This window comes from Akebia trifoliata, chromosome 15 (assembly GCF_017979445.1).
Source record: "Akebia trifoliata isolate Shusen 1 chromosome 15, ASM1797944v1, whole genome shotgun sequence".
NCBI classification, from domain to species: domain Eukaryota; kingdom Viridiplantae; phylum Streptophyta; class Magnoliopsida; order Ranunculales; family Lardizabalaceae; genus Akebia; species Akebia trifoliata.
The window spans coordinates 1,027,885-1,097,719 of NC_141389.1; the positions used below are offsets into that span (position 1 = coordinate 1,027,885).

The 69,835-nt window shown below is 34.6% G+C and overlaps 7 protein-coding genes, 2 long non-coding RNA genes and 1 pseudogene across 22 annotated transcripts in view; 4 read left to right on the forward strand and 6 right to left on the reverse strand.

Moving 5' to 3' along the window:
• The first annotated feature begins 3,477 nt into the window (after positions 1-3,477).
• LOC147383781 (putative E3 ubiquitin-protein ligase RHC1A pseudogene) lies at positions 3,478-6,031 on the forward strand (annotated as a pseudogene). Of its 2 annotated transcripts, XR_015172444.1 has the most exons (3): positions 3,478-3,613; positions 4,480-5,595; positions 5,717-6,031. The product of XR_015172444.1 is annotated as a putative E3 ubiquitin-protein ligase RHC1A pseudogene, transcript variant X2 (transcript). The 2 variants fall into 2 exon arrangements; XR_015172443.1 differs by having other exon boundaries at positions 4,480-6,031.
• Positions 6,032-9,890: 3,859 nt separating this feature from the next.
• LOC147383782 (nascent polypeptide-associated complex subunit alpha-like protein 1) lies at positions 9,891-14,007 on the reverse strand. The gene is made up of 4 exons (XM_086424845.1): positions 13,851-14,007; positions 11,368-11,452; positions 11,011-11,138; positions 9,891-10,448 (listed from the first exon to the last, which is right to left on the reverse strand). The coding sequence occupies exons 1-4, from the start codon at positions 13,908-13,910 to the stop codon at positions 10,113-10,115; spliced, it is 609 nt and encodes a 202-aa protein (XP_086280971.1). The 5' UTR covers positions 13,911-14,007; the 3' UTR covers positions 9,891-10,112.
• Positions 14,008-15,511: 1,504 nt separating this feature from the next.
• On the reverse strand, positions 15,512-19,722 carry LOC147383783 (bifunctional pinoresinol-lariciresinol reductase-like). Its single transcript, XM_086424844.1, has 4 exons — positions 19,360-19,722; positions 17,883-18,123; positions 17,175-17,378; positions 15,512-15,895 (listed from the first exon to the last, which is right to left on the reverse strand). The coding sequence occupies exons 1-4, from the start codon at positions 19,687-19,689 to the stop codon at positions 15,732-15,734; spliced, it is 939 nt and encodes a 312-aa protein (XP_086280970.1). The 5' UTR covers positions 19,690-19,722; the 3' UTR covers positions 15,512-15,731.
• Positions 19,723-22,779: 3,057 nt separating this feature from the next.
• LOC147383784 (bifunctional pinoresinol-lariciresinol reductase-like) lies at positions 22,780-26,063 on the reverse strand. The gene is made up of 4 exons (XM_086424730.1): positions 25,688-26,063; positions 24,836-25,076; positions 24,319-24,522; positions 22,780-23,172 (listed from the first exon to the last, which is right to left on the reverse strand). The coding sequence occupies exons 1-4, from the start codon at positions 26,015-26,017 to the stop codon at positions 23,009-23,011; spliced, it is 939 nt and encodes a 312-aa protein (XP_086280856.1). The 5' UTR covers positions 26,018-26,063; the 3' UTR covers positions 22,780-23,008.
• Positions 26,064-29,289: 3,226 nt separating this feature from the next.
• On the reverse strand, positions 29,290-32,583 carry LOC147383785 (bifunctional pinoresinol-lariciresinol reductase-like). Its single transcript, XM_086426346.1, has 4 exons — positions 32,231-32,583; positions 30,995-31,235; positions 30,694-30,897; positions 29,290-29,558 (listed from the first exon to the last, which is right to left on the reverse strand). Exons 1-4 carry the CDS (start codon positions 32,561-32,563, stop codon positions 29,395-29,397), a joined length of 942 nt encoding a protein of 313 aa, XP_086282472.1. The 5' UTR covers positions 32,564-32,583; the 3' UTR covers positions 29,290-29,394.
• Positions 32,584-33,022: 439 nt separating this feature from the next.
• On the forward strand, positions 33,023-35,954 carry LOC147383786 (uncharacterized). Its single transcript, XR_015172979.1, has 3 exons — positions 33,023-33,458; positions 34,766-34,837; positions 34,928-35,954. It is a non-coding gene; the product is annotated as an uncharacterized LOC147383786 (long non-coding RNA).
• Positions 35,955-38,935: 2,981 nt separating this feature from the next.
• Positions 38,936-45,816, forward strand: LOC147383787 (uncharacterized). 11 transcript variants are annotated; one of them, XR_015172944.1, is made up of 12 exons: positions 38,967-39,607; positions 39,690-39,813; positions 41,297-41,546; positions 42,001-42,121; positions 42,222-42,247; positions 42,400-42,509; positions 42,721-42,794; positions 43,218-43,438; positions 43,537-43,614; positions 43,839-43,933; positions 44,022-44,111; positions 44,675-45,816. It is a non-coding gene; the product is annotated as an uncharacterized LOC147383787 (long non-coding RNA). The 11 variants fall into 11 exon arrangements; XR_015172949.1 differs by having other exon boundaries at positions 39,111-39,607; positions 42,222-42,281; positions 44,675-45,811; XR_015172946.1 differs by having other exon boundaries at positions 39,115-39,607; positions 41,303-41,546; positions 44,675-45,810.
• Positions 45,817-47,273: 1,457 nt separating this feature from the next.
• On the reverse strand, positions 47,274-50,399 carry LOC147383788 (bifunctional pinoresinol-lariciresinol reductase-like). The gene is made up of 4 exons (XM_086425821.1): positions 50,028-50,399; positions 49,174-49,414; positions 48,678-48,881; positions 47,274-47,541 (listed from the first exon to the last, which is right to left on the reverse strand). The coding sequence occupies exons 1-4, from the start codon at positions 50,355-50,357 to the stop codon at positions 47,378-47,380; spliced, it is 939 nt and encodes a 312-aa protein (XP_086281947.1). The 5' UTR covers positions 50,358-50,399; the 3' UTR covers positions 47,274-47,377.
• Positions 50,400-52,899: 2,500 nt separating this feature from the next.
• On the reverse strand, positions 52,900-58,701 carry LOC147383789 (bifunctional pinoresinol-lariciresinol reductase-like). Its single transcript, XM_086426902.1, has 4 exons — positions 58,331-58,701; positions 55,963-56,203; positions 54,227-54,430; positions 52,900-53,195 (listed from the first exon to the last, which is right to left on the reverse strand). The coding sequence occupies exons 1-4, from the start codon at positions 58,658-58,660 to the stop codon at positions 53,032-53,034; spliced, it is 939 nt and encodes a 312-aa protein (XP_086283028.1). The 5' UTR covers positions 58,661-58,701; the 3' UTR covers positions 52,900-53,031.
• Positions 58,702-64,601: 5,900 nt separating this feature from the next.
• Positions 64,602-69,835, forward strand: part of LOC147383790 (cysteine proteinase inhibitor A-like) — a 5,683-nt gene continuing 449 nt past the window's right edge. The window contains exons 1-3 of one of the 2 annotated variants that reach the window (XM_086426134.1): positions 64,602-64,761; positions 64,842-65,013; positions 68,430-69,025. In XM_086426134.1, the coding sequence (XP_086282260.1) occupies positions 64,657-64,761; positions 64,842-65,013; positions 68,430-68,461 (309 nt within the window). In that variant the 5' untranslated portion in view covers positions 64,602-64,656 and the 3' untranslated portion in view covers positions 68,462-69,025. Of the gene's footprint in view, positions 64,762-64,841; positions 65,014-68,429; positions 69,026-69,835 lie in introns of those variants that run through there. The other variant, XM_086426135.1, reaches the window with a different exon arrangement.

A 69,835-nucleotide genomic window follows, 5' to 3' on the forward strand; every position in this document is an offset into this window, starting at 1 on the left:
TTTTGGCCGAAGATTTGTTCCTACAAAGTCCATGTTTAAGTAACAAAATAACTGTATTAATGAAGTTTCCTCTTGATCATGGTTTAAAATATCAAAATATATCGATCAATACATATCAGTATTTGTCAAAACCGATACGGACCATTGACTCCAAAACATTAAATATTTTGGGAATGTATCGGGATGTGTTGATTTGTGTCGAATGGTTGATACTGTATCAATTTTTTCATTAATTAAAACATTCAATTGACATAATATTTTAAACCATACTCTAGGGTATGAGTAGGAATTAAGATTCTTTTTCCCAAAACATGGGAATGGGCTGGGCGGGGGGGGGGGGGGGGGTGGATTTGCTCCTGGTAAAAGAATTATCAAGTCAATTGGAATCTGACCCACAAAAGAATGACTCAAGGAAAGTTAAGGGACATGATAATCTGCCATCATTAATGACCGGAATCTGACCCACATAATACAAATGTGTAATCTGACCCACACAAATGAATGTTAAAAAAAAAAAGGAGGCGGCGTGGACCAAAAAGAAAGCATGGGTTTGTTAAAATTATATATTTTATTGTTATAAAAGGCCAAGCAAAAGCAAAGAGAGCGATTCCCATCTATATTTCCACACCAATTATTGCTGTCCTTCTGTCTAATTCACTTGAACGATGGAATGACTTGGATTTCTACACTTATTACCTTTTGTTTTTTTTTGGGTGTTGCTATTGTGCGCACTAAGTTCACTCCAACATGTAATCAATTTATTGAGAGCTGCTATTACCACACCAATTTTTGCTAATGCCATACCACTGTTGTACAATTCCTTAATGATTTACATTGGAATTGGTGTGGCATTAGCAAAAGTTTGGGTGGCAATAGTAACTCTCTTATACTGAACTGCCAAGTGAAATAGTTTATGCTATAATTTGTTTTGGATTGATAAAAGAGTTGTGATGATTGCACGCGGTTTTGGTATGCGACTGACATGGCAAGAGCACTCGAGATACACAGAAAAAAGATGTGCGGTTCTGCACTCTTGTCACATCAGCCACATACCAAATTCGCTTGTTTTCATCATGACTCTTAGTAAAATATAACAAATTACATCCTAACACATTTGCAAATCTAATTATAATTGATTTAGCAAATCTATTAAGTGGATTCCACAAATTTATTGTAACATTATGAAGAATCAAATCTGTTTGAGAGATTCTATTGTCTTGTTTTTAGGGTGTATGGTGTATCTTAGGGATATGTTCATTATCCCAATTATTGGATTTCATATTTTAATTGTCGAGGTTTCATGTTTCTTTATGTCTTTATTTTTTTGGGTAACGTAAGAAATATCCTCATGTTAGGTGAGACTAATTTACCTAGGGCCGCGTGCACCGTCTCATCCTATTATGTGTTACGACAAGTAAGTAACCGCTTTATGTAAAGGGGCATACAAAGATTTGAAATCACAACCTGGGAAGCAAACCCAATCGTTACTTACTATCTCAACTAACCCTTGGTGGGTGTTTTTGTCTTTTTTTTCTTTCTACGAGTCTCAGCATGCTAACTTCATATATAGCCATGTTGGATCATCATCAAATGACACCTTACCCATGTTGGGTGTATAGTTTCGATCAACGTTTAAAATTAAAAAAGAAAATTCTTATCAAAGGATGACCGAACTTCCAAATTTAGAATGTATTGATCACATTAAAAAAATATTTCATAATTTTATGATTTTTTTTTTTTTGAAAAATTACTTAAAGGACCTTGGCGGAGGGATTTTCTTCTAATTTTAATCCTTGAGTTTTGGTGATTTCTTTATAGTCCATTTAGTAAACGTTTTATCTCTTAACGGTCCCTCAAGTCTCAACCTCTGGTTATAAAGTTCTTAAAATACCTGAACTACTCATTTTTTTCATCTTCTTCACATACTTAGAGTTTCCAACTACGATTCTAATCATTTCCAACGATTTTTTTATATTATGAATGACGAATGAAATGAGATATTTCTAATTATGAACATTTAGATATATTTTTTGATTTATTTCGACGATTTATAACAAAAAATGAAGATCAAAGTTGAGATTCAAAAAAATTTATAAAGTGTCAAGCTCACCATTTTTTATTTATTGTCAAGTTCAACATTTTTATTGTCGAGCTCACCAATTTTCATTTATCGTCAAATTCACGAGTTTTATTTATTGTTGAGCTCACCAATTTTTTATTTTTGTTGAACTTGGCAATAAAAATGTTCAACCTGAAAATAAAAAATGGTGAGCTTGACTTTAGTAAAATCGATTTGTTTTCATTTTTCGAGTTTTTTCGACTAAAATACATGAAAGATCAACTAAAAACTTGACATAACAACTTGTGTAGATGATTTCAAACCAAAAGAATCATCCTCAATCGATTTTCATCCAAAAATGAAGTAAAAAAATTGAAAAAAAATCATACCTTTCTACATAAATATTTCAAATGCTTAAAAAACCCTTGAAATTGGCTTCTTCTTCCTTCACAAATCTTTTCCATTGTAATGGAGTCTCCGAAACTCGACTAGGATGTTGGAAATCTAATTTTTTTAGAAGAAAGTGGTGAGTTCGAATGATTAGAGCACTTTTGATATTTTATTTAGGGGTGCAACTTGGTCCGATTCAAACCGAGAACCGAATCAAATCAATAACTTTGGTGTGGTTTGGTTTAAAACAAGTTGCGGTTCAGTTCAGGGTTATGAAAATGGAGAATCGATCAATTTGGTTTGGCTCTCGTATCAAGCTTGTCTAGAACTAAATCAAACCGAGAACCGAACCATTATGCAATAAATATACATGTGTATAATAATTATTATGAATTATTTTAGGGGTCAGGACATAGATTAATGGTCTTTTATGGATAAACTAATGGTCTTTTTATAGATAGATTAGTAATTTATTGTATGAAAATTTATGTTTATCATATGTTTATTTTTTTCTTAAAAAATATTATAATTTATAGAGTATTGGCAACCCATTGAATTGAACCGACCCAAATCGACTTTAGTTTGGTTTGGGTCCACTAGAATTTGGTTCGATTTTGGGAGGGGTTTGGGTTCACCTTCAGGCCATCGGTCTAGGTTGAACTTGGAATTAGCCAGTTCGATCTAGGTTTCGATTTACCCCAACTAGACCAAAACTCAATAAAAACGGGTTTGGTCCGGTCCAGTTTACTCGATTGAACACCCCTTGTACAATCTAATATTTAACGGATAGGTCATAGATCAAACTTGATCCAACCTCAACCGATCCATTGACATCCCTAGTGTCGAGATTTGGATCCTGGCATTGAGAGTCAATGAGAAACCGAATTAGACAAGGATCCAATCCGATTAATTATTGGATTGGATCCTTGTCTGACTAATCCTAATCGGATTGGTTCTAGATTAGATCCGAATCTGTCCTAGATCGATCTCGATCCATTGACATCCTTGGTGTGCGGGATAAAGCGTAGTACGCACTCGGCGCATTCTAGAAATCCGTAATATATCTTTAACTCTCCAATTTCCACCCTAAATGGCTAAACTCTCTCTCTCTCTCGCCATGGGAGCGACTCGCCTTCAGATCTCTAGTTCTTCTCATTTCTCAAGGTAGATTCCCATTCTATTGGATCGATTAGGGTTTTCGTTTGTCTTACATTTCAATCCCTAAAATTTCTAGGGGTTTTGTTTTAGATTCTATTATTTATTATTTCCTTTAATTTTACATTTTCAATTCAAGTTCATACTTTTAGGGTTTCATTTCATTTATTAAATATCTGTTTAATGAGTTTCGGATTCTGCTCAGATTTTATTTTAGGGTTCTATTAAAATTGATATTGTTCGTAGCGAAATTTATGTCGGATTTGAAATTTAATGAACATTTAAGTTTTTTCCCTTAAGGATTGATGCCATATCTCATTTACAGGGGAAAAAAAATTTGTTCAGATTTGCTTATTTTCATTTTTCAAGAAAAAAAAATCACTCCTTTTGGGAAAATGTAGGTTCCATGGAGTGATCTATATCTGTTTAATCTCCAAAAATTCAAACACCAAATAAAATCTAAGTGGATTTAGTCTATCCAGGACAGTGTTAACCCTGCATCCAAAACCCCCTATCCATCCTTCCCTACCCCTGAAAACTTCCCCCATAAACCCAATGAAAAGGGGATTTTCTTGTCCCCCCATTCCTTTTTTATGAGATTTTAGTATCTAATATGGGATTTGATAGGTTCTCAATTTAGTCTATCCAGGACAGTGCTGACCCTCCATCCAAACACCCCCTATTCATCCTTCCCTGCCTCTGAAAACTTCCTCCCTGAACCCAATGTAAAGTGGTTTTCTTGTATTTCGTTTTTATGAGATTCTAGTATCAAATGTGGGATTTGATTTCAATAAATTTTTGGTTATAAAAAATAAATAAATATAGGATTTGAAAGATTATCATTTTTATTTTTTAAATTGTTTTGTGTATTATAGTTGTTGAGCTGAGTTCAAGACTAGAAAAGGAGTTGTGGGAGACACAAGAGAGGAGAAAGGATGTCGAGCAGTGGAAACACACATTGGTGCTACAGATGCTCACGTCCCGTTCGACTCCGAGGGCGAGACACGGTTTGCGCATCTTGTAACGGAGGTTTTATACAAGAACTCAGCGAGGGTGATGGTGTTGGGCCACCACTAGATTTCATGGGTTTCGATTCTGATGATGATCGTGACCAGAGGTTTGGAGGAGTTATGGAAGCCTTCTCAGCTTTGATGAGGCAGCGATATGGTGGGAGAAATCGTGATCTTGATATCAGAGGGAGATCGGGTGTGGTTCCTGAACATGGCGGTTTGGGATTCAATTCGGGTCCTTGGTTGATCTTCAGTGGCCAAATCCCTGTCCAAATGTCGGAACATGGTGGGATTGAATTTCTTCTCAATGGCGGTCCAACCGTTGGATTGAGGCGAGCTAATGTTAGTGATTACTTCGTTGGCCCAGGACTAGATGATCTTATCGAACAGCTAACTAGGAATGATCGACGTGGGCCACCCCCAGCATCGCAGTCCTTGATCAATGCAATGCCCACGGTGAAGATCTCGCATAGGCATCTCCGTACAGATTCACACTGCCCCGTTTGTAAAGAAAGGTTCGAGATGGGTTCTGAAGCACGAGAGATGCCATGCAACCATATATATCATTCCGATTGTATAGTACCATGGTTGGTTCAGCACAACTCTTGCCCCGTATGCCGACATGAACTCTCAACACAAGGATCTAGTAGTACCCGTTCGAATCAGAATTCAAGCGGGGGCAGCAGAAGTGGTCGTTTTAGTAGGAGCGTAAGTGTGAGGGATAACAATAACAACAGTCCACAGACTCGGGTTAGGCGTAACCCATTCTCGTTCTTGTGGCCTTTTCGCTCCTCGAACTCAAATTCTCACCGTAGTGAATCATCGGGCGGAAGTGGTTCTGCTCCGGTGCACGGAGATAATGACGAGAGGAATTATCCGGGTTGGACTTTTGATTATTAAGGTCATTGTACCAACGCTTGGTTACTTTGTTTTTGTCTTGCTGCCGTAACTCACTTGGCATCTCCAACAGCTTGTCAAAAGGTAATAAGTCATCGTTGCTACTCTTTTCGCTTTTTATGTAAATTGTTGCGTATTGATTTTCATCCTTTTGTGAGAATTTGTATTGTTTTTATTTCAATGATGTTGGTGATCATGTTGTTAGTTTTGTTGATACTCGGTGCTTTCATATGAAATGCAATGCAATAATGCGAAGCATGTGGAATCATTGAGGAGCTCTTATGGTCATTGAAGAAGAGGAGTTTGTTTATATAGGGTGTGGAAGTTCGGCAGGTATTTACAAAGTCTCTAAGCAAGGTTTCTTATTTATCATTTGGATTTGGTCTTAAATGTTTTGCCGACCATGTATTTGCCATAAGAAGATGATTTAGTTAATAGTTTATGTAGACTGTTGTTCTTATGTTTATTATTATTATACTTTGGATTCTTAGTAGGAGATTAGTATTGATGATTGTTGAAATGTGTGACTATGAAAGTTTTGAGTTCTGTTAAACAAGTCATATATTTTGTGTAGTTCATATTTCATCACCAATATAGGGCTGCGACTCGGGCAGGTTGGTCGGGTTGACTCATTCCTCACTAATACTAGATAATTTAGTAATGATAATGACTTATATAAAGGTAAGTGGTATTTGCGATTTGCCGGAGGATTTGGACGGAGCGGAGTAGTTGGTGTTTTGAGGGAAGGGTGGGATGCTTCAACTGTGTCTTTCTCGGCTCTTTCTTGTATCTTTTTCTGGTTCAAGGTGTTCCTTGAGTTTAGAGGAGTATCGTTTGGCAATTTTGTTTGCTAGATGAGATGGGTCTGTACTATTTCGTTTCCTTGGTACTGCCTTTGTATTCTTTAATAAATTTTTGTTGCTGATCAAAAAAATAAATAAATATATATAAACTTTATAATTATATTTCTTAAAAATATATTTCAAAGTTCACATACACGAAATTATAAGCAAATGTAAAGAAAAAGATGATGATGATTAACTAAAGTTTGAAATGTAAATAGTGAATAAGAAAGAAACAAAGATATTTAAAAATATTTGAAATTATAACCATATTTTAAGTTTGGGTTCGGGCAACCAGATGTCTATGCTTGAACCCAACATGATTTGATTCAGTCATTTTTTTTCTCGTCCAAACCTGACTCAACGTCTGGTTGAACCCATCAGATTCAGGTTTGGCCTGCACAAGTTGCAGCCCATATAACAATGTAAAACTGTGGCTGGTCAACCTTGTATGTAATTCTTCTAATCACCAGATACCAAATTCTCTGTCTTATTGAAAAAGTCGTGGTTAAATCATGACTTCTACCTTCATTGATTTAATCATGTCTTTTTCAATAAGACAAGTTTCGCAAGTTTCACGATTAGATCATGATCTTTGCGATTAAATCGGGAAAAACGAAAAATTGACTTTGATGCACTACTAAGAGAGCATTGATTTTGATGATTTTGACTGCTATAATATAAACCTTGAATATGTTGTAGACCTATGATTATTTGTTATGGATGATATCAATATATTTTCGGTGAGTTATTATTATAATTTAATATGGATTCGATGATATAATATGAGATTTGACGATATAATGTTATAACACCACCTGTTTGTAATAATTACACAGCCTAACCCTAGCTTGATTTTTTCCCGATTTTACCGAAAGTTTGGAATTTTTTTCCATTGTCAAACTTTTACTTCCATGTTAAAACCATTTTTGATGTTATTGCTGAAGATCACATGAAAGCACCACACAAGATGGCCCTATGAAGTGGTGAGAATGGCTGGAATAATAGATTGTAAGGCACATATTGCAGGTATGGACAACCTGTCCATGTTGGGTGCCATATATTATCTAGACAACTCAAATGGGGTCTTTGTACAAGTGAAGAGCTCATGTCATGTATGTACCATTAAGTTTGTTATATAGCACTGGTGCACATGTGCCCATTGAGATTAGTGCCAGAATCTTCCTGATGTGTTGGTCCTACAAACCTCTCTGGTGGTTTGTGTAAATGAAAATAGATGTGACATTAATCATTTGAGTCGTGCTGGAGTGACGTCAAAGAATGGACCTCGTATTACACATCTTGACGTGGAAGTTGATATGAATCATAGATGCTTTGTTCACTCGTATCTCGATGAAATCATTTATGGTTCCCATACACTTTCACGTGAGGGTATGCGATGTGAGATCCAATCTTGAGGTCACTTCAGCATTATTTTCTAATCATTTATGCTTTTATTTAACAAATGCATTATAAAGTCACTATTTAGGGTAGTTGGTTATACAAAGAGTGTTTTCGTAATCATCTTTTAAATTGTTTATGTTTATAATTTTGTCAAGTTACTTAATTGTTATCAATCATATCTATCTAATTTTTGTTCGACATACAAAGATGATCTAATAGTGCATAAAGAACAATTGATTTTGTAATTATATCTCAAAAAAATAAAGCTATGATTATATGTGCACTGTCAGGTCAGTTCAGTGTTGAACACAGTGTCAACGCAAGCAATATTGCACGACTCTTCTTCATTTTCTAATTTTTGTCAAACTTGCTTGTTGCTTGGATTGGATTTAATTTTATGTTAGGTTGAATAATTTTTATGCTTTTTTTTTTTTCTTCGAGTTTTTCTTTCAGTAGGTCTCCCACAAACCACTTCTTGAGGTATCTTTGTCTAGGTTTTTCAAAATGCCATAATTTTGGATTGAAAATTTGGTTGGGTTGTGATAGACAGTTTTTTATGAAAAATCTTGTCAAAGATAAAAGATATTCATAGTAAATATTTTCTAAAAGAGACCTACAAGTGACAACTATTTTTACATATTTCAAATGCCATCCATTTTACAAGATCCAAACAACTGGTGGTGTTGTAGAAAACATTGAAAAAAGGGATATTTTCATTGATTCTTCTATCAGCTCTAAGTGAATTATTGGGATTAAATTAAATATTATACTTTCTGTTTTCTTATTGAATCAATTTTCACAAGTCAAGTGATTCTATCAATCGCATTTTTGCAACAATGAACATGTTGAAAGTGACGGCCTGGCTATTAGCCTAGGGTGTGATTTTATAGCAAAAGCACTTATGGAGGGGCTTATTCATTTTTTCAGGGTGCATTGATACCATGAAATACTCCATAAAGTGGAATGGATTCTTTGAAGAAGTGAAAACTACTCTCGAAATGTGATTATATGTAAAATTAAAATAGGAGATTAGATGGAAGGAGCTATTGGAACTGCCACCTTTTCTGTGGTATTTAAGAAAAAAACCATTTAGAGAAAACGGGGCTTTTATACTAATTTTTTTTTTCTTCGATTGGTTGTTGAACTGTATGATTGACTTGGTTGGTTTAAAGTGATTCATCCGATGGATCAATCTGATCGAATCCAAAAATGAAATATTAAGTATTTTTTGTTTCTTCTCAAAATATGATTCCATGCCTCGGGATGCAAATTCTGATTTTAAGAATTTAAAAAATAATAAATCACCTTTGGAATCTAGTGGTCGCCAATTTTCAAAGCATGGATCAAGAAAAAAAATATATTTATTTATTTTAAATCTGGTCTAGGCATGAATTTTAGAGGGTTTTAGTGTAATTTTTTTCGGATGTGGCAATCTATTTTGACACTTATTTTCCATTAGTTTATAAGAGAAGACCGCAGGTCAAGGGAGCATAGCATCAATTTCAAAACATAAAGGGGGCATCTCAAGTGTTCACCATCCACAATAGACTAACTAATCAAATGACCACAATGCCCCTTCCTTGAATATCTCATCTCTGTTTAAATTCAGGTTTCATGGCTAGCAGTCATGCTGGGGTGACACAGTATTTACTGTGATTCTCACAATTCTGATGTGGACATGCATACATAACCATAGATGGTTTTTACTCATATCACGAGGAAACACATCTATGGTTATGTGCACATCCCACGTCAGATTTGTGAGAATCGCAGTAAATTCTTTTTGACATTTCAGCATTTTCCCAAAAAAAAAAAAACTATAGATTTCCACATAGGAAGACAACAAAGACATTCGGGTCATTCTGTTAGTCTCTCATAAAAGACCAAAATCATTACATAGTTCATTGTCTAACTTTGGAAAACCCAAGCCCATTCAAAATTTTGGAGGAACCCCCCTCGTTACAAGAAGCGTTGCTGTTTGTATCTATTTCACACCCCTACATTTTCGTCAATATTTGTAATACCTCCTTGAAAATGCCACGTGTAATTCAAATAAGAGGGTTCTACCAAAGTTTCGAAGTGGGATGGTCGCTTCAAAGTTTTTTTTTTTTTTTCTGAAAAACCCAATCGAGCTACAACCTCAAATATCACCCTTTAGATTTTGATGAGATTACAAGACGATTTCTGAGTCACATATCATATGCTAGGTTTAAATAAAAAACCAAGAAAAAGAGAGATACCAAAAAATTCCATCCAAACGTTCTCCGAAAATCATAATAAATACTTCTATATAGAAAAGCAGAAAACAAATAAAAAGAAAATGAGCAAGGTCTGTCAAAGAAAATTTTGTCTTACCTAGTTTGTTAGCTCCATTATGGCAGAAACAATATCCCCATCAGCAGTTTTAAGTGCTCTCACAGCCTTAGATCTCGAGACACCGGCCTGTGTCATCACAAGCTCTATGTCCTTGGGTTCGACCCCCGTCTCATCAACATCTTCATCATCATCAACCATGGCTGATGTCGTCTCAGGTTTGGACACCACATGACTCATATCAGGAGCCTTAAACTGCTCCGCGGCCTGAGTCTGAAGTTGTGAGCTCAAGTCCTCGATCTTTGCCTCCCCAAACACAATGTATGTGTCTGATGTAGGGCACTTGAAAACATCCGGTTTGGAGATGACAAACAAAATCTGTAAAAATAAAAATAAAATCAAAGATTACTAGGATTGCAACTTGGTCTGGGGTTTGGGGTCAAATTGGAACCGAACTGACAGAGGTCAGTTCCACTAAATAAGAACTAGAACCAAGCCGAAATGTCAGTAGAACTGAACTAACCACCCAAACCGAACTAACGCCAGTCTGGTTAGGTTCTATGGGTTGCCAATGTTTTATAAACCTGCTTGGAAGTAACACATTTTTTAATTGAAAAAAGAAACATATATATAATAAACATAAAATTTCATATAATAAATCATTAACCAGTCGATAAAAGAAGCCATTAATTTATTCATAAATCTATGTCCTAACTTCTAAAATAATTCATAATAAATTAATCTATAATTTATTTATTACATGAGGGTTTGGTTCTATAGAAGCCATGAACTGAGAACCGAACCAAACCAGCCCAAAGCTATTGGTTTGGTTTGGTTCGATTCTTGGTTTGAACCAGACCAAGTTGTAAGCCTAGTCCAAACATTCATAAATCGTAGGATGGGAAAATTAATTCATGAAGGTTGACGGAAATGATCTTACGTTCTTGCTCTTTTTAATGGTGACACGACTCACACCAGGGATAGGTTTCATCCCAAGCTTCAACATTGCTTTGCGACTCTTCTTCTCGCTTCTGCTTTGCTTTGACCTACTATTTGCATCTCCTTGTCCTGCAGATAAAGTGGAAACTCAAAACAAGCAAGCCAAAGGTTCACAGAACTAAATAAATAAATTTACAGATTCTTATATTTTAAAACTAACTCTGTTGTACCAAATCCATAAAAAACCGAGATATAATCATAGAGATGCACAAGTACGAAAAAACTATCGTTCTCAAATCATATATAGACATATAATTTGAAGATCAATGTCTGGCATCCGAGGGCAGAGGTTAATTACCTTCAGCCTCGTCATCATCCCTGTCATCGTCATCGTTGTCCTCATCTTCTTCATCATCTTCATCTTCAACAACAGGTTCATCAAGCTGCAACAAGAGTCGTTCAAGATCTTACACATGGGAGAAACAACAAAAGCAACAAAACTGGATAATTTGACCTCCGACATCCATGTTATAGAGAGGAAAATAAGATCAGGATTCTAGTATCTAACATCATCAACTAGACCAACATGATACAACACACGAGATTCAAAATTGTGTAAATAGCATTATTTTTTAGACAACCTGATTTCATTAAATGAAAGAAGGAAATACCAAAAAAATATGCTGAAATGGGGGTTGAGAGAAGACTTACTGAAGAGTAGACCATAAAAAACTATAAAGCAACTACTGACCCCCTAAAGGCATGGCCGCACCAATAAGACAAACCCACAACATAAAATCACCAAACTAATGATTTCTAATTAAAAATAGATTATTCAAAGAAGACACCCCCTTGAACTACTCTACTAGTGCAACTCGATCTAATAAAACAAGAAAGCACTTATTTCTATGATTATAATTGCCACTTAAGATTCTTTACTCTCGAAGGTTCTAGAATTGCTCTCCTTCCAAGTACACCAACAAATAGCAAATGATAAAGAGGCTCCATAGAATCCTACCACTAGCATTGAACACGTAACATGAGTAATTAGTGGCAAGAGAAGAGACAAAGGAAGGAAGAGTTCAATACATCGAATCAAAAAAAAAAAAAAAAAAAAAAAAAGGCTAAACCGGACTAGCTCTAAGCAATAAAGGTGGTGAACATTTTCTCCATTCTCTTTACACATGGGCTATAATATATGCAATGGGTCAATATTTTAACAAGAGCAACATACTAACACAAAAGCAACTTTAGAAAGAGTTTTAGCTCCCCAAATGATAGCACCCAAAAAAGACTGAAGAAAAATGGGAAAGGGCAAAGCAGAAATTTTGATAAAATTTACCATCGTGGGTCATGAACCATTTTCTCATATTGTCCATCAACGAGGAAATTGGAAAGAACAAAACACATTCAATTAGCTTATCCACTAAATCTACTTCCCAATCATTCAATTCTTTGTAAGACCAATCCCAAGTTATCATACCCCTTGGACTCCCAGCCATGTTTTGAGTGGATTGATTCTTCTTGCTAGATTACGAGAATAAAATAGAACATTGAAACTAAATCATAGATCCTCAATGCCATCTATTGTCCCAATGATTTTCCACTAAAGACTTAACATCTAGTAACAAAATTGGAGAAACAATCACCACCATACAACTTGAAGATAAGTATGGTAACATGATCGTCAGAGCCAAGGTTTCTTAAAAGGAAGGCTCCAACAAGTTGCTAATCCAAGCAACTTAAACTGGAAGAAGGTACTAATTTACTCAAGAAAAAAATTGTAGAATATTTTGTTCTCGCTGCAACCTTTTATGACTTTTTCACCCTTTAAAAAGATCTCTTAACAAAGACTATTAAGGATCTAAAAAATCCATTCTAGTCAATCTAGAGGACCTCTATACAACTAATTCACGTCATTAACTACAATCAACATAAAAAAACTGAAACAATTTGTTTCCTATATATAACTAACTTAATTTTCCTGTACAAGAACTTAGTACACGTTGAAATCACTCCCTAAGAACTATAGCAAATTCTCTAAAAATATCTAATCAAAGCACAAAAACAAAGTGGTTCAACCCAAAACCATAAAACTTCTTGATGATAGTGTTTAGTGCTCATCTGATTAAATTGAAATTTCAAACACTATTAGAAGATTATCCAAACTTACTCGTGGACAAAAATCATCCCAACCTATCACTTAGATATTAGTCCCAAAACAGAAACGACTAACATACACCATTCAAACATTACAAAGGTTTGACTTAAATTATTATCTCAACATTATAACACTTGTTCAAACACTTTCAGTAGTTGTTTACAATTATGATTAGGCTCATATAAAATCTTAAACCCCAAAAAATAGAAATCTACTCAAAAAAATAAAATAAAATAAAATAAAAAATTCTACAACAACAACGAGAGAGAGCTTCCATTGGGGTGCCAATAGCAACTCTCTAAATTTATTAGTTTTTTTTTCCAATGAGTTTGCATCACCAACACAAATCTCCCCAACCATTTACACAATAATGCTTCATTCTCAATTCGCTCTCTCTTTTAATTTAAAAAAAAAAAAAAAACATTGGCACCCATTTCAAACAACATTGGTTCTTCTAATAAAAATGTAAAAAAAAGATTTCCTTGTATATTTCACTATAAGACAACTAAAGGGATCATCCAAGAACGGGGCCCACATAGGATTTTTCAGCCAATCAAGACCGTTAATCACATCAGAGTGAATGAAACATGATGCTTAAACCCTAGAAATGACTACTACCATCAAAGAAAAAACTAATACATCTCTGTAGAACAAAATACAGAGATGTCGAGAACACTTACATCGATCTTTTGCTGTTCGAGATGAGCAGCGAGTAGCTCTTGTTCCGTCTGACCCGTCATGGTAGAGAGAGAGAGAGAGAGAGAGAGAGAGAGAGAGAGAGAGTTAAAACCCTAAAAAAAAAACCTCAAATGGTACTACAGTTTACGGTAATGGCGTGAAGAAATGCTTTTATAGGCGGGAGCTTATTAAGTGAAATTACCAAACTAGACTAGTCTTTTGATATAATTACCTAACATGTCCCTTAATGGTAGGGCTTCAACCTGGGCGGGTTGGAGGGTAAACCCAACCCGATCATCGGGCCTAAGCTTACTAACCCAAGTTCAACCCGAACTTGATTTTCTGAATCGAGTTGAGTTTGAGTTAGCCCGAGTTTGATAAGTTTGGACGATTTGGTCAAGCTGAATCCTAATTTCATTTTAATTTGCAAATAAATTATATATATATATATATATATATATATATATAATATAAAAAAATAATAATATTACTTGTAAATAAAATTGCATACAACCTTCAGATCCATCATTGAGAGAATATTTAAACAAATCATATTAAATCAAAGTTTACATTAATATTAACTAATTATCCACAAGTCATAATAAGATGGAATAAATAACTAAATATATTTTTAATAATTAATATAAAAATATTTATGTATTAGTATATAGTATCGGGTTCGGGTTGAGTCAAGTTGCTTGTCCCCTCAACCTGAGTTCAACCCAAATTGAAATCGAATTGAGATATTTTAACTTGGCTGAACTCACATTCTAGATAACTCAACCCTGGCCCTCCGATTAATCAGATTGAGTTCGAGTTGAGTTCGGGCCAGTCCTCCCAGGTTGCAACCTTACTTAATGGTATAGTTAGGTATGAAATGGATCGGAATCATGTGATCCGTAGCCGGTTCCTGCTTGTTGGATGTGAATTAAGGGTTCCAATGGGTACCCAATTATCTGAAACTGGTTAGTTGATTTTGGGTCTATCATAATGGAGTCGATCATTTTTGGGTCCGATTCTAGATAGTTATTTTGAAAAAAATTAATTATTTTTTATATAAAATATGTTTTAACAAAAAATATTTAAATTGATTTAATAAAATGACTCAACTAGTCCAGTCGATATCTCAATAGGTGCCTCGATAAGGGTTGGATTGATAGATTTTCATTCATAAATCATAAATATTAAAATTCATCCATTTTATTTGAGAAAAAAAATAATCAAAACCATTTAATGACAATCTGACTAGAAAATATTCATTCGGTCTGTACTCGGTCAACGTGGCAAGTGCACAAAATCGTAGATCTTTTACCTTGTGTATCCTGATGAATAAGATCTATGGTTCTATGCACTTTCCACATTAACCAAGTACATATTGAGTAAAAAAATTCGAGTCAGAATATCACGACTCCTTAAAAATCCAGGCATGTCATCTTGGCTCTCAAATGAGTCAATGTGATGGGTGATTCACATTGACTCTCCCGCTCAATTACCTCCTCGATTGAGATGACTCGCTTGAGTCAACATAGTCCTTTCTCCCTATTTGAAGAGTCTTGTGTTTGATCACCCACACTCATGATTGGGGATAGGGCTGTCCATGGATCAAGTTCGGATCGGTTTTGGGATTGATTTGGGACCAATCCAATAAAGTATCAAACCAAACTTCTTTTGGATCATGTTTTTATTATATATCAAAGTGAGAATACAAACCCGATCAAATGGATCGGATCCAGATCAGACCCAACCCAATAATTGATATTGTCTTGATCCTTCCAACATAAAATTAAAAAGAAGCAAATAATTAAAATCAACCTTATTACAAATCTTGAAATTATTTTTCTTGAAGTCCTTAATTATGCCAATAAAATATGGTAATAAGTTTGCTATAAATAGCGTTTCAAATATTCGGTGACTGTAGTGTACTTAACGTCGGGATAAAGCTTCGAAGCTTCTTCTCCTTCTTCGCCTATTTCGAAATTTGTAAGGCAACCCTCATAGCAAACATGATAGTAATGTGTCAATCCAACTTGTTCTGCATAATCTTCACCTGTTAAAGAAAGAAAAATAAAAAAAGAAAATTAAAGAACATTGTTAGGTACTTGGTATCAATGTTTGAAAAGTAATCTCTTTTTTTTTTTTTTTTCAATTGGTAAGATAAGTTTTCATGACAAGGTTTATGATCTTGTCTCAAGGTAATGTCTCGTTACGAGAAAAATCTAGATTATCTCAACCGAGACATTTCAATAACATTAATCTAAAATAGTTTCAAAATATTTGATACTATAAATGGACTTAAAGTTACATTCTAATTTCGATAGATATCAGAAGGTCTCGACTTAAACATTTTGAAATGGTACAAAACTATAATCAAAGAGTACATCACACCACCAGGGACTACGAGCTGGTAAGGGCGACTGGGTGTGCTCCCTAGTTTACACCTTCACATCTCTATATGTCCTTCCACATAAAAGTGGTTATATCTAATTGTTGTCACGTGAATGTGTGACCCGCCAAAGCAAAAAAAATAAAATTTAAGAGTATAGCACTCGTATTTGATTCGTGAGATGTTGAAACTTTGGAAGAAGGCCAAAAGATTTCAATGTAGTATTTTCAAGTCTAATGAAATTTGTTTAGTATATATTTTCCTCCATTCTCAGGTGAGTCATACCCCTGTTAAGTCCCGTGACCCTCTTATATTCATAGTTATTCCGTTCTCCAACATATCATTCTTTTAGATTAAATAGTTGTTAAAATGGTATCAAAACGCTAGTTCTTATAGGTTAGGAGTTCGAATCTTTGCACCCATATAAATGAGGGGGAGTGTTGAGTATATATATTTTTCCATTCTCGGATGAGTCATACCCTAATTAAGTCCCGTGACTCTCTTATATTCATAGTTCTTCCCTTCTCCAATAGATCGTTTTTTTGGGATAAATAATTGTTAATATGGTATCAGAGTGCTGGCTCTTATAGGTCATGAGTTCGAATCTTTGCACTGGGTGGGAGAGTGTTGAGTATATATTTTCCTCCACTCTCGTGTGAGTCATACCCCAGTTAACCTCCGTGACCCTCTTTTAATTATTCAGAGTTTCCCCCTTCTCCCTCTTATATTAATAGTTGTCCCCTTCTCCAATAGATGGGTATTTTGGGGTAAATGATTGTTAACAAATTTAAAGGGTATTCATAATTAAAACTTAATTTAAGGTCCTTGTTTTTTCATATGTGGCAAACATGTAGGGAACATGGTCCACTATTCAGTCGAACCCATTCCCCATATCGATCCAATCGTATGGTAGTGGTGTGATTGACTAGGGGAAGAATAATACCTTTTATGATAGCTAAGAAATCTTCCTTGGACAGAATAGTCTTGTTCAATACTTTCCCAATAAGTTTTTCCCATTTTTCCACAAGTTCTCTTTGAGATAAGATGTTTTCCGGTGGCCTGAGATACAACGTTTTGTTAAGTGTACGAGGGTCATCTATGGTTTTGATGGTGTAAGTTCCGATATCCTCCTCGTCCAAGTAAATAGCTGCCAAGAAAAAACATTAATTGTGAAACATACGACCATGACCTTTATAATTCGTAATTTCTTATGGGATCTCGTGCATTAGTTCAATTTCAGAAAGATAAACATTTGAAAATCGTATTTTTGCAAGAAAATCATTTTCTCACTGTGAAAATATACAATATAATCAAGAAAATCATTTTCTCAAGTGTAACTCATTGCATGAATGGTAAAGACATTAGATCTTGAGTGATCCTACCATGACTACGTTAGAAAGATTTTAAATCTTACCAAGGGTCTTTGGGCTCACATGGATTATCATGTTACAAAAATAATACCTCAGCACTCTACATTTCAGGGCATACATCATATTAAAAAGAAATAAAGGAATTTTTTTTTTTTGACTTGATCCAATGTTTTGAAAAGGAACCTCCACCAAACTCCCAAATTTAAAATTCAATTCCAACGATGAAAATTAACATTTTTTAAACCTAGTTTGAATCTAATGTTTTCATGTACAATATTTACCTTTTTGGTTGCCATTTCCAAGCAAGACTACACTCTCCCTTGAAGGAGTGATCTTACCCGGTTGACATAGGCCACCGACAAAGTATCCGGCAAAGCAATTTGCAGAGACATAAGTGAAAGGAATCCTTGCATCTTCGATCGCCTTCCTCACCACCATCTTGTCATCAAAAGTAACCCTTCCGGGTTCCATGGCATCAGCCATCCGTGCTGGGTCCGTGCCAAACTCCGATGGCAAGAAACGCTACAAATTTGTTCATATATCTTATGTTTAAAAAATAAAATGCTAATGTGCATTAATCTCAATGATCTCTACAAGGAAATACAAACAAGGACTAAGAATAAGGATTAAGTATAGATTAACTCTTTACACTTTTGTACACGAGGCGAGGCGAGGCTCATATAAATATTGAGATCATCCTTAAAAAAAAGAAGAAGATCAATTTGGTCTGAACTCTCGAAAAATTGACTTAAAATAACAAAATCTGAATTATTAAGTTTAATTGTTAATTTATATTAAATGAACTACAAACTGCCATGCGTTCACTAGAAATTAAGTAAAACTCCTCAACAAAATAAAGATTTCCTTTATGAGTGGTGCTTCAGTAACACTAAAATGACATCAATTCTCACATTGCTCATGTGGAGGTGTACACATAGCCAAAGCACTTTTCACTCGTATCTCGATGAAAAACATCTATGGTTCCGTACATAAATCCACATCAACAATGTGAGAATCGAAGTCAATTTTAATGTTACTTTAGCATTTTCCCTTCCTATGTATTAACCGAGTCGAGATCCCATACGGTGCCAAAGATCAGCCTTTTACCCCTAAAGTAACTTTTATCCGTTGAGCGATGGCTCTTCCACTTGGCATTGTCGGATCACTAAGGCCGACTTTCGCCCTTACTCGACGGGTGGGTCTTGCAGTCAAGCTCCCTTCAGCCTTTGCACTCGAGGGCGAATCTCCGTCCGGCCTGAGAAAATCTATAAGAACATCTATATATTTTTCCTTGTTTTTATTCAAATTTTTTTAGTTAATTATTTATATTCAAGAAAAAAAAAAAAGAATTATATTATTAAATATTAGTTTCTATAGAATGGAACGATGTCTATGTGACACAGTTTGATTAGAAAATAAATACATTGGGCTGCGTGAACAGCTTGATTACGAGCTTGAGGTATTTTAAACGCCAACTAAAACTTGCAAAACTTGCAACATAGACACCTATCCTATAGAAGAGTAATGATTAAACGTGGACACCACGCTTAACAGCTTCACCCACCTAACAAACCACCTAATGACACGTGGTAACTTGTCATTGATTAAAAATAATCTTGACACGTGGCAACTTGCTATTTGTCTGTTTTTGGAGGTCACAGATCACTTATACATTTATTTAACAGCTTAACAGCCTCATTCATTAACAGTAAATCCAGCCTCTTTGCCACCTGAACCTAAAATATTAGTTTAGTTTACCTTGACATTGCCAGCTTCTTTAATAGCCTCAACAAGCTTGAGCTGAAGAAGGATATGGTGACTCCTGACATGAACACCAGAAATGGCACATATCACGACATCGACTAATTTAACAGCATCGACGAGGCTTTGATGATTATTAAACGAACCCTCAATGAGTTGGGCCCCTTGATCTTTGAACGACAAGAGCATCTGAAGCTTATCGATGTCGGCACCAATCTCGGGTCGATGGAGGATGTAAGTAATGTGACCATTGGCCAAGCTAGCCTTCACAAGCCTCCTACCTATGTAACCTGTGCCTCCTACTATAAGAACTTTACTATTAGCCATCTTAATTAATTTGCTTTTCTTTTGTTCTTGGTTGCCAATGAAAACCAAGCCCATGTATATATATGAGTGTGGATCTCAAGTCTAAATAATTAGTTGGGTTGTTGTTGATTGACCATCAATGCAAGTAACCTATGTTGGGGTTACTTGCTTTGAAAAATTATTTAATTAGAGATGGTTAGGTGGGTTGGGACAATCACTACGTCATATTGCGTTTTCGGCGATGTCACAATTGTGCTAAAAACGACTGTTAAAGGCTGTTGCTAATTGCGATAATTCTTAACTATCGTTTAATCGTCGTTTCAACAAACTCACTGACGATAATAAGTGACAGTTGGGGTGCCAATAGCCACTCTAAAAAAAATTCCTTTCAGAATGTTTACAGTAACTCGACTGCTCTCGATTCTCTCTCTGTCTCTACTCGTTTCTATCTCTCCTCACACTCACACTCTCACTCTCACTCTCATTCGACTCTGTCTGTCTTCTTGCACTCTCTCAAATCGATCTCTCTCTCTCGATTTCAAGAAGAAGATCAACTCTTTAAGTTTCGATCTAGTGTATCTCTCTCTCACTTAACTCTCTCTCTCATAATCGATCAGAGTCTTTTTCATTTTGGAAAGTAAATCGATTGGAATTTTTTTTTGAAAAGAAATCGACCGGAGTTTGATTGAAAGATCTTTGCTCGATCTCTTACTCACAGAATCAGTGATTTTGAAGATGCAATCAAATTTCAATTTGCAAGTTTTATGACAGAATCGATTGGCATTTGATTAAAAGCTTTAGGGCTTTGTTCGATCTTCCTTCCTTTGTTTGGTTTGTGTTCGAATCTTCAAGTATGTTAAAGTTTTTTATTGAATCTTAGATTTTTTTTAATTAATTTAGGGTTTCAAATGTTTTCTTCATTGTTAAAGCAAGTTTTAGGGTTTCGTTTGATCCCTTGTTCCCTAATCATTTTAAATTACCTTCTTTCGCAGGGAAAATCCATATAAGATCGCATTTCAACAATTAAGTTTCGACCTCTCTTGGATTTGACACGAGTTTTTGCTAGAATTTTTATCTAATCTTAATGTATGTTAAGGTTTCATCAAAACTCAGATTATCCTCAATTATTATAGGATTTCAGATTCTAATTTTAATGTTATTTGTCAAAATGCTATATATTCTTGGATGTTAGTTGTTTAATCGATATAATTATAAAATCTTTATCTAATTTAAATTCAACTGAAGTTCTTCATCAATTTGTTTAAAATATCTTGTATACAATTGAAATTCTTCATTAATTTGGTCTATATTTTGGAATATTTTTATTTTTGTGCTAGTAAAAATTCAACTGGGTATGTTTTGTTTACTGTGTTTTATGATCCTATGAAGAGAGGTATTACTTATTTAGTTTTATTATGATGATTATACTAGCGTGCACAGCCCCCAATCCCGTGCACACACATTCATGAGCATTACACAAACGCTCATCTGTATTGAGTTAGATTTCTCATCCTTCTTTTGTAGAGATAATATTGGAAAAAATGGAAGCTAAGTGGGAGAGAAGTTAAGAAAAAATGGAAGCTAGATTTCGCATCTTAGTCCTGTTGTTCCTTTTGGAGTGAACTCTTTACGGATTTTAAATGTGTCTATTTTGAAGACTATGTCTAGGTGGGAATTGTAATGCAATGATAGTCGATAACCTCCTTTATTATCTAATAAAATCTTTTTATCTATATTTATGTTTAGTCTGTTACTGAACACGTGTATCGTTAGCCTGTTTGGGAAACATAAGTATGCTACTCTCATCAGATAGATTTCAATAATTTAGTTTATAGTTTCAGGTCTAATGGCTATCAATAGAATGATAAGTGAATTCTTTTAAATAAATTGACTTAAGGATTGGAATTTGGATTTGTGTGCTATGCATAATCCACAATTACCCAAATCTTTGGTATAAGGCTTTGTTGTTATATAACCAGATATATATCTGTGAAAATTGAGTTAGTTATATAACCAAATATCTAAACAAAAGTTTACATTAATATTAACTAATTATCCACAAATCATAATAAGAGGAAATAAAAAACTAAATATATTTTTAATAATTAATATAAAAATATTTATATATTAGTATATAGTATCGGGTTCTGGTTAAGTTAAGTTGCTCGTACCCTCAATCTGAGCACGACCCAAATTGAAATCGGGTTGAGATATTTTAACCTGGCTCAACTCATATTATAGGTAACTTGACCCAAGCTCGCCCATTAATGGGATTGAGCCAGAGTTGAGTTTGGGCCAGCCCTCCCAGGTTGCAACCCTACTTAATGGTATAGTTAGGTATGAAATGGATTAGAATCATGTGATCCGTAGATAGTTCTTGCTTCTCAGATGCGAATTAAGGGTGCTAATGGGTACCCAATTATTTGAAACCGATTAGTTGATTTTGGGTCTATCATAATGGAGCCGATCATATTTGGGTCCGATTCTAGATAGTTATTTTGAAAAAAATTTAATTATTTTTTATATAAAATATGTTTTAACAAAAAATATTTAAATTGATTTAATAAAATGACTCAAACAGTCCAGTTGATATCTCAATAGATGCCTCAATAAGGGTCGGATTTATAGATTTTTATTCATAAAATTCATCCATTTTATTTGGGAAGAAAAAAAAATCAAAACCATTCAATGACAATCTGGCTAGAAAATATTCACTCGGTCTGTATTCGGTCGACGTGGCAAGTGCACAAAACCATAGATCTTTTTCCTTGTGTATCCCAAAGAATAAGATCTATGGTTCTATGGGCTTTCCACTTCGACCAAGTACAGATTGAGTAAAAAAATTCGCGTCAGAATATCACGACTCCTTAAAAAACCAGGCATGTCACCTTGGCTCTCAAATGAGTCAATGTGATGGGTGATTCACATTGACTCTCCCGCTCAATTACCTCCTTGATTGAGATGACTCGCTTGAGTCAACATAGTCCTTTCTCCCTACTTGAAGAGTCTTGTGTTTGATCACCCACACTCATGATTGGGGGGATAGGGCTGTCCATGGATCAAGTTCGGATCGGTTTTGGGATTGATTTGGGACCAATCCAATAAAGTATCGAACCAAACTTCTTTTGGATCATGTTTTTATTATATATCAAAGTGAGAATACAAACCCGATCAAATGGATCGGATCCAGATCAGACCAAACCCAATAATTGATATTGTCTTGATCCTTCCAACATAAAATTTAAAAGAAGCAAATAATTAAAATCAACCTTATTACAAATCTTGAAATTATTTTTCTTGAAGTCCTTAATTATGCCAATAAAATATGGTAATAAGTTTGCTATAAATAGCGTTTCAAATATTCGACGACTGTAGTGTACTTAACATCGGGATAAAGCTTCGAAGCTTCTTCTCCTTCTTCGCCTATTACGAAATTTGTAAGGCAACCCTCATAGCAAACATGATAGTAATGTGTCAATCCAACTTGTTCTGCATAATCTTTACCTGTTAAAGAAAGAAAAATAAAAAAGAAAATTAAAGAACACTGTTGGGTACTTGGTGTCAATGTTTGAAAAGTAGTTTTTTTATTGTTAGTAAGATAAGTTTTCATGGAGAGGTTTATGATCTTGTCTCAAGGTAATGTCTTGTTACGAGAAAAAACTAGATTATCTCGACTGAGACATTTCAATAACATCAATCTAAAATAGTCTCAAAATATTCAATACTATAAATGGACTTAAAGTTACGTTCGAATTTCGATAGATATTAGAATGTCTTGACTGAAACATTTTGAAATGGTACAAAACTTTAATCGAAGAGTACATCACACCACCAGGCGCTAGTTGAGCTAGTAAGGTTGACTGGGTGTACTCCCCGAGTCAAACCTTCGAATCTCTATATGTCCTTCCACATAAAAGTGGTTATATTTAACTGTTGTCACGTGAATGTGTGACCTGCCAAAGCAAAAAATAAATAAAAATAAAAATAAAAATAAAAATAAAACCTAAGAGTACATCAGCATTACAATAGCTCATCATGGTCGCGATTTATCATATTGCACTCGTATTTGATATGTGAGATGTTGAAACTTTGGAAGAAGGCCAAAAGATTTCAATGTAGTATTTTCAAGTCTAATGAAATTTGTTTAGTATATAGTTTCCTCCATTCACGGGTGAGACATACCCCAGTTAAGCACCGTGACCCTCTTATATTCATAGTTCTTTTCTTCTCCAACAGATTGTTTTTTTGGGGTAAATGATTGTTAACATGGTACCAGAGTGCTGGCTCTTATAGGTCATGAGTTCGAATCTTTGCACCTTCATGGGTGAGGGGGAGTTTTGAGTATATATTTTCCTCTACTCTCGTGTGAGTCATACCTCAGTTAACCTCCGTGACCCTCTTATATTCAGAGTTTCCCCCCTTCTCCCTCTTATATTAATAGTTCTCCTCTTCTCCAATAGATCAGTCTTTTGGGGTAAATGATTGTTAACAAATTTAAAGGGTATTTATAATTAAAACTTAATTTAAGGTCCTAGTTTTTTCATACGTGGCAAACATGTGGGGAACATGGTCCACTATTCAGTCGAACCCATTCCCTGCATCGATCCAATCATATGGTAGTAGTGTGATTGATTAGGGGAAGAACAATACCTCTTATGATAGCTAAGAAATCTTCCTTGGACAGAATAGTCTTGTTCAATACTTTCCCAATAAGTTTTTCCCATTTTTCCACAACTTCTCTTTGAGATAAGATGTTTTCCGGTGGCCTGAGATACAACGTTTTATTAAGTGTACGAGGGTCATCTATGGTTTTGATGGTGTAGGTTCCGATATCCTCCTCGTCCAAGTAGATAACTGCCAAGAAAAAACATTAGATCTTAAGTGGTGCTACCATGACTACGTTAGAAAGATTTTAAATCTTACCTAGGGTCTTTGGGCTCACATGGATTACCATGTTGCACAAATAACACCTCAACACTTTAAAGTTCATGCCATAGATCATATTAAAAATAAATAAAAGAAATTTTTTTTTTTTGTTTGACTTGATCCAATGTTTTGAACAGGAACATCCACCAAACTCCCAAATTTAAAATTTAATTCCAACGATGAAAATTAACATTTTTTAAACCTCGGTCGAAGCTAATGTTTTCAAGTACTATATCTTTACCTTTTTGGTTGGCATCTCCAAGCAAGACTACACTCTCCCTTGAAGGAGTGATCTTACCCGGTTGACATAGGCCACCGATAAAATATCCGGCAAAGCAATTTGCGGAGACATAAGTGAAAGGAATCCTTGCATCTTCGATCGCCTTCCTCACCACCATCTTGTCATCAAATGTAACCCTTCCGGGTTCCATGGCATCAGCCATCCGCGCTGGGTCCGTGCCAAACTCCGATGGCAAGAAACGCTGCAAATATGTTCATATATCTTATTTTAAAAAAAATAAAATGCTAATGTGCATTAATCTCAATGATCTCTACAAGCGAAATACAAACAAGGAGTAAGAATAAGGATTAAGTATAGACTAACACTTTACCCTTTTGTACACGAGGCGAGGCTCATATAAATATCGAGATCAACCTTATAAAAAAAGATCAATTTGGTACGAACTCACGAAAAATTGTCTTAAAATAACAAAATCGGAATTATTAAGTTTAGTTGTTAATTTATATTAAATGAACTACAAACTTCCATGCGTTCAGTAGAAATTAATAAGTAAAACTCTCAACAATGATTAAACGCCAACTAAAACTTGCAAAATAGACACCTATTCTATAGAAGAGTAATGATTAAAGGTGGACACCGCGCTTAACAGCTTCACCCACCTAACAAACCACCTAATGACACGTGGTAACTTGGTATTGATTAAAATAATCTTGACACGTGGCAACTTGCTATTTGTCTGTTTTTAGAGGTCACATATCACTTATATATTTATTTAACAGCTTAACGGACTCATTCATTAACAGTAAATACAGCCTCTTTTCCACCTGAACCTAATATATTAGTTTAGTTTACCTTGACATTGCCAGCTTCTTTAATAGCCTCAACAAGCTTGAGCTGAAGAAGGATATGGTGACTCCTGATATGAACACCAGAAATGGCACATATCACGACATCAACTAATTTAACAGCATCGACGAGGCTTTGATGATTATTAAACGAACCCTCGATGAGTTGGGCCCCTTGATCTTTGAACGACAAGAGCATCTGAAGCTTTTCGATGTCGACACCAATCTCGGGTCGATGGAGGATGTAAGTAATGTGACCATTGGCCAAGCTAGCCTTCACAAGCCTCCTACCTATGTAACCTGTGCCCCCTACTATAAGAACTTTACTATTAGCCATCTTAATTAATTTGCTTTTCTTTTGTTCTTGGTTGCTAATGAAAACCAAGCCCATGTGTATATATATAAGAAGTGAGTGTGAATCTCAAGTCTAAGTAATTAGTTCGGTTGTCGTTGATTGACCATCAATGCAAGTAACCTATGTTGGGGTTACTTGCTTTGAAAACTAGGAGAAATTTTTTTATTGTTAATTATTTAATTGGAGATGGTTAGGTCGGTTGGGACAATCACTTCGTCATACTGCGTTTTCGACGACGTCACAATTGCATTAAAAACGACTATTAAAGGCTATTGTTAATTACGACAATTTTTAACTGTCGTTTAATCGTCGTTCTAATAGAATCACCGACGGTATGTAATAAGTAAAAGTTGGGGTGCCAATAGTCATTCTAAAAAAATTCCTTTCAGAATGTTTACATTAGCTCGACTGTTCTCGATTCTCTCTCTCTACTCGTCTATGTCTCTCCTCTCACTCTCACTCGACTGCTCTTCTCTCTTTACTCTGTCTGTCTTCTCGCTCTCTCTCTCTCTCTCTCTCTCTCTCTCTTACTCGATTTCAAGAAGAAGATCAACTTTCTAAGTTTCGATCTAGCGTATCTCTCTCTCACTTGACTCCCTCTCTTATAATCGATCAAGGTATTTTTCATTTTGGAAAGTAAATCGATCAGAATTTTTTGTGAAAATAAATCGATCGGAGTTTGATTGAAAGATCTTCGCTCGATCTCTTACTCACAGAATCTATGATTTTGAAGATGCAATCAGATTTCGACTTGCAAGTTTTAGGATATAATCGATTGGTGTTTGATCGAAAGTTTTAGGGCTTTGTTCGATCTCCCTCCTTTTGCTTGGTTTGTGATCGAATATTCAGGTATGTTAAAGTTTTTTATTGAATATCAGATTTTCCTTAATTAATTTAGGGTTTCAAATGTTTTCTTCATTGTTAAAGCAAGTTTTAAGCTGTTTGATCCCTCCTTCCCTAATCATTTTAAATTACTTTCTATTGCAGAGGAAATCCATATAAGATCGCATTTCAGCAACTAAGTTTCGATTCCTCTCGGATTTGACGAGAGTTTTTGCTAGTTTTTTTTTTTTTTTTTTTAAATCTTAAGGTATGTTAAGGCTTTTGATCGAAACTTAGATTGTTCTCAATTATTTTAGGGTTTCATATTCTAATTTTAATGTTATTTGTCAAAATGCTATATATTCTCGGATGTTAGTTATTTAATTGATATAATTATAAAATCTTCATCTAATTTAAATTCAACTGAAGTTCTTCATCAATTTGTTTAAAATATCTTGTATACAATTGAAATTCTTCATTAATTTGGTCTATATTTTGGGATATTTTTATTTTTGTGCTAGTAAAAATTCAATTGGGTATGTTTTGTTTACTGTGTTTTATGATCCTATGAAGAGAGGTATTACTTATTTAGTTTTATTATGATGATTATACTAGCGTGCACAGCCCCCAATCCCGTGCACACACATTCATGAGAATTACACAAACGCTCATCTGTATTGAGTTAGATTTCTCATCCTTCTTTTGTAGAGATAATATTGTAAAAAATGGAAGCTAAGTGGGAGAGAAGTTAAGAAAAAATGGAAGCTAGATTTCGCATCTTAGTCCTGTTGTTCCTTTTGGAGTGAACTCTTTACGGATTTTAAATGTGTCTATTTTGAAGACTATATGTCTAGGTGGGAATTGTAATGCAATGATAGTCGATAACCTCCTTTATTATCTAATAAAATCTTTTTATCTATATTTATGTTTGGTCTGTTACTGAACACGTGTATCGTTAGCCTGTTTGGGAAACATAAGTATGCTACTCTCATCAGATAGATTTCAATAATTTAGTTTTATAGTTTCAGGTCTAATGGCTATCAATAGAATGATAAGTGAATTCTTTTAAATAAATTGACTTAAGGATTGGAATTTGGATTTGTGTGCTATGCATAATCCACAATTACCCAAATCTTTGGTATAAGGCTTTGTTGTTATATAACCAGATATATATCTGTGAAAATTGAGTTAGTTATATAACCAAATATCTAAACAAAAGTTTACATTAATATTAACTAATTATCCACAAATCATAATAAGAGGAAATAAAAAACTAAATATATTTTTAATAATTAATATAAAAATATTTATATATTAGTATATAGTATCGGGTTCTGGTTAAGTTAAGTTGCTCGTACCCTCAATCTGAGCACACCCAAATTGAAATCGGGTTGAGATATTTTAACCTGGCTCAACTCATATTATAGATAACTTGACCCAAGCTCGCCCATTAATGGGATTGAGCCAGAGTTGAGTTTGGGCCAGCCCTCCCAGGTTGCAACCCTACTTAATGGTATAGTTAGGTATGAAATGGATTAGAATCATGTGATCCGTAGATAGTTCTTGCTTCTCAGATGCGAATTAAGGGTGCTAATGGGTACCCAATTATTTGAAACCGATTAGTCGATTTTGGGTCTATCATAATGGAGCCGATCATATTTGGGTCCGATTCTAGATAGTTATTTTGAAAAAAATTTAATTATTTTTTATATAAAATATGTTTTAACAAAATTATTTAAATTGATTTAATAAAATGACTCAAACAGTCCAGTTGATATCTCAATAGATGCCTCAATAAGGGTTGGATTGATAGATTTTCATTCATAAACCATAAATATTAAAATTCATTCATTTTATTTGAGAAGAAAAAAAGATCAAAACCATTCAATGACAATCTGGCTAGAAAATATTCACTCGGCCTGTACTCGGTCGACGTGGCAAGCGCACAAAACCATAGATCTTTTTCCTTGTGTATCCCAAAGAATAAGATCTATGGTTCTATGGGCTTTCCACATTGACCAAGTACAGATCGAGTAAAAAAATTCACGTCAGAATATCACGACTCCTTAAAAAACCAGGCATGTCATCTTGGCTCTCAAATGAGTCAATGTGATGGGTGATTCACATTGACTCTCCCACTCAATTACCTCCTCGATTGAGATGACTCGCTTGAGTCAACATAGTCCGTTCTCCCTATTTGAAGAGTCTTGTGTTTGATCACCCACACTCATGATTGGGGATAGGGCTGTCCATGGATCAAGTTCGGATCGGTTTTGGGATTGATTTGGGACCAATCCAATAAAGTATCGAACCAAACTTCTTTTGGATCATGTTTTTATTATATATCAAAGTGAGAATACAAACCCGATCAAATGGATCGGATCCAGATCAGACCAAACCCAATAATTGATATTGTCTTGATCCTTCCAACATAAAATTAAAAAGAAGCAAATAATTAAAATCAACCTTATTACAAATCTTGAAATTATTTTTCTTGAAGTCCTTAATTATGCCAATAAAATATGGTAATAAGTTTGCTATAAATAGCGTTTCAAATATTCGACGACTGTAGTGTACTTAACATCGGGATAAAGCTTCGAAGCTTCTTCTCCTTCTTCGCCTATTTCAAAATTTGTAAGGCAACCCTCATAGCAAACATGATAGTAATGTGTCAATCCAACTTGTTCTGCATAATCTTTACCTGTTAAAGAAAGAAAAATAAAAAAGAAAATTAAAGAACATTGTTGGGTACTTGGTGTCAATGTTTGAAAAGTAGTTTTTTTATTGTTAGTAAGATAAGTTTTCATGAAGAGGTTTATGATCTTGTCTCAAGGTAATGTCTTGTTACGAGAAAAAACTAGATTATCTCGACTGAGACATTTCAATAACATCAATCTAAAATAGTCTCAAAATATTCAATACTATAAATGGACTTAAAGTTACGTTCTAATTTCGATAGATATTAGAATGTCTTGACTGAAACATTTTGAAATGGTACAAAACTTTAATCAAAGAGTACATCACACCACCAGGCGCTAGTTGAGCTGGTAAGGTTGACTGGGTGTACTCCCCAAGTCAAACCTTCGAATCTCTATATGTCCTTTCACATGAAAGTGGTTATATTTAACTGTTGTCACGTGAATGTGTGACCTGCCAAAGCAAAAAATAAATAAAAATAAAAATAAAACCTAAGAGTACATCAGCATTACAATAGATCATCATGGTCGCGATTTATCATATTGCACTAGTATTTGATATGTGAGATGTTGAAACTTTGGAAGAAAGCCAAAAGATTTCAATGTAGTATTTTCAAGTCTAATGAAATTTGTTTAGTATATAGTTTCCTCCATTCACGGGTGAGACATACCCCAGTTAAGCCCCGTGACTCTCTTATATTCATAGTTCTTTTCTTCTCCAACAAATTGTTTTTTTGGGGTAAATGATTGTTAACATGGTACCAGAGTGCTGGCTTTTATAGGTCATGAGTTCGAATCTTTGCACCTTTATGGGTGAGGGGGAGTTTTGAGTATTTATTTTCCTCCACTCTCATGTGAGTCATACCTCAGTTAACCTCCGTGACCCTCTTATATTCAGAGTTTCCCCCCTTCTCCCTCTTATATTAATAGTTCTCCTCTTCTCCAATAGATCAGTCTTTTGGGGTTAATGATTGTTAACAAATTTAAAGGGTATTTATAATTAAAACTTAATTTAAGGTCCTTTTTTTTTTTCATATGTGGCAAACATGTGAGGGAATGGTCCACTATTCAGTCGAACCCATTCCCCATATCGATCCAGTCGTATGGTAGTGGTGTGATTGATTAGGGGAAGAATAATACCTCTTATGATAGCTAAGAAATCTTCCTTGGACAGAATAGTCTTGTTCAATACTTTCCCAATAAGTTTTTCCCATTTTTCCACAACTTCTCTTTGAGATAAGATGTTTTCCGGTGGCCTGAGATACAACGTTTTGTTAAGTGTACGAGGGTCATCTATGGTTTTGATGGTGTAGGTTCCGATATCCTCCTCGTCCAAGTAGATAACTGCCAAGAAAAAACATTAGATCTTAATTCCAACGATGAAAATTAACATTTTTTAAACCTCGGTCGAAGCTAATGTTTTCAAGTACTATATCTTTACCTTTTTGGTTGGCATCTCCAAGCAAGACTACACTCTCCCTTGAAGGAGTGATCTTACCCGGTTGACATAGGCCACCGATAAAATATCCGGCAAAGCAATTTGCGGAGACATAAGTGAAAGGAATCCTTGCATCTTCGATCGCCTTCCTCACCACCATCTTGTCATCAAATGTAACCCTTCCGGGTTCCATGGCATCAGCCATCCGCGCTGGGTCCGTGCCAAACTCCGATGGCAAGAAACGCTGCAAATATGTTCATATATCTTATTTTAAAAAAATAAAATGCTAATGTGCATTAATCTCAATGATCTCTACAAGCGAAATACATACAAGGAGTAAGAATAAGGATTAAGTATAGACTAACACTTTACCCTTTTGTACACGAGGCGAGGCTCATATAAATATCGAGATCAACCTTATAAAAAAAGATCAATTTGGTACAAACTCACGAAAAATTGTCTTAAAATAACAAAATCGGAATTATTAAGTTTAGTTGTTAATTTATATTAAATGAACTACAAACTTCCATGCGTTCAGTAGAAATTAATAAGTAAAACTCTCAACAAAATAAAGATTTCCTTTCCGAGTTGTGCTTGAGTAAAATGACATCAATTCTCACATTGCTCATGTGGAGGTGTACAGATAGCCATAACACTTTTCACTCGTATCTCGATGAAAAACATCTATGGCTCTGTACATACATACACATCAGCAATGTGAGAATCGAAGTCAATTTTAATGTTACTTCAGCATTTTCCTTTCCTATGTATTAACCAAGAGTTGAGATCCCATACGGTGTCAAAGATCAGCCTGTTATCCCTAAAGTAACTTTTATCCGTTGAGCGATGACCCTTTCACTCGGCACCGTCGGATCACTGAGGCCGACTTTCGCCAATGCTCAATGGGTGGGTCTTGCAGTCAAACTCACTTCTGCCTTTGCACTCGAGGGCCAATCTCTGTCTAGCCGGAGAAACCTTTGTACTATCTTTTTAATTAAAATCTATAGGAACATCTCTATAGTTTTCCTTGTTTTTATTCAAATCTTTTTAGTCAATTATTTATATTCAAGAAAAAAAAAATAGAATTATATTATTAAATATTAGTTTCTATAGAATGGAACGATGTCTACGTGACACAGTTTGATTAGAAAATAAATACATTGGGCTAAGTGAACAGTTTGATTAGGGGCTTGAGGTATTTTAAACGCCACCTAAACCTAATATATTAGTTTAGTTTACCTTGACATTGCCAGCTTCTTTAATAGCCTCAACAAGCTTTAGCTGAAGAAGGATATGGTGACTCCTGATATGAACACCAGAAATGGCACATATCACGACATCGACTAATTTAACAGCATCGACGAGGCTTTGATGGTTATTAAACGAACCCTCAATGAGGTGGGCCCCTTGATCTTTGAACGACAAGAGCATCTGAAGCTTATCGATGTCAACACCAATCTCGGGTCGATGGAGGATGTAAGTAATATTGTGACCATTGGCCAAGCTAGCCTTCACAAGCCTCCTACCTATGTAACCTGTGCCCCCTACTATAAGAACTTTACTATTAGCCATCTTAATTAATTTGCTTTTCTTTTGTTCTTGGTTGCCAAAGAAAACCAAGCCCATGTGTATATATATAAGAAGTGAGTGTGAATCAAAAGTCTAAATAATTAGTTGGGTGGTAGTTGATTGACCATCAATGCAAGTCACATGTGTTGGACTTACTTGCTTTGAAAACTGGGAGCAATTTTTTTATTGTTTATTATTTAATTAGAGATGGTTAGGTGGGTTGGGACAATCACTACGTCATATTGCGTTTTTGGCGACGTCACAATTGCGCTAAAAACGACTACTAAAGTCTGTTATTAATTGCGATAGTTCTTAACTGTCGTTTAATCGTCGTTTCAACAGACTCACTGACGGTAATAATTAAAAGTTGGGGTGCCAATAGCCACTCTTAAAAAATTCCTTTCAAAATGTTTATAATAGCTCGACTGCTCTCGATTCTTTCTATCTTCTCGTCTCTGTCTTTCCTTTCACTTTCTCTCATTCTCACTCAACTGCTCTTGTCTCTCAATTCTGTCTGTCTTTTCGTTCTCTCTCGAATCCATCGCTCTCTCTCTTACTCGATTCTGTCTCGATTTCAAGAAGAAGATCAACTCTTTAAGTCTCGATCTAGCATGTCTCTCTCTCACTCGACTCTCTCTCTCTCTCTCTCAGAATCGATCAGAGTCTTTTTCATTTTGGAAAGTAAATCGCTTGAATTTTTTTTTTTTTGAAAAGAAATCAATCGAAGTTTGATCAAAAGATCTTCACTCGATCTCTCACTCACAGAATCTGTGATTTTGAAAATGCAATCAAATTTCGATTTGCAAGGTTTAGGACAAAATCGATTGGCGTTTGATTGAAAGCTTTAGGGCTTTGTTCGATCTCTCTCCCTTTGCTTGGTTTGTGATCGAATATTCAAGTATGTTAAAGTTTTTTATTAAATCTTAGATTTTTCTTAATTAATTTAGGGTTTCAAATATTTTCTTCATTGTTAAAGCAAGTTTTAGGATTTTGTTTGATCCCTCCTTCCATAATCATTTTAAATTACCTTCTATCGCAGAGGAAATCCATATAAGATCGTATTTCAACAACTAAGTTTCGATCTCTCTCGGATTTGACACGAGTTTTTACTAGGTTTTTTAATCCAATATTAATGTATGTTAAGGCTTTTGATTGAAACTCAGATTGTTTTCAATTATTTTAGGGTTTCAGATTCTAATTTTAATGTTATTTGTCAAAATGTTATATATTCTCGGATGTTAGTTGTTTAATTGATATAATTATAAAATCTTCATCTAATTTAAATTCAACTAAAGTTCTTCATCAATTTGTATAAAATATCTTGTATACAATTGAAGTTCTTCATCAATTTGGTCCATATTTTGGGATATTTTTATTTTTGTGCTAGTAGAAATTCAACTGGGTATGTTTTGTTTACTGTGTTTTATGATCCTATGAAGAGAGGTGTTACTTGTTTAGTTTTATTATGATGATTATACTAGCGTGCACAGCCCCCAATCCTGTGCACACACATTCATGAGCATTACACAAGCCCTCATCTGTATTGAGTTAGATTTCTCATCCTTCTTTTGTAGAGATAATATTGGAAAAAATGAAAGCTAAGTGGGAGAGAAGTTAAGAAAAAATGGAAGCTAGATTTTGCATCTTAGTTCTATTGTTCCTTTTGGATTGAACTCTTCACGAATTTTAAATGTATCTGTTTTGAAGACTATATGTCTAGGTGGGAATTGTAATGCAAGGATAGTGGATAAGATTGTTCTTTTGTCTTTTCATGTCACTGTAATGGCTAGGTCCTCTCAACCTCCTTTATTATCTAATAAAATCTTTTTATCTATATTTATGTTCGGTCTGTTACTGAAAACGTGTATCGTTAGCCTGTTTGGGAAACATAAGTATGCTACTCTCATCTGATAGACTTCAGTAATTTAGTGTTTAAGATGGTGTATGGAGTTTATAGTCTCAGGTCAAATGGCTATCAACATAATGATAAGTGAATTCTTTTAAATAAATTGACTTAACGATTGGAATTTGGATTCGTATGCTATGTATAATCCACAATAACCCAAATCTTTGGTATAAGGCTTTGTTGTTATATAACCAAATATCTGTGAAAATTGAGGTTGTTACTGGAATGGTTGAGCAACATATGTTTCCATTGGATTTGTTTGAGTCTTCATTTCTCACTCCTCTTTTGTTGTTTGACAGACTTTAATTGCCGAAGCTAGAGTTTTGGACCTCGGACCAAAATTCATGCCCATCTACATTCACAAGCTTTCAGTAAGAAGTTGCCTACCACTTCATCTTTTTTATATTTTTCATTTTGAATATAATTTTTGTTCCTTAAGAATGTGTATCTGCTTCTTCTAGATTGAGCGAAGGATCTGCCATGACGATGTTGAAGGATAGGCTGTAGAGTGGCTTGAGACAACATCTACGCTGGTGCTCGACTTATGTACAAAGAAGCATTCTTAGAGGAGAGGTAGTCCTGGTAAAACTCGGCCACTTGAAGATGTTGCATGGGTCATTAACACATGTGACTTGAAACCAAAGCAAAATGTGTTCTTAGTAAACAATACACAAGAGGTAGGAACAACCCAAGAAGCGATAGCAACTGTCTTTCTTCTTTAGTAGCTTTGATTGAAACATGTTTCGAATCTAATTTCTTCAAAAAATATTTTCTAATTTATAGAATAGACTTGTAATGGTCTAAAACATCTTTAAGCTCTATATCTATGTGTTTCATATTGCTTGCATTACTATTCATTTGGATGATCCTATATATATATATATATTTTTTGTTGGGATAAAGCTTTGATGATGACGAGCGTATGGATTGCAATGTACTCTTTCCCAATTTCTTTACTTTATGATTTTTTCCTCTTGCAAGGTTTGTTGAATATCAAGTTAGTAAACAAGAAATTCATATGTATCACTTTTCAACAAGTGTTCATCTCTCTGTTTTTCGATACATTTTTATTCCCTTGTGTTCTCTTAAAAAACTGTGAGGACAGCTCTTGGTGTGTCACCCCTATTAAGAAAATTTCAATTCACCAAGGAAAGCTTATAAGAGTAGATATTGTCTATTAAGAAAATTTCAATTCACCAAGGAAAGCTTATAAGAGAAGATCTTGTCATCCATGCTTTTGTTTATCTTCGTTTTTGTTTGATTTCTTTTATTTCAAGCATTCTCTTGTTTTTGGTCCCAGGTGATATTACTTATAATTAATCAATTTTACAAATTTATTCATTTGCAAGCAATAATTCTATCATAGTTTCAACCAATCTGACAAGCTGATGTTTGCTCTTGCATGTACATATTGTCAATGTGGTCCAAAACAGAGATGATGCTTATTTCTCTCATTAGATTGTATTAAATTAAACCATGCCAATCTAATGCCCGTTAAATGTTATTAGATTATTTAAACTTACAATCAATAACATTCTTATATGTTCTTCCACTTTTTTATTGTCAATTAGTATTCTCTTAGTTCTGAATAACTTCTTTCTTGGATTTATAATACAAACTAGAAACTTGATCAATGGCTTAAGAGATTCATTTTATTTTTCTTACTTTCCTATTTGTGGATTTTGTATCAATCCCCCTCTAACATTTTCAGAAACAAACCATCTGCTTTGTCTAACATTCCAAATTTAAGAAAAATAATAATTTTTTTCTGTATTTCAAAAAAATAATTTTTTTAATGATTCATTTTTTTCAATTTATAAATCTAGAATTTTTTAATTATTATAAATCAAGAAAAATGACTGTTTTGGTTTGTCGCAATTAAAAAACCACTCATTTTAAGACGACTCCTTGTGCGACTGTAGGAGTAGTTGTTTTTGGCGCATTATGACGTAGTGAATATAAACCCTTGTGGGTTCAAAGAGATAAGTCAATCAGGAGCCAAGCCAGGATTTTTGGTCAAAGGATGGTCAACTGATAATCTTGGTTTCCTTCTATAAAAATATTGTGCTTGTCACTACAAATGATGATTGGCCAATAATCTCAATAATTCCAAAATCTTAGATTTAGATTTGTAAAATAAATAAATAAAACTTCGGTTTAAGATTAATATCTCAAAATTTTATTTTCAAGAAAGGATTTTTAGGGAATTGAAGATGATGGATTTTAGAAAGAAACTCAAAAACATCATTTTGATACATCTCAAAAAAATTCCAAATTTACGAAACTGTTTTGAATTTATCTGAATTAACCAAACCAAATTGAATCTCATTCGAATAATTATGGAATCCAAACAATATTACCATGTTTCTTGAAAATGAATAGGTCTAACAGTGAGGATCCTTAACTTATTTTTCATTAATCTCAGAAGATCAAGGACAATGGATACATGTCATCAATTTGAAAAACACAGGGATTATCTCTTATATCAATCAAAATATTGGGGGGGGGGGGGGGGTCCCTACAAGGGATACAAACATAGTTATGATCTATCAAAATGGGGGGGGTGGGGGGAGGCTAAATCACCTTCTTTTATGCTTCCCGAAAAATTGAATAACGATTGAAAGTGAAGGTCCTTAAGTCATTTTTCATTATAGAAGACAAAATTCTAAGTACTTTGAAATAAAAAATATTAAAAACTTATTTTTACTGTTGAATTTTAATTTTAAATTGGGGAGTTTGATAGCTTTCCATTCTCAACACCTTGGATCAAGCCCAAAAATGATTTTTTTTTCCTTCTGTGTTTTCCAATTAAATCCAGAGGATTGTGGTGTTGGATTGCCAGTGTGGGCCCACCTTGTCTTATTTGTTTATAAAGTTCAAGTCGTGTAACTATGTAAGGGATGTATGTGGTCGATTTGCAAATGACAAGGTTATACATCTAATATCGATGAATATGGGGGCTAAATCAATATTGATTTTTGTTTCTAGAAAGTTTAGTGGGGTCTATAGCCCCACTCATCCCTACTTGGCTCTGCCCTTGAAGTCAAGGGTGGGTGGTTTTTATTAGAATCCTACTGGATTGACCTAATTTTGCATTTTTTTTACTTAGAGATGTGCACAAAACCATAGATGCTTTTCATTTGTACTCAATGATTTAGAATCCCTACAAGGGATACAAACATAGTTATGATCTATCAAAATGGGCGGGGTGGGGGGAGGCTAAATCACCTTCTTTTTTTCTTCCCGAAAAATTGAATAATGATTGAAAGTGAAGGTCCTTAAGTCATTTTTCATTATAGAAGACAAAATTCTAAGTACTTTGAAATAAAAAATATTAAAAACTTATTTTTACTGTTGAATTTTAATTTTAAATTGGGGAGTTTGATAGCTTTCCATTCTCAACACCTTGGATCAAGCCCAAAAATGATTTTTTTTTCCTTCTGTGTTTTCCAATTAAATCTAGAGGATTGTGGTGTTGGATTGCCAGTGTGGGCCCACCTTGTCTTATTTGTTTATAAAGTTCAAGTCGTGTAACTATGTAAGGGATGTATGTGGTCGATTTGCAAATGACAAGGTTATACATCTAATATCGATGAATATGGGGGCTAAATCAATATTGATTTTTGTTTCTAGAAAGTTTAGTGGGGTCTATAGCCCCACTCATCCCTACTTGGCTCTGCCCTTGAAGTCAAGGGTGGGTGGTTTTTATTAGAATCCTACTGGATTGACCTAATTTTGCATTTTTTTTACTTAGAGATGTGCACAAAACCATAGATGCTTTTCATTTGTACTCAATGAAAAAACATCACTACAACATTTTTGACCTACAGCGGCGTTTTATAACGGCGGATCATTTTATCCGCCTCTATATATCTATATTTTGCAGCGGATAATTGTATCCGCCGCTCTAGGTACCCCGCAAACCCCAATCGTATATATTCAATTCCTATAGCAGCGGATAATTATATCCGCCGCTATAAAATCCAATTTTCTTTTGTATATAAAATTCGGTTTAGTGAGTTCTGCTTATAAAATTTTTTTATTATTAAATATAGCAGCGGATTGGAAAATCCGCCAGTAAAAAATAAAAAAAAATTTAATATAAAAAAGTTTAGTTAATGTATTGCTCTTTATCAATTTATTTTAAATTGAATATAGCGGCGGATTACCATATCCGCCACGATAAAATGAATTTTTTAAATATTTTGTGAAAATTGAATATAACAGCGGATTAATTTATCCGCCACTAAAAAAAATCAAATTTTATTTTTTATTTTTTATTTTTTTAGTATAAAAAGTTATGTTAATGAGTTGTTCTTCGTCAATTTATTTTAAATTAAATATAGCAGCGGATTATTATTTGCGCCGCTAGCTACAGAATGAATTTTTTTTAAATATAAAATATTTCATTTTAGTGAGATTGAATATAGCAGCGGATTATTTTATCCGCCGCTATAGAATGCAATGTAACAATTTTTTGCTGCGGATCTTTTTATCAGCCCCTATAGGACTTATGAATTGGGGAAATTTATCCAATTTATTTGCAGCGGATTGTTTTTTCCGCCCCTATAGGACGTGAGCATTGGAAAAAAAAAATTCCATCCAATTTAGTTGCAGTGGATCCTTTTATTCGCCCGCATAGGATGCATGTATTGGGAAAAAAAACTTTCTATCAAATTTATATGCAGCGGATAAAAACAAGCCGCCCGTAAAAAAATACTTAAAATAAAAATTGACGAAGAAAAAGCCCGCGATTTTTCTTCCCTCTCATTTTCCCCCTCATCCTTCGTTTATTTCACACACACACACACTATCTCTCTCTCTCTCTCACTGCAAAAATCTAGGGCTTGTAGAGGTATTTATTTGGGCGATTTTCATGGGGCGGTGTTCTATCTGACCAGTTCATTCTATGAGATCGAGAGTTCTTGAACGTGAGTTCTCTTAGTTTATTACTCAACCATTCAATGTCTCCTGCAATCGATCATCCTTGTTTGTTTAACCTAAAGAAAGGAAGATCTTTTGTTCGAATTAATGGTGTTGGGAGAATTTCTGCGTGCCTTAATTTGGAGAAGCAAGCACCGGTTTCTACGAATTCGGGGAAATTACCGTTTGAGGACAGTAAAGTGGTTATAGCGATGGAGGTTAGTGTTATAGTTGGAACTTATGCTAGAAATCCAATTGTTCTTTCGAGTGGCAAATGATGTATATTGTATGATATTGAAGGGCGAGAGTATTTCATATAGCAGTTAATGTTCTCGGCCATGGTGATCTAGACTGGGTGAAGGCTGTCACAGAGCAGGGGAACACTCTCACTCATCTCATAAATCTCTTCTACTCGATCCCTCAGGTGAAGTTTTTTTCAAAGTTCCATTGTTTTGTTTTTGTTTTAATTTGTTGGTTTTTTTTAGTGTTTCATTGGGTTTTATTTTTGTTTTTGTTTGTTTCTTTGTATTTGTTTGTAATTTGTTACAAGACAAGACAGGAAGTCCAACTTTTGCTTATTCATTGTTCAAAGCTTTGCTCAACTTCGGAATGTTTTGGTGGAACATTCCGAAATGTTGACATACCAATATATTATGAAAATATGTGTAGTATGATTATACTTTCAATTGATATGTTGGATTAAAACAATTAGAATCGGATTCTTCAAGGTTGTGCCTCTCTGCCTCAGCCTTGGATTGACCATGATCCAATGTTTTTTATGATTATATATGAATTATGGACTCGCTTGGTGCTCTCTCTGATTTTTTGAAACCATGTGCTGGAGTCTTACTTGTGAGTTTATTTGTCGTTTGATAGCATTTCTCCTATTTGTAGTTATCTTTAAAGCCCACTTTTCCATTTGTTTTTTTCTTATTAGAAGCACCTTGTTGGAGAAAAGGGGTATATTAGGCTTTAAGGCTTCTATGGTCCAAAGAAACTATCATATGCAAACCTTACTTATTTCAGGATTCAGTTTGATTTCTCTGTTTTACTGTTACTCTCTATATCAATAACATTGTCTATTAACTTCAAATTAAAGGAAGCTTGTGTTATGGAGGTGGAGACGTACAGTACAGGATGGAAATGGACTGTGATAAACGCTAGTGTGGACCAATGTTATTTTTAAATAATTTGAAAATAGATCCAGCTAATGTTGGCAATAGTGGTCCCACCCATTTCCCTTTCTAGTACGTAGATGATCGAGTGACTCCACTGTAATTGGGATAAGATGAAAACAATGATGCGTGCATAGATGGTTTGGTGGTCTGTAGTTGAGTCTCTCAGCAACTGTTTCTGTCCTAAGTAGGCTGCTATTTGTTTGATTATTCTTGTGTTGAAGTAAGGGAGAAGGCAATGGGTAGTTTACCTTGTGTGCTTGTGATGGAGGTTGTTGTGGAGACTTAGAGGCCTCAATTGGCTCTCATAGAGTTGCCATGTGCAGTATGCACAATGCCTTGTGTGCTTGTAATGAATCCTATTTCTCCAATTAATTGTTTAAAAATTTTATTTTATTTCAGCTGATGTGGTCTAATGCATTAGCACATTGGTAAGTGCTAAAAAGGTCTGAGTGTGTTGTTTAGTATCTTAATCCATCTGAAATATTAGTAATTTATAATAGTCTGTTTCTTTTATAATTCTTTCTCTATAGGCATTAGAGAAAAGTATAGTTCTGGGCAATAGCAATTGCTGATATCATGGCCTGGTTGGCTTTTTTTCATGAATGCCTTCAGTTCTCCCTTGGCCTACACATGAATATTAAATTGGTATCTAATATGGCTGTTAGGAGTAATAAGTTATTGGTAGTAACAATGGAAAGAGATTGATCAGCCGTCTCTTGGTTTTTCAAGTAAAAGGTGTGACAGTGAGGAGAAATGAAGCCTCTCTTTATTGGTCGATCCATTGTGGTTAACCTCCCCAATGTAGCCTGCCACGCGAAAACAGAGACTTTGGAGGGGACCTTGGCACCCCAAATGACTGATGCTGGAAAAACAGAGGTACTATTGGTAGGCAAACCAGATACATAGACCGCATTAACATTGAAGAAGCTTTTCAATGCATAGCAAAGAATGCCCTGAAGAGTGGGGAGGATGAAGAAATGTGAGTAAAATATTTACATATATGTTTATATCATCATCAAATCCTTGCTATAACTAATTCTATACTAATAGGTATTTGATTAAGTTGTCAATTTCTGCTGTTATAATCCAACCATTGAAATAAGGCCACCAATATAAGACTCTGATTATGCTTGGATCTAACCAGATAACTTATATATATGGGTTTTGTTAACGTGTGCTCTTAAGGGCACACCATGGCTCAAGTTTATGAATGTTCTTTCCATCATTAGACATTAAGAAAAAATTTCAAGATAGGAGATCTTAACATACTGTAGCTCTAGGATGAGCTGAATAGTGGAATGGAATCTTGCAAACCAGAGTATTTCTTACTTAACATAAATGAATTGCTGCGAGCATTGGACTTGAAATTTGGACACATTTGACACAAAGAAAAACTCACTAATTCGATGAAAGTCCTTGTTATTATGATGTAGGTGCTGCTCTAATGTCCTTCAAGAATCTATGGCAGAACGTTCCACCAAATTGGCAGGGATCAGATCCTTGTGGTGATGGTTGGGAGGGAATCCGTTGCACCAATTCACATGTCATCTTCATGTAGGTCTTTGTTATAATTTCTTTTCTATCACTTAAGTTGGTTCTTCAATCTTTTTGTTTTGGAATACTTGAGATACTTACCCAACTGATTTCATCTCAGACAATGATCGAGTATGGGATTGAAAGGTCAGCTGTCCGGAGATAATCAGACTTTGTCCAAGTTACAAGTCCTTTATGTCTTCTCTCTGTAGTTCACTTTCTTCCCCTGTAATAGAAGACTAATTCTATTTTAATTTTTCCGAATAAATTCATATCTGATTACCGATTGATCTATGTAGGGATCTATCTTACAACAAGGATCTGACCTATTCCACAAACAATTGGGAACCATTCTAGTCTTCGATGGGAACAATACTGGTCTGGATTTGCTAATTCATACCAAGCACTTGTAAGTCCCAAGTCTTCTTAGTTTGCAATTAATTATTTGCATTGCCAAGGATAAAGAGGTTGGGTAATGTCAGGTTAGGAGGCGGTGTACATATTTCGTCATATCTTAGCATAAATTTGATCCATTATTTCATTTTGATCCTTTATGTTGATGGTAATTATTTTGACATTTTCGAATCATGAGCACTAAGCTTTGTTCCATGATTTTACAGTCATTTCGGCAAGAATTAGCTCTCTAGCACAATCCCATCTAAATTTTCAGCTCAAACATGGTTCTGATACATGTGTAAGTTCCATCGAACTGCTTTAATTGATCCAGTTGTTCGTTTCTCATCTGCAGTTTGTAACCTCATGTTGATTCATTATACTGTTTTAGCTTTATTTCACTACCAATTATTTTTACCATAGCAATGTCTTTTTAAAAAATTTCAGAATTTCAAATGTTTTTCTTTCATTTTGTTCAAAGAAGTCTATTTCAGAGTACTCAGTTTCCTATGTTGGAAATATGGAAAATAAGAACTATAATCCTATATGTTAAACAAAACATAAAGAGTAGATAAGAGTTATATCTAATGTTTCACATAAGAGAGCTGAAGATGTTTGGGTCTCAATAGGCTAGAATTATTATGTAGAAAAATAGGTGCAAGAAATAAATATAACAATCAGTTGAGGCACTTAATGGAAAGAATTTTTTTTTTTTTTTTGGAAGGTAATGGAAAGAAATTTGATGATAAAGAGTGGTATGTTGGGAAAGCACAGAAAAAATCCAAAAGAGAAATGGAACTGAAAGGATGATTTGATCCAAGTGTAAAGAAGATAGTAGACAAATTTCAAGGGGTGAACTTGTATGTGAAGAACTTAGATGATAGCATTGATGACAATAAACTGAAGGAATTGTTCTCAGAGTTTGGCACAATTGCTTCATGCAAGGTTTGTAGCAATGTTCTTTAGGATTTAATTATTAGTGACCAGCTGCACTAATATTCTGGCCATTACTCTAAAATGCTTTGGTTCTGACTTCTTAATAGGTCATGCAAGACCCAAATGGAATTAGTAGGGATTTAGGATTTGTTGCTTTCTCAACTCTTGAAGAAGCAAATTGAGCGGTAAGGTTATATTGTTGTATGCATGGTTTCAAAGCTCGTTTTGACGTCTAATCTCGCTCGTGGACGAGACTGAGTTGTGTTGGACGAGTCAACTCGCCTATGTTTAATCATTAAACCATATTTTAATTTGATAATAAATATTTAAAATTAAAAAAAAATTATTATTTTACGGAAAATGTACAAAATACCAGTTGACTCAGATGAGTTTTACTAACTTGATACAGATTTTCAAAATATCATCCGAGTAAAATCGTGCTTGTCTCATGTTTGCGCATGTCAGATGGCTTGTCTACCCTTCTCATTCATGGACGATACTGAGGTCTCAGATGACATTTAAAACCATGGTTTAACGTCATTTTGAAAATCTGATTATAATTTGATAAGTTTTTGTCTTCTTATTTTTGTAGCTTGCAGAAATGAACGGAAAAATGGTTTTTAATAGACCCCTTTATGTTGCTCTGGTGCAGCAGAAAGAGGATAGAAGGGCAAAGTTGCAGGTAAGTTTCTAGATTCACAACCAAATTATTTTGGGTTTACCCTAAACCTTTACAGTAACGCTATTGTAACCCAAATCCAAACTAGGTTCACTTACCCCTTATTTCATCTTCTTCCCTCCTGTCCTGCATCAATTAGACTACTAACATAGAAACCAAATCAAACAAGGATTTGTCTCCATGTACCAGTCAAAAGAATTTTTAAAAATCATAACACTATGTTTGGCCGTGAGTTTCTAAAAAAATAAAATAGAAATAGACATTATGATTACCCCCATTACTAATAAGAAATAGTCATAGGCCCCTATAATTCTCATAATTCTGAATAAGCACATGACTATAAATATTCTAACCATAGGGTCTCTGGCATTGGTTTACATGTGAAAGGATATTAAACATATATAGTTTGGACTTTGATGTGGCACCACCAGTGATCTTGGGTCCTCAATTTAACACTAACAAACTAGTGCTACATAGTTATTAGTTACAAACTCAATTCTTCTATCTATATTGTTTTCTTGCGCCTTGAATATATCAGTTAGGATCTAACTTGACTAGTGCTGCAGGTCGCAAAATTTGGGTCTGTGAAGGTGGAGAAACTCACGGCGATAGAACGATACTCCCATGTCATGCACATCAACTCCACGGTGAGAGTAATGTCTGCTTCCAATTTTTAATGTTGGTTCAATTTGTAACTATTAACTAATTTGAACTCTGTGAATCTTAGCTACTTAACAAGAGATATTATAAAATTTAGTATAAATGTGAACGTGAATCGAGTCTCTAACCACTCATTTACATAAATAGTGATGATAAGGAGAAGAGAAGTTTGAATAATAGTTTCAAATGGATGCACTTGTACCGTTTTTGTACCCATGAAAATCATTGCCCATGAGGCAATATTTTAGAATATCACAAGCACATAATTCTATTCTATCCATGCTTTCTTTCTGTGTTTATTTCAAATTGTAGTAGTATAATAGTGGTTTATGTCCGTTGACATTGCTTTCTCTTTTGCATTACCATATTTATTTTGCATTTCTCAATCTTCAGAAGTGTTTATGATATGAAAAAGGTGTTTATATGTAGATAGGCTCAAAGTCCTTAAGGGAAAATTCTATGCCTTTTGTAGGTTACAAGAGGCATTTAAGTAAGCTTATTGAATATTTTGAGGTAAGCCCACATTTTTTTACATGAAAAATCTATAGCTATCATATCATACATAATATTAAATAAGTAAACTTTTAATGATATTGACACTACCAATGCTCTCTATGTTTATCAATTCTTCCATTCATCCAATCAACCACATTAGAAGAGGTCCAGTCCAGTGGAAACCTCATCAATATAAGAATCAAGTGAATACCCCAAAGAACTTCCCACAGTTTCACCAAGGAGGGTATACCCGTAGTGTAGAATATGAACTGTCAGAAAAATTCATGAACTTTCAGAAAATTCATGCAGAATATTGCTTTTTAGTTTTAGTATTCTGTGTAGAATTAATTAACTTGTTACTATGGAAACTACCATTCCTTTTTGTCAATATAGTCTTGACTCTTGAATAAAGATGTTAGTTTAAACTATAAACATGTGCCGTTTTTTGGTGATTTACTTATGTATTAGTACGGGATTAATAAAAGTTAGTGTGGCAATAGCAGCTTTCTTATATTATTTATTTTAAAGTTTTCAATCTGTACAGGTTGGAGAACACAGGTTAAATGTGTATATATATATATATATATATATATATAAAATTATAGCAGTGGATACAAATTCTGTTTTTATATATTGTTTTTGAAGGATATATAATAATTTAAAAAAAAAAAAAAGAGCGTATAGCAGCGGATTTTCATATCCGCCGCTATATGTGTTATATTTTTTAAAAAAAAATTGACCTATTGCAGCGGATATTAATATCCGCCTCTATATGGGTTATATTTTTTTTAAAAAAAATTGACCTATTGCAGCGGATTTTAATATCCGCCGCTATATGTATTATATTTTTTTTAAAAAATTGACCTATTGCAGCGGATTTTAATATCCGCCGCTATATGTATTGTATTCTGCTTATAAAAAAAAATTGACCTATTGCAGCGGATATTAATATCCGCCGCAAAAGGTACTACCTGCAACAGCGGAATACATTATCCGCTGCTATAGTTAGCGACGGAGGAAACTACGACGGATCTTTGGTTCCGCTGCTCATCGCCGCAATAACTTTTACCGGCGGAAAAATTACCTTGTAGCGGCGGAAAAATCCGCCGCTGTAGATCAAAAATGTTGTAGTGCATCTATGGTTCGTACACACTTCCACATCAGAAAAGTGTGAATGTAGTAAGAAAGAATAATGTTGAAGTGACCTCAAGATTATCCTCATTTCACACTTTTCTAATGTGAAAGTATGTAAGAATCGTAGATGCTTTTCATTGAGATACAAGTGAAAAGCATGTATGGTTCTGGGCGCACCTCCATGTTAGAAGAGTGCGAAATGAGGTCACTCCAGCACGATTTCTTTTTATTACGAGAAGCCAAAAACCAAGCATATTTAAGTGACTTGGCCCTAAAGTCAATGGAGCCAACTCTCCGAGTCAACTTGGTAATGCTTGGTCAAAAATCAACAAGAGTTATTTGGCTAAGCATAAATTTTTTGCGGAGGGTAAAAAGTACCAAAAATAATATTTTCCAAATACTTAGGAATTCGATAATTTTTTATTCGACTCATTTAAGTTAAATAACAAGTTTTTGACTTGACTCAACTCAACTCGTTTGACAGTTGAAGTGAGCTTTTGAGTTTCAAAAACTATGAAACCAAGTGGTCAAGTAGTATGGTTTAGCAAGGAAACACTCAACAAAAGGACACCCAGCCTCTTTATAAAGGATTACTTAACTGTATCATTTGTCTTTGCATATATGTAAGGGTGGCGTTCGGATTGGGGATAGGGCTGTCCATGGATCAGGTTCGGATCGGTTTTGGGATAGGTTTGGGACCAATCCAATAAGGATATATAAGATCGGAACTGAAACCAATTCGATAAAGTATCGAACCAAACTTCTTTTGGATCATGTTTTTATTATATATCAAAGTCAGGATACCAACCCGATCAATTGGATCGGATCCAGATCAGACCAAACCCAATAATTGATATTGTTTTGATCCTTCCAACATAAAATTAAAAAGAAGCAAATAATTAAAATCAACCTTATTACAATCTTGAAATTATTTTTCTTGAAGTCCTTAATTATGCCATTAAAATATGGTAATAAGTTTGCTATAAATAGCGCTTCAAATATTCGACGACTGTAGTGTACTTAACATCCGGATAAAGCTTCGAAGCTTCTTCTCCTTCTTCGCCTATTTCGAAATTTGTAAGGCAACCCTCATAGCAAACATGATAGTAATGTGTCAATCCAACTTGTTCTGCATAATCTTTACCTGTAAAAGAAAGAAAAATAAAAAAGAAAATTAAAGAACATTGTTGGGTACTTGGTGTCGATGTTTGAAAAGTAATTTTTTTTTCTTTTTTCGATTGGTAAGATAAGTTTTCATGACAAGGTTTATGATCTTGTCTCAAGGTAATGTCTCGTTACAAGGGAAAACTAGATTATCTCGACCAAGACATTTCAATAACATTAATCTAAAATAGTCTCAAAATATTTGATACTATAAACGGACTTAAATTTACGTTCTAATTTCGATACATATCAGAATGTCACGACTGAAACATTTTGAAATGGTACAAAACTTTAATCGAAGAGTTCATCACACCACCAGGCACTAGTTGAGCTGGTAAGGTCGACTGGGTGTGCTCCTTGGGTCACACCTTCAAATCTCTATATGTCCTTCCACATAAAAGTGGTTATATTTAATTGCTATCACGTGAATGTGCGACCCGCCAAAGCAAAAAATAAATAAAAATAAAATCTAAAAGTACGTCACCATTACAATAGCTCATCATGGTCGCTATTTATCATATAGCACTCATATTTGATACGTGAGATGTTGAAACTTTGTAAGAAGGCCAAAAGATTTCAATGTAGTATTTTCAAGTCTATTGAAATTTGTTTAGTATATATTTTCCTCCATTCTCAGGTGAGTCATACCCCAATTAAGCCTCATGACCCTCTTATATTCATAGTTATTTCCTTCTCCAACAGATCGTTCTTTTGGGGTAAATGATTGTTAACATGGTATTAGAGTACTGGCTCTTATAGGTCATGAGTTCGAATCTTTGCACCCTTATAGGTGAGGGGGAGTGTTGAGTATATATTTTCCTCCACTCTCGTGTGAGTCATACCCCATTTAACCTCTGTGACCCTCTTATATTCAGAGTTTCCCCCCTTCTCCCTCTTATATTAATAGCTCTCCCCTTTTCCAATAGATCAATCTTTTGGGGTAAAAGATTGTGAACAAATTTAAAGGGTATTTATAATTAAAACTTAATTTAAGGTCCTTGTTTTTTCATACGTGGCAAGCATGTGGGGAACATGGTCCACTATTCAGTCGAACCCATTCCCCGCATCGATCCAATCATATGGTAGTGGTGTGATTGATTAGGGGAAGAACAATACCTCTTATGATAGCTAAGAAATCTTCCTTGGACAGAATAGTCTTGTTCAATACTTTCCCAATAAGTTTTTCCCATTTTTCCACAACTTCTCTTTGAGATAAGATATTTTCCGGTGGCCTGAGATACAATGTTTTGTTGAGTGTACGAGGGTCATCTATGGTTTTGATGGTGTAGGTTCCGATATCCTCCTCGTCCAAGTAAATAACTGCCAAGAAAAAACATTAGATCTTGAGTGATGCTACCATGACTACGTTAGAAAGATTTTAAATCTTACCTAGGGTCTTTGGGCTCACATGGATTACCATGTTGCACAAATAACACCTCAGCACTCTAAAGTTCATGGCATAGATCATATTAGAAATAAATAAAAGAATTTTTTTTTTTGACTTGATCCAATGTTCACCAAACTTCCAAATTTAAAATTCAATTCCAACGATGAAAATTAACATTTTTTAAACCTCATTCAAAGCTAATGTTTTCAAGTACTATATCTTCACCTTTTTGGTTGCCATCTCCAAGCAAGACTACACTCTCCCTTGAAGGAGTGATCTTACCCGGTTGACATAGGCCACCGACAAAGTATCCGGCAAAGCAATTTGCAGAGACATAAGTGAAAGGAATCCTTGCATCTTCGATCGCCTTCCTCACCACCATCTTGTCATCAAAAGTAACCCTTCCGGGTTCCATGGCATCAGCCATCCGTGCTGGGTCCGTGCCAAACTCCGATGGCAAGAAACGCTACAAATTTGTTCATATATCTTATGTTTAAAAAATAAAATGCTAATGTGCATTAATCTCAATGACCTCTACAAGCGAAATACAAACAAGGAGTAAGAATAAGGATTAAGTATAAACTAACTCTTTACACTTTTGTACACCATGCGAGGCTCATATAAATATTGAGATCTACCTTAAAATGACATCGATTCTCACATTGCTCATGTGGAGGTGTACACATAGCCATAACACTTTTCACTTGTATCTCGATGAAAAGCATCTATGGTTCCATACATACATCCACGTCAGCAATGTGAGAATCGAAGTCAATTTTAATGTTACTTCTGCATTTTCCTTTCCTATGTATTAACCAAGAGTCGAGATCCCATACGGTGCCAAACATGCAACATAGACACCTATCCTAACAGCTTCACACACCTAACAAACCACCTAATGACACGTGGTAACTTGTCATTGATTAAAAAAATAATCTTGACACGTGGAAATTTGTTATTTGTCTTTTTTTAGAGGTCACATGTCACTTATATATTTATTTAACAGCTTAACAGCCTCATTGAGAAACAGTAAATCCAGCCTCTTTGCCTCCTGAACCTAGTGTATTATTTTAGTTTACCTTGACATTGCCAGCTTCTTTAATAGCCTCAACAAGCTTGAGCTGAAGAAGGATATGGTGACTCCTGATATGAACACCAGAAATGGCACATATCACGACATCGACTAATTTAACAGCATCGACGAGGCTTTGATGATTATTAAACGAACCTTCGATGAGTTGGGCCCCTTGATCTTTGAACGACAAGAGCATCTGAAGCTTATCGATGTCGACACCAATCTCGGGTCGATGGAGGACGTAAGTAATGTGATCATTGGCCAAGCTAGCCTTCACAAGCCTCCTACCTATGTAACCAGTGCCCCCTACTATAAGAACTTTACTATTAGCCATCTTAATTAATTTGCTTTTCTTTTGTTCTTGGTTGCCAATGAAAACCAAGCCCATGTGTATGTATATATAAGAAGTGAGTGTGAATCTCAAGTCTAAATAATTAGTTGGGTTGTAGTTGATTGACCATCAATGCAAGTAACCTGTGTCGGGTTACTTGCTTTGAAAACTGGGAGAAAATTTTTCTATTATTTATTATTTAATTAGAGATGGTTAGGTGGGTTGGGACAATATGAACCCTTGTGGGTTCAAAGAGATAAGTCAATATGAGCCAAATATGAGCCAGGATTTTTGGTCAAAGGATGGTCAACTGATAATCTTGGTTTCCTTCTATGAAAATATTGTGTTTGTCACAATAAACGATGATTGGCCCGTAATTCCGAAATCATAGATTTAGATTTATAAAATAAATAAATAAAACTTGGGCTTAATATTAATATCTCAAAATTTTATTTTCAAGAAACGGTTTTTAGGGAGTTGAAGATGATGGACTTTGGAAAGAAACTCAAAAATATCATTTTACTACTTCTCAAAAAAATTCCAAATTTACGAAACTGTTTGAATGTATCCGAATTAACTAAACCAAATTGAATCTCATTCGAATACTTACGGAATCCAAACACTATTACTATGTTTCTTGAAAAATGAATAGTGTCTAAAGGTGATGATCCTTAACTTATTTTTCATTAATCTTAGAAGATCGAGGACAATGGATACATGTCATCAATTTCAAAAACACGGGGATTATCTCTTATATCAATCAAAATATGGGGGGTTATTTTCCCCGAAAAGTTGAATAAAGATTGAAAGTGAAGGTCGTTAAGTCATTTTACATCGTAGAAAACAAAATTCCAAAAACTTTGGAAAAAAAAATTAAAAACTTATTTTAATTGTTGAATTTTAATTTTAAATTGGGTAGTTTAATAGCTTTTCATTTTCAAAACCTTGGATCAAGCCCTATATATATATATATATGGGAGCGGTTCAGCAACCCCTTATGGTGCCCCATCAAAAGTGATTTACAAAAAATGCGTGGCACCATAATGGGACTGCTGAACTGCTCCCTCTATATATATATATATATATATATATATATATATATATATATATAATTTTTCATGTGTTTTCCAATTAAGTCTAGAGGATTGAGATGTTGGATGGCCAATGTGGGCCCACCTTGCCTTATTTGTTTATAAAGTTCAGGTCATGTTACTATGTATGGGATGTATGTGGTCGGTTTGCAAATGATAGGGTTAGGGTTAAATCAAAATTGATATTTGTTTTTGGAAGGTTTATTGGGGGCTATAGCCCCCACTCGTCCCTAATAGGCTCCACCCTTGAAGTCAATGGTTGATGGTTTTTATTAGAATCGTGTTGGATTGACCTCATTTTGCATTTTTGTGACCTAGAGATGCACACAAAATCATAGATGCTTTTCACTCGTACCCAATGAAAAAACATCTATGGTTCGTCCGCACCCCCACATCATAAAAGTGTGAATGAAGTAAGAAAGAATAATGTTGAAGTGACCTCAAGATCGTCCTCATTTCACACTTTTCTGATGTGGAAGTATGTAAGAATCGTAGATGCTTTTCATTGAGATACAATTGAAAAGCATATATGGTTCTGTGTGCACCTCCATGTCAGAAAAGTGCGAAATGAGGTCACTCCAACACGACTCTTCTTTTTTATTACAAGAAGCCAAAAACCAAGCATTTTTAAGTGAGTTGGCCCTAAAGTCAATGAAGCCAACTCTCCGAGTCAACTTGGTAATGCCTAGTCCAAAATCAACAAGAATTATTTGGCTAAGCATAAATTTTTTGCGAAGGGTAAAAAATACAAAAAAAATATATATATTTTCTAAATACTTAGGAATTCTATAATTTTTTAATTGACTCATTCAAGTTAAATAACAAGTTTTTGACTTAACTCAACTCAACTCGTTCGACAATTGAAGTGAGTTTTTGAGTTTCAAAAACTATGAAACCAAGTAGTCAAGTAGTATGAGTTAGCAAGGAAACACTCAACAAAAGGACACCTAGCCTCTTTATAAAGGATTACTTAACTATATCATTTGTATTTGCATATATGTAAGGGTGGCGTTCAGAGGCCCCTAAAGAGAGCCAAACACTTTTTTCAATATATGGGTTAGAAATTTCGGATCGGTCTGAGTTTTTGTGAGGATGATCTCTATGATGAGAAGATAATCCTCATAAAAAAGCAGTCCTTTCCGAAACTTCTAACCCCATCAAAAGTGGTTTACAAAAAATGGATGCAGTCCACGGTTCTTTAACTTGTAAAAGAGAGTTAGAAGTTTTGGAATGAACTGATTTTTGGTGAAGATGATCCTCACAAAAAATCGGCCAATTCTTAAACTTGTAACCCCTATTTTGAAAATTGTTTGGCTCTTTTTAGAGCCTCCGAACGCTTCCCTATATATATATATATATGAATCATGATAACTTGACCATCCCACGTGGCAAACTCAATATATTCAGCATATTCTAATAAACACTTTATAAATCCTAAAGGTATCAATATAATATAAAATATATTCTTGATCCTTCCAACATAAAATTAAGAAGAAGCAAATAATTAAAATCAACTTTATTACAAATCTTGAAATTATTTTTCTAGAAGTCTTTAATTATGCCATTAAAATATGGTAATAAGTTTGCTATAAATAACGTTTCAAATATTCCACGACTGTAGTGTACTTAACATCCGGATAAAGCTTTGAGGCTTCTTCTTCTCCTCCACCTATTTCGAAATTTGTAAGGCACCCCTCATAGCAAACATGATAGTAATGTATCCATCCAACTTGTTGTGCATAATCTTCACCTGAAAAAGAAAGAAAAATTAAAAAAATTGCTATTGGCACCCCAACTTTTGCTTATTACACCTCAATTTCTTAAATTATTTATCACACTCTAAATAAATATTAAAACACATCATTCAACATTAGAAAAGTTGAGTCAAGATTTTCTAATGCTCCCTATAACAAACACCCCCGGACATGGCATGGGTTAGAATCATAGATTTTTTTTCCCTTCGGATACACAACTGTACATCCCCATAAATATGTGTAGTTGTGAATCCCGAAAAAAAGAATCTATGATTCTAGCACACGCCAGGTCGGGGGGGTGTTAGAGTTGGGGGGGGGGGGGGGGAACAACTTCAGTAATTGTTTACAGTCAGTAATTGTTTACAGTTAGGATTAGATTCATATAAAATCCTAAATCTATCAGAGAGCGAGAGAGTGTATCTATTGGCACACCAACTTTTATTGTTTCTCAAACATTGACTTATTTTTTTTAATTGGAGTGTAATAAGTAGAAGTTGGGGTGCCAATAGCAATTATCGTGATTAAAAGGAAATGAAAGATTATTGTTGGGTACTTGTTGTCAAAGTTCAAAAATGATTTTTTTTTTTGATTGGTAAGAAAAAAAATTCATGATAAAGTTTATGATCCATCTCAAGGTAATATCTTGTTATGAGAAAAATCTAGATTATCTCAATCAAGACATTTCAATACAATCTCATGAAATAATCCCGAAACATTCAATACTTTAGTTTGGGGTTAATGTTTCGTTCTAATTTCAATAGAAATGAGAATGTCTCGACCGAAGCATTTTGAAATGGTATGAAACTTTAAACTAAAAGTACATCTACAACGGTTCATTATTTTCGCTATTTGTCATTGTAGCACTCATATCTATTTTTCATTAAAGTTTCATACCATTTCAAAATGCTTAATTTAAGGTCACTGTAGCAAACATGAAGTGAACATGATCCACTAATCAGTCAAACCCATTCCCCGTATCGATCTGATCAAATGGTCATGTTGTGATTGATTAGGGTAAGAATCGTACCTCTCATAGTAGCCAAGTAATCCTCCTTGGACCAAGTAGTCTTGTTCAATACTTTCCCACTAAGTTTCTCCCATTTTTCCACAACTTCTCTCTGAGATAGAATGTTTTCCGGGGGCCTGAGATGAAGCGTTTTGTTGAGTGTCCGAGGGTCGTCAATGGTTTTGATGGTGTAGGTTGCGATATCCTCCTCAGCCAAGTAAATTGCTACCAAGAAAGCACATCAATTGTCAAATATATGACTAAGGCCTTTATAATTCATTAGCTCTGATGGGATCTCGTGCATTATTAGACCAACTTATGAAAGATACATACATTTGAGGGGTTTGTTTGATTGTAGAGAAAACATTTTGAAGATAAATGAATTCCTCAGGAAAAATGATTTCTGATATTTGGTTGCACCTAGAAAAATGACAAAAAGAGAGATGTAGTTTTGGGAGTGGAGGTGATCATGATAGAATAACCTTGATGAATTTACGATTCCGGCTCACTTTCATTTAAATTATCAAAACATGATCGTGCAAAATCACATATTTTTCAAGTGACGAGGTTGTAAGTTTAAAGTGACAAACTCGCTGGTTGGTATAGTGATGATTTCGCTGAAACTAGCATAACCTGCAAGGTTGTCATTTTAAACTTATGAAATTGTCACTTTAAATCCTCTGATATTATTATCGTTCATGTTTTGGTAAATAAAATGAACAATGAGCCGGAATCGTAAATTCATCAAAAGTTAGTCACGTTTTTGTAAATGTCTCAATCATTTTCTTGGTGGGGTTTAGAAAAAGTGATTTTTCCATGAAAATGTACAATCATATACTTGAAAATTCTATTTTTTAAAAGAAAATCTTTCTCTCTCCACGAAAATATACAATAATTCACTTGAAATCAGATTTTCCAGGAAAATCATTTTCTCAATGTAACTCATTGCATGAATCGTAAGAAATTAGATCTTTAATGATGCTTGCATGACTACCTCAGAAAGAGAGATTTTAAATCTTACCAAGGGTCTTTCAGCTCACATGGACTACCATGTTGGACCAAAAACACCTCGGCACTCTAGAGTTCATGACATTGATCCTATTAAACATATGTATATACACATCTATGAGTGACAATTATTTCCATTTTACAAGATTCAATGGCATCTAACAGTGTTACGTAAAACATTGAAAAAATGGACAACATTCAGGTGGTTGTATAAAAATAGTTAACGATAAAAAATTGACTCTCCACAATTCTAAACCACTTTTGATGGAATTAGAACTTTTAGAGTAGGCTGATCTTTTGTGAGGATGATCTACTTACCCTAGGGATCATCCTAACAAAAAATCATCCCATTTCAAAACTTCTAACCCATATAAGACAAACGTTATCTCTCTAATATTGTCTGTCGAACATGACCGTGTGGGAATATATATATATATATATGGATTAGATTCCGCTGACTCGAGAAATATGATTCTAGTTATGAAACAAGCTCTTGATCGTGTAAATACAAAATCCAATGGTTGAAAGTTATTCTTAAGATAAGTATCATCGAGATATGTATTGTTGAGATATGCGTAAAATCTTAACTATTGAGTTTTGTGTTTACACGGTCAAGATCTTGTGTCATAACTTGAGTCATATTTCTTAAGTTTACGGAACCCTCCCTAATATATATATATATATCTCCTCAAACCTTGTTTGAAGCTAGTGTTTTTTTTTTTTCCCGCATACAAGTGTTATATAATTACCTTTTTGGTTGCCATCTCCAAGAATGTTCACATTCTCCCTCCAAGGAGTGATTTTACCCGGTTGACATAGGCCACCAATGAAGTATCCCGCAGAGCAATTTGCGACAACGTAAGTGAAAGGAATCCTTGCATTTTCGATCGCCTTCCTCACCACCATCTTGTCATCGAATGTCACCCTTCCAGGTTCCATGGCATTGGCCATACGTGCTGGGTCCGTGCCATACTCCGATGGCACGAAGCGCTGCAAATTTGTTCATTTATCTTATATTTAGAAAATAAAAATGTTAATGTGAATTGAATTTCAATTGCCTTCAAAGGATTGTTTTTCCATAGAAGTCCCAAAAAGTAATTATATTCTATAGTTTAAGACAATCGACGAGGGTTTTATTTTTATTTTTATTTTTCAAAACTTTGTCATCCTGGATATGAATTGTCTTACACAATATCTCATTTGCCAATCGGGATGACTTGGGCAAAAATTTTAAAATCTTGACCGATTCAATTGGATTTTTTGAATTTTTTATTTAAATAATTTTTTTAGAATTAAATATTTATTATATAAATAAAAATATGATTTTTTTAATAATAATCTTCTAATCCACTTTATTTATAAAAAAAATTAAAATTATTCACATTTAAATATATATTAAAAAATAATTATTAATTAAATTAAAAGATTTATCTTGTCCAAAACAAGATGACTCAAACAAATCAACTTGACATTATATTGGACCACACTGCCATTTGTGGAATTAAAAAATAGAGGTAATTAGTTTAATGATAAATTTTATAAGGGGAGTCAGTGACACGTGTCAAGGGTCGATTCTGGTAGCGTTACTAAGAAAATTAGAACCATAACCCTATATTTTTTTTAGTTACGATTCTTGTCAGTTTCAAATCCGATTATAAAATAAGTGGAACTGAAATCGTCAAGAATCACAAACACTCTTAGGTTCCGATTCTGAAGAATCAAATGGAAAAATAACAATTCAAAATTATTATTTAAAAAAATATTCTTTTAAAAAATAACTTATTATCTACAAAGTATCAACTTAATTATAATTTATTCCACTAAAATTATGATTTAATAAAAAAATTTCAAAAAATAAGTAATAAACTTTGAGAAGAGATGACCCATTATAAACTCCAATATTTAATTTATATGAAAAATTAAAGAAGATAAAATATATGTTAATTTTAAATGTATGAAAGAGTCTTATTGGAGTAACATTAAAAACATTTTTGTGTTCTCACTGGAGTCCTGATAATATGACTCGTCAGGTGGAATACTCAAATGACTCCATGATGTGGATAAGTTTAGGTACAATAGATTTATAAGCACTGGGATACACGACTCTCTCGAGATACACTTTTATGGGGAAATGCAAATGTGTATCCTGAGACATACCGATCTACGATACCCAAACTTACCACATCATGAAGTCATTCGAATTTGCCACCTGGCGAGTCATATTTTCACGACTCTTCTCAATAACAAGCTGCAATATGTCCATCAAAAATGAGTCTTGATAATATGACTCACCAAGTGGCATACTCAAATGACTCCATGATGTGGATAAGTTTGGGAATGGTAAATTTGTACGCCTTGGGATACAAGGTTCCTTCGGGATACACATTTTTATGGGAAAGTATAATCGTGTATCTCGAGACATATAGATCTAAGGTTCTCAAACTTGTCCGAGTCATTTGAGTATGGCACCTGGCAAGTCATATTATCAGGACTCATCAAAAATATATATCCATCGCACTAACCTCACCAACTAATGACACGTGGCAATTTAAAATCTCAGCTCAAACTACAGTTACACAATGATATTGAAGTTAGTGGGGGTATTAAAGTGAGATAGCAACGTTGGAGGTAGAGGAAGAAAAATCGAGACATTTAACCCCACCACCACTACCACCCAAAAGTGTGGTACCCACCGTTGGATTTAATTATGGCAAAACACTGTCGTTACTAAAATAGTAAGATTTTAAATCTTACTAAGGGCTTACCACATCAGCAATCCAGCACCACAGTCCTCTAAGTTTCATAAAAAAACTCAGATTCAAATTTTTTTATCCCAAAAAATAAAATCTTTTTCCAAGTTGATCCAAGGTTTTAAAAATGGAAGGCTATCAAACTTCCTCATAACTCACAAACTTAAAAATTGAATTTCTTTGGTGAAAAATAATTTTATTTTATTTTTTTCAAAGTTGATAGAACTTTGTCTTCTACAATCCTGAAGCATCAGATCGTGTTTTTAGATGTCATAAGGTGAGTCCAAGCCCCAAGGACAACCATTAGTAAGGGTGAAATCCTTACTAACTTAGTAAGACTAGTCAAAATGTATAGTTTTTAATTTACCTTGATATTGCCAGCTTCTTTAATGGCCTCAACAAGCTTGAGCTGAAGAAGGACATTATGACTCCTGATATGGACACCAGAAATGGCACATATCACAACATCAACTAATTTAACAGCATCGACGAGGCTTTGATGGTCATTAAACGAACCCTCGACGAGGTAGGCTCCTTGTTCTTTGAACGACAAGAGCATTTGAACCTTCTCGATGTCGACACCAATCTCGGAGCGATGGAGGACATAAGTAATGTGACCATGGGCCAAGCTAGCCTTCACAAACCTTCTGCCTAGGTAACCTGTGCCCCCTACTATAAGAACTTTGCTCTTAGCCATCTTAATTTGTTTTTTTTTTTTTTCTTTCTTTCTTGGTGCCAATATTGCAAAGCTAACCTTGGTGTGTGTATATATATAGGAAGTGTGTGAGTTTGAAGTCTACAGAGTTAGTAAGGTTGTTCTTGATTGAACATCAAATACAAGTAGATACAAGTTAGGTTACTTGTTTTCAAAATTGAGGAAAAAATATTCATTGCTTATTATTCAATTAGACTTAGTTAGGTGGGATGGTTTTAGATAATATATATGATCTTCAGTGCACTAAATAGATAAGTCAATGATTGATATGTTAAACTCACGTTTTTCGATGGCCAATTAAATCGTACATTTGTGTGTGTGTGTAGTGATTTTCTAGCGCCCTCCTCTGACACACGCCCCATCACAGAATCGTAGATCATTTGTCTTGGGATATGCACAATCATAGATCTTTTCTTGTATATCTCGAGGCAAATGATCTACAGTTTTGTGATGGGATGTGTGTCAGAGGGGGGACGTCATATCATCACGACTTTTTTTTTTTTGTTATTTTAATGAGATGGGTTTCGTCATAAGGAATTAAGTCAATAACGAATGGGTTCAGTTGAAAGTTTCTAAATTTTGGAAAACCTCTATTATAGAAGAAGTAGAATCGTTGAATAATGATTTTCTGAACCCCCCTCCCCCTCCCCCTCCCCCTTGACATACTCTCCCATTTGCCCCTGACGTGGCATGGGTTACAACCATAGATTTTTCCTCAGGACACACATCTACACATCCCCTAAAAGATCTATGGTTCTAAGCCATGCCACGTTAGAGAGTGCATGTCAGAGAGGGCATTAGAAAAATCATGACTCAAAAAGAATTAGATCGGCTCTCCTAGTGTGTGATTTTCCAATACATGTAGAAAATTTTTTTTCTTTTGATAATCAAGTATCCTTGTAGACAGTGGACCATGTCCATATCTAGGCTTTGCCCAGTTCGTAGACCAGGGTCTTGTCCAAGGACTAGTCCCGGGGCACGTGCAACACTCGCACATCACACACACCAGATTAGTGAGGGTGTGCTCTCAAGGGTGGCTCTTGAGGAATTAATGCTCATATTGGGTATCGAACTCATGACCTACGAACTTTCTCCGCTTATCGAAATTGCCATCGAACACATGCAACCATAAAATATGTACCACGAATACAAAATATATAACATTAATACTTGTCTCTTTGTGTTGATGAAATTGCCATGTGGCACATATCAACTGACCCTAGGATTATATGGCTCACCCATTGGTTGACAGCAGACTAATTTGCCAAAACTTCAATTTTTTAAAGTTGCTATTGGCACCCCAACTTTTACTTGTTACACCCCAAATCAAAATAAAAAGAAATAAATGAATGGTTGATAATAAGTAAAAGTTGTGAGTGTTATAATGTTGAAATTATTATTTGAGCCAAACCTCTTTGGTGTTTGATGAGTGTGTTTTAATCTTTAATCGGGGTATAATAAGTAAAAGTTTGAGCGCCAATAGCAGGTCTCTTTTTTTATTTGGAACGGCAAATACTTGATCAAGATTCATAGATTTCTAGAACGTTGACCTCTACGTAATCTACACGTAACTAATGGATGGATGGACTAATGTCAAATCCGATAAGATCCGAAACCTGATCCGTTCTAACTTGATAATTTAAGAAATTAGGATGTAATAAGTAAACGTTGGAGTGCCAATAGCAGCTCTGCTTTTTTTTAATTGGAACGGCAAATATTTGGTGAAGATGCAGACATCTATTCTAGAACAGTGACCTCTACGTCATGTACACCTAACTATTGCGTGGCTGGATTTAGGACTGTCAAATCCGATAAGATCCGAAACCCGATCCATTCTAATTCGATAACCCTAGATCCAGGTAAGGATTTGGGTTCTAAAAACTAAAATCATTAAGGATTATCGGTTGAGTTATTGCTTAAAAAAATATAGCTTGAAGTGGACATAAAGCTAGTGGGGCATATTTTTTTTAAATATTATTTACTTTTAATTAAAAAAATAGAAAAAAAAAAAAAAAAAAACTTAACCTATGGTTGGAAATTGTCGGAAAAAGTAGGGTTTAAAAAGCTTCGGATTTGACTCGAATATGAGTATATCCATATTCAAATCCAAATTTTGTTATCTGAATTTGAATTCAAATCTAATGTCGTTGAGGACTTTTTGTTACCACTGGCTCCAGAACCGGCGGAATTGCCCCACGCTGATCCGGAGCGGGAGCGTGCGGAACAACTTCTACACCAAATTAAGACTAAACTCACCGAGGGGTGACGGAGGTTTTTTGAGCGGCCTGTGGGTCGGGTTTCGTCTCATTTTCCGGAAACCCAGTCATCCTATTCCACTTTAGCTACACTAAGATAAAAGTATTCAAATCTTCATTCTTAGTTCACTTGATTTGGATCTATATCTAATCTGACCAAAGTGCTTGATTCGGGTTGAATCAGGTCGGTTAATTCTGGATGTATCAACATTTTTTCTTTTATACTTGTTTGTCAAATTCTATACTATTCTATTTTACCATTATAATTATTTTATTTTATAAGAAATTGTGTTCTATTAAAATAGTAGAGAAGGATATTTTTTTTTTTTTAAATCTAAAATTTAATTTTCAAAGCAATATATTATTTGGATCTAGATATATTTATGGATGAATTTGGATCATGAGATCTTGTCCAAGGGCCGAAATCCATTAAATTCGAATTTCGGATCACTAAAATCCGACCCATTTCATGCCCTAAAAATTAAGATCTATGGTTTGTATATAGTGGAAGAAAAAGATCTATTGTTCTGTGCCCTTGCCACGTCATCCACGTACAGATCGTGTATCTTTAGCGAGTTAAAATTTATTTGTACCCTCGGTTAGGGATCTATATAATTAACAATTGACTATATTTTAAGTCATTAGAAAAATTATTTCAATTCAAATATTATTAGACATATGTGATCTCCAATATATGATAATTTAACGAGCTTCGATTGTGAAACATGATAGCCATATGAGCCCATGGTCGAGCTGTGGAGGGAAGGTTGTTAATTAAAAGAAATATAGTTTTGATGTTTGATAGAAATATCGAAAAACTGGTTGGGTGAGATTTAATTGCACATTCCGCAATGATCAAAATTCTCATTGTATGCTTTCTTATCGATGGATAATAGCCTTTTCTAATACCCGGTCGAAGAAGAGAAGCCCGAGGGATTTTAGTTTTCAAGATCGAAATGTGATTTGATACATATTGGATTAAGGGTGTCAATTCAGGCCGTTAGCCCGGGGCCTTCATATTGAACCATTAATTTGAGTTGGGTTTGGGCCTAATAGCGTCGACTTCCGCCCATTCCACTTGTATAACTTTTTTTTGTGTCGAAATTCATTGGCACGTAGGTTCAGAGCGACTACTCCAAGAGCACTCATCCATAAACTCATAATAATGAATATAGTCGTGCTAGAGTGACCTCAGCAGGGGACATCTTGACGTTGTGGCATGCGCATGCCCATAGATGCATTTTCTCCAAAATACAAATAAAATGCATCTATGGACATGCTCGCTCCACCACATCAAGATGTCCCCCACTAAGGTCACTCAAGCATTAATCTAATGAAATATTCATTCTTTTTCTCTCGAACCAAGATATATTTCTAAGCGGATCATAGGACATAAAGTAAAAAAAAAAACATATGTAAAACACAATCATTTTTCAAAATATGGGTTAGAAGTTTCAGATAGGACTGATTTTTTTGTGATGATAGTCTTTGATGGGGTTAAAAGTTTTAGATTGAGCGGACTTCTTTTTAGAATGATCTTCTCATTATAAAGATCATCCTCGCAAAAATTAGCTCAATCTAAAAGTTCTAACCTATATTTTGAAAAAGGATTGTTATTACATATGTTTTTACTTATGTGCCACAATCCAATACATATACATGGGGGAAGTTCAGGAGACAATAATTGTGACAAAATCTATGACAATGGTTTATTGTAAACCACTTTTGATAGAGTTAGAAGTCTTAGAATAATTTGATTTTTTGTGAGGATGATCTGTATGGTGAGGAGATCACCATCACCAAAATCAACCCATTCCAAAACTTCTATCCCCAATTTACAATTTGAAGAATCATGGATTATCAATTTTTTTTGTAAACCACTTTTGATGGGGTTGGAAGTTATGGAATGAGCTAATTTTTGGTGAGGAGATAATTCTCACCAAAAATCAGCCCATTCAAAAACTTGTAACCCGTATAAGAAAAAAATCATTGTCCTAGATTTTGTCAAAATTATTGTCCCATGAACCATCCCTTACACACACATATATATATATATATATATATATATATATATATATATATATATATATATATATATATATATATATATATATATGGTAATAAGACAGTATTTCATAGACAACATTTTGTCCTATATGGCAAAACAGTTTCGGAATGGGCTGATTTCTTGTGAGGATGATCTCTATGGTGAGTAGATCATCCTCACAAAAAATCAATTGATTCTAAAACTTCTAATCTTATGAAAAGTGATTACACCCTAACAATTAAAATGAACGGGTCACGATTCTTTAACTTGTAAACTGGGGCTAGCAACTTTAGAATGAGCTGATTTTTTTTTTCAAGAATGATCCATTCACCATAGAGATCGTCCTCATAAAAAATCATCACATTCCAAAACTTTTTACCCATATAAGACAACGCGTTGTCTAGAATGTTGTTTACAGATCCCGATATATATTGATATTGAGAAGCACTTTTTTTTTAAAATAAAAAATATTAAATTTTAATCATTTTTTCTGGTCTGAAATAGTCTGAATCAAACCTGAGCTCGATAATACTGAGGTAGGGCTTAGTAGACTTAGCCCAACAAGAGAAAATGGCCAATTTAGTTATAGCACACTTTTTTACGGTCGGGCAATGGCTCAACCAAGGCGGCTTGAGCCACTCCATTGGCAGGCCTAAATTGGATTACACCAATCCATGAAGCAATATCCAATCCAACACTCTAAACCTTTCTTAAGAGAGGAAGAGGAGCTTAGTTCTTGAAAATCCTTTGTGATTCAAATCTAAACAACTTCTTCCTTACTTCTACCAAAATCCTAACCCTTCATCTTACTTACAAAATAAAAATATCATCCTTACTTTAAAAAAATAAAATAAAATAAAATAAAACTAATCCAAAAAATTCTGCAAAGAAATCCAACTATTGAGATTTTTACGTATCCCAATAACTCATATTTTGAGGAACTCAATAGTTGAATTTTGTGATTAAATTTTCAAGATCATGTTTTTTTATTTAATTATAGAAAAATAACTAAATCAGTCATATTTAATCTCTAGTAAAAAAAAAAATTCCCGTCGTCTTCAACCAGAAGATGATCGATCTCCTTCAACAATCAAACAACGAGAGCAAGATATGATATTTGGGTATAAAAATCAAGAATTTTTGTACAAGAGTATAGGAGGTTGAATTGGTAAAAAAAAAAAATTCAAGGTTTTTGGCTAGAGGATGAAAATATGGCTATTTAGGTCATCTTATTGGTCTTTCATTGTAGACTGAAATCAAGGGTGTTGTCATCAATTTAAAAATAAAGGGGTATATCTCAAATATTTAGCTAAACATGGAGGGGAGAGAGAGAGATGAAAGAGCACTGCGATTGGATTGACACCTGTCACCTCATAATCGATCGCATAAATATCAAGCAAACTTTTATCCTCCAAGTCAGATATCTGACACGTGGCAATGTTTATGGACACCAAGTGTTCAAGGCAGCTCAGACAGGAAGATATTCTCTAGAGATTCTCCAAATGAAATTGAACCCAGTAAAAACAAAACACCAATCTCTAGGAAATATATACTTATCTTACGGTCTTACCCGTTAGTTGGATATTCCATGTCCAACGTAGTTGCACTCAATAAAAGTACAAAATATAAGAGAAAATCTCAGAGAGAGAGAGAGAGGGAGAGGGAGAGAGAGAGAGATGTCTAACGTTTTGGGAGGGGCTGGAAATGTTAATGGAGCTGAGAACAGTGTCGAGATCGAAAGTCTCGCCAAATTCGCAGTCGAAGAACACAACAAGAAAGAGGTTTTGTTCTCTTAACCGAGTTGATTCACTAGGTAAATCGTTTTACCTCCATTAATAATAATCCTACACTGTCGTTGCAGAATGCGTTACTGGAGTTTGCTAGGGTTTTGAAGGCGAAGGAACAAGTGGTGTCAGGTACTATGCACATTCTGACTCTGGAGGCGATCGATGGTGGAACGAAAAAGACTTACGAGGCGAAGGTGTGGGTGAAACCATGGATGAATTTCAAGGAGTTGCAGGAATTCAAGTTAGGTGAGATTCTTGTTTGAAGATCTCAAATCAAAATGTTTAATTTTCAATTTCAATTTTTTCTAGGTATTTGATTTTATAGATATTGATTTCAAGCTAGGTGAGATTCTTGGTTAAATTTTTTAAGGTCAAATGTTTAATCTTCAATTTCAATTTTTATTTTTAGGTATTTGATTTGATAGATGTTGTAGATTTGAATATTTCAAGCTAGATGAGATTCTTCTTTAAAGATCTCAAAATCAAATGTGTAATCTTTTTTGGTTTTTGTTTCGATAAGTATAGATTTATTTAAAAAATAAAAAATAAAAAGAAAAGAGGAAACCGAGGACGAGATGGCCCCCAAATAAAACAAAAAGCATAAAAAGACAAAAAAGTAGAAGAGAGCAAATACCATCCACTCCCATCCTCACTCCATTACATGGAGCAAATGTCCCCCCCATTTGAAAACAAAGTCCTCGAAAGACACTGTGGACTACAAATTTCAGAGTTCTGCCTCGAGATATGCGAAACAAGATCGCAAATGATTTTATATTCATTTTGATAAAAAGGAGAGCATAAATCTCAGTGTTGCCCTTTGATTAACAGTTAAATACAAAAATAAAGATGGTGACGTGTGTATAGTTTTCTTCTCTCCGGACTTCACGCGTAATCTACTGAGAAGATTGTTTCGATGGTGGATTTGTTATGTTAATCTTTTGTAGAGTCTGTGTGGATTTCTTTTCTTTGTGCTTCGCGATTGATCGGCTGAGAATGATTTCTTGATTTTCGGAGAAAGACTTTAAGCTTGATATTCTCTTTAATCGGAGTCTGAATCTCTTGAAGACCTTTGCCTTGCAAAGACAACAAAAATTTAGCCATTGCACACACCCTGCTTAATCAAATTATCTAGAGTGAGAATTCTATCAAGCGAAGTCAACCAAAAAAAAAACACTACTTTGGAAGGAACAAGGCAATACCAAATGGATATCTTCAGGAATGACAAATCAAAATGGGAAAGCAATGCATTGTGGAATGATTGCACAAAAAAGACTTTCACTCTTCTTCTCCACTCTATCATGTCTTCCTCAATTGCCTCAATGTGGGTAGAATTGATGGTTTCTAGAAAAGACGTCACTTCGTTGACCTCCCAATCATTAAGATTCCTTCGAACATGCAAGAGCTTTTGGGATTCCTTCTTACATCAGTTTGCTTTTCTTTTGGTGCAAGCAATTTAAGGAGTTTAGGGGCTTCTTTTTTGAATATTTTATGTTTAGATGGGATAATGTAATTATGGAGTGATAGTGTCTTTGTTTGTGGCTTGTTTGCTCCTTTCCTTCGAGGACTTCTTGTCCTCTCATCAATAAAACTTTTACTTATGAAAAATATATATATTCCTTCTATACCCCAAATTTCAAGCTTGCCTACTCTCATTGCAAGTCGAACACTATTCCACCAATCTATTTTTGTTCATAGGCAACATGCAGATGAAAGGCAATTGTGAAGATAAAGAGGATTCACCACACCACCTATCTTCCCAAAATCGAACCATGTTCGCTCTTCCTACCTTGAACTTAATCCCCCTATGAAACCGAGGAGACACTTTCAACACACCTTTTTAAACACTACACCCATAAGACGTTCTCAACTCCCCGCTCTCTCAACCAAATCTTTTCTCCCCACTCTTTGCGCGTATTGTTCTCCTCCTTGAACTCCATCTTTCTTCAGCGGAATCTTCAATTCAGTTTGCGTTCTTTCTCACTATATTGGATTTGATTTGATTGATTTTGATTCCTAGATTTGAGTATTTCAAGTTAGGTGAGATTCTTGTTTAAAGATCTCAAATCAAATGTCTAACCTTCAATTTCAATTTGTATTTCTTGGTATTTGATTTGATTTGATTTGATTGATTTTGATTCTTAGATTTGAATATTTGTGACCTGTTTCAATTAATTAGGCCTTGATCATAGAAAAAAGATTACATCTCATCTCAATTTTTATCAAACACCTTTTTTATTATCTATAACATAGTAACAATCATGTTTTTTTTTTTATAATTTAAATATATATTATCTGAATAAAAATATGATCTTGTGACTAAGCATCTTCTAATTCACCTTATTTTATAAAAAGAATATAATTATCTTAACAAAATACATCAATAAATTATTGAAAATCGAGTTAAATGGCTTATCTTGTTCGAGATGAGATGAGGCCAGTCAGAAGGAATCATCAAAATGTGAGGCCATTCATATTGGATATTTACAAAAAAATGTCACTCATGTATATGTATCGAAATGCCCCTTGGGGGAAAAAATCAAGACACTTTCGACCTAAACCTTCCAAGACAATCTATAGCATTGATCCAATCTCAGCCGAAACCAAAATGTCAAGGTCGAAACATTCCAAAATGGTACAAAACTTTAAACCACATCCATTTGTACGTATGCTTTACAACTACCCGAGTCGCTTAGGCTCAACATCCCTCGTCTCTGTTTCAAATAATTAAATTTTTTGGTGTTCACTTCACTATAGATTAGATCCTTGTATATTTTATTGTCTTATTTTCGTCCAAGTTTTTTTGACATGTATATGTAGATTAGTTAATTTAGCATTTTGACATATATGAAACTTGGTTACTTCTAGAATCAATTTTGGACATTCAAACTGGTTGGAGAACTAAAACCTTTTGCCATCTAGGTAAGGTTCTTTGGAGATCTATCCCATTTGTGGCTTGTTTAATAGGTTGGAACAAAAGAAATAGAAGGATTTTTTAGAATGTGGCAGTGTAGTCAAGGCGAGTGCCTTAGTACCTCAAGGTGAGGTGGACTGAAGGTGCCTAATACATGTGAGGCGAGGTAGTTTAAGTGAGGTGCACCAAGGTGCGCACCTTGACTACGCCCAGTTCCGGTGCGCCTCACTAAAAATGAATTTATTTATTTAATTAAGACCTAATTTCATATTTGATTGTATACTTTTTACATATAAAATAAAATTTAAAAATATTGAATTTTACATTTGGTGATTTTTACTCAGTCCAAGTCCATTAGGACTTTGTTGACTTAGGCCCGATAAGGGTATCGGCTAGTCTAAGGTTGAGCCCGCCTTTTTAGGGTCTGGTTAGTGCTCAACCAAGCCTGACCAGAATCCACCCATTGATAGCCATAGTTGTTGTTCTGCTGCAGTGGCAACAATTCATGTTGTTGGCCTGCTTTTACTTCTATTTCTGCTTTTACTACTTTTTTTTCCCTTCTTTTTATTCTCCTTATTTCTCTCTACTTTTTTCCTTTACTATCAATCATTATTCATCTGGAAGTGTTGAATACTTTAACTTAATTGTGAAAACTCACATTTATACATATTATAATTGTAAAATATCTAGAATCCACCTTTCAATATTTAATTTTAATTTTTATAACTTTATTGTGCCTTACTTTACTTAGGCGTGCGCCTCGCCTTGCGCCTTAGGCACTAGGAGGCTTTTGCGCCTTTCGCTCTTAACTACACTGGAATGTGGGGCACAATATTGTACCAGTTCTTTTAGCAATTAAAACTCCTATTTTCTATTGGGCTTCTCCTATTCAAGATTATAAAGGTTAAAATTTCCCGTTCTCTTCTTTTGTTTAAGGTGTAGTAATAAAACTCCTATTTTCTAGTAATAAAAATTTACTTACAATAACATATAAAAAAATGTGGTATTTTAAGGTGTAGTGTCATCATCATTCATCTTTTGAAATGCTTTATGCTAACCATTTGGTTTCGAGAGCATAAATCATTGTTTCACCATTATGTTCTATCTATAGATACATACCTGTCGTCTCCTTGCCTTTACTCATAAGTTTCCCCATCTCCTTTTTTGTTGTTGCTAAGTATAAGCTTTATTGAAAAAAGGGAACATGATACAAAGGGTCGGTCGAGATGACGAACCAAGAGCTACAAAGCTAAAAACATATCCCATCTAAAAATGAAGTCATCGAAGACACCCCTTTGAAGTCGGGGCTTAACTTGCACAAAAAAAAAACAACTACCCAAGAATGGAGATCACAAGGTCATGAAGGTTCGCCTCAATGCTCTTGAAGATGCTCTTATTTCTCTCCAGCCATATCCCCCAAGTGATTGCAAAAGGAAGAAGCTTCACCTTTGGTAAAGTGGCTTGGAAGCCATATCTTGTTGGCCTTAGTGCAACTCCAACGGGGATACCCATCTCCACACCCATAAATGGGTAACGATGGGCTTAAGAATGGTCACTTTGGATTTTCATGGGCCGGGTACGCACTCCAACTGTGCTACCTAAAAATTGTTATTCATAAATATTCTAATATTTTTTTAATTCAACTCAGATTTCAAACATTCTGAAATTTTGATATTTTTCAGCCAGCTGTCTGAACTTTTTCCCTCCAAAAAATGGAGAAGCTGTGTGGAGCTACTCATTTTGGGTCATGAAAATCTCACAACCCAAAATGACAGTTGAGAGGGTATGAGTAGTGGGATAGGTCGTGCGTTGCAGTTGCTCTTGTCGAAAGTGTGGAGTCAAGATAAGATAGGATTTATTCGGACAAAATGCTATAATGAGGACAACAGCCGACCCACTCACAATCTACTAGAAGGGCAAATCGCTTGATTGGTTCTAGTTATACTTCTCTCCCATGATTTTCGCTAACTAGGATCCTCCCACTCATAAAACCTTTACTCACCCCATAACCCACCATGGTTTTAAAACTCGTTTTGACGTCTCGTCTCTTCTCTTCTCATCCATGAACGAGACCAAGTCGTCTCAGACGAGATTTAAAACAATTTCTTACAGTCAAAACAAACCATGCCTTTGAGATGACTTGTCAACCCGTCTCGT

What these genes read in the sequence shown, in the direction of transcription:
- LOC147383782 (XM_086424845.1), bottom strand. Translation starts at nt 13,910, where the DNA reads ATGACGGGTCAGACGGAACAAGAGCTACTCGCTGCTCATCTCGAACAG. An exon ending in TCGAACAGCAAAAGATCGAT is followed by an intron (nt 11,453 to 13,850) that starts GTAAGTGTTCTC and finishes CTCTTGTTGCAG; the next exon opens with CTTGATGAACCTGTTGTTGA. An exon ending in GGATGATGACGAGGCTGAAG is followed by an intron (nt 11,139 to 11,367) that starts GTAATTAACCTC and finishes CTTTATCTGCAG; the next exon opens with GACAAGGAGATGCAAATAGT.
- LOC147383783 (XM_086424844.1), bottom strand. Translation starts at nt 19,689, where the DNA reads ATGGCTAATAGTAAAGTTCTTATAGTAGGAGGCACAGGTTACATAGGT. An exon ending in TGGAAATGGCAACCAAAAAG is followed by an intron (nt 17,379 to 17,882) that starts GTAAATATTGTA and finishes TTTTCTTGGCAG; the next exon opens with CTATTTACTTGGACGAGGAG. An exon ending in TTTCTTAGCTATCATAAAAG is followed by an intron (nt 15,896 to 17,174) that starts GTATTATTCTTC and finishes TTTCTTTAACAG; the next exon opens with GTGAAGATTATGCAGAACAA.
- LOC147383784 (XM_086424730.1), bottom strand. Translation starts at nt 26,017, where the DNA reads ATGGCTAATAGTAAAGTTCTTATAGTAGGGGGCACAGGTTACATAGGT. An exon ending in AAGAAGCTGGCAATGTCAAG is followed by an intron (nt 25,077 to 25,687) that starts GTAAACTAAACT and finishes ACATATTTGCAG; the next exon opens with CGTTTCTTGCCATCGGAGTT. An exon ending in TGGAGATGCCAACCAAAAAG is followed by an intron (nt 24,523 to 24,835) that starts GTAAAGATATAG and finishes TTTTCTTGGCAG; the next exon opens with TTATCTACTTGGACGAGGAG.
- LOC147383785 (XM_086426346.1), bottom strand. Translation starts at nt 32,563, where the DNA reads ATGGCTAATAGTAAAGTTCTTATAGTAGGGGGCACAGGTTACATAGGT. An exon ending in TGGAGATGCCAACCAAAAAG is followed by an intron (nt 30,898 to 30,994) that starts GTAAAGATATAG and finishes TTTTCTTGGCAG; the next exon opens with TTATCTACTTGGACGAGGAG. An exon ending in TTTCTTAGCTATCATAAGAG is followed by an intron (nt 29,559 to 30,693) that starts GTATTATTCTTC and finishes TTTCTTTAACAG; the next exon opens with GTAAAGATTATGCAGAACAA.
- LOC147383788 (XM_086425821.1), bottom strand. Translation starts at nt 50,357, where the DNA reads ATGGCTAATAGTAAAGTTCTTATAGTAGGGGGCACTGGTTACATAGGT. An exon ending in TGGAGATGGCAACCAAAAAG is followed by an intron (nt 48,882 to 49,173) that starts GTGAAGATATAG and finishes TTTTCTTGGCAG; the next exon opens with TTATTTACTTGGACGAGGAG. An exon ending in TTTCTTAGCTATCATAAGAG is followed by an intron (nt 47,542 to 48,677) that starts GTATTGTTCTTC and finishes TTTCTTTTACAG; the next exon opens with GTAAAGATTATGCAGAACAA.
- LOC147383789 (XM_086426902.1), bottom strand. Translation starts at nt 58,660, where the DNA reads ATGGCTAAGAGCAAAGTTCTTATAGTAGGGGGCACAGGTTACCTAGGC. An exon ending in AAGAAGCTGGCAATATCAAG is followed by an intron (nt 56,204 to 58,330) that starts GTAAATTAAAAA and finishes ACAAATTTGCAG; the next exon opens with CGCTTCGTGCCATCGGAGTA. An exon ending in TGGAGATGGCAACCAAAAAG is followed by an intron (nt 54,431 to 55,962) that starts GTAATTATATAA and finishes CTTTCTTGGTAG; the next exon opens with CAATTTACTTGGCTGAGGAG.